We start from the raw sequence: 60,948 nt of genomic DNA, 5'->3' as shown, positions 1-60,948 counted from the left end.
GCATCATGCATTTCTGACATTTATAAATGCTTCTACTGTTGTGTGGGACGCCAGAAGAGGAGGTACTGCTGGCCCACCACCAGAGGGCACCCTGCCTGAAGTGCGGGCTTCAGGCACGAGAGGGCGATGCCGCCACGGACAGAGCCGGGGGTGACAGCTGTCACTCATTATCTCTTGACAGCTGTCACCCATCTACTCTACATCATCTCACTCCATAAAGACCAGACGTCATCTCCACCTCATTGCCGCGATATCGTACTTCTATGGAGGTAACATTCTCTGCCTATATTGATTGATTCCAAGTGCTATTGTGTTGCAGCTGTCAACCAGAGGACCGGCGTGGGTCGCGACTGTTTCGTCCTACGTCAGATAAGTGGTTACACAGACGCTGCACGAGTGTGTGTTAGAGGTGGAGGTGGCATTCCCACCGTTGTTGTTACTGGGTGTACAGACACCCACACTTGACTGTCTTTGCTCTTCGCCAGCAGTACCAGATCCGACAGTCGGGGACGGTGATCACCTGGGAATTCGGGACTTGGCGGCTCCAGTATTCACCAGGTTCGGTGGCGGCGGAAATCGTGTGGTTCCGGCTCTTCTCGGGACAGACGTCTTCTATCCTCGAGCCTGCCCACACGTCACCATTGTGGATTGACTGTTATCAGATACTGAGATTGTTTGTATATTCGTTGTGCACCTTCACATTAAATTACTTTTTGGCTCATCTATTGACTGTTCATTTGCGCCCCCTGTTGTGGGTCCGTGTCACTACACTTTCACAACATTTACTGAATTTTGGGTTTCAAGTAGGAAATATACTAGAAGTCCTGAAATGCTCACATCTCCCACTAGATGGTGACAAAAGCTGCTCAAATGTGCATCAAGGTCTCGACTGTTTATTAATTTGAGAATTTTGGTGAAAATAAGACAGTCTGAGAGACAAAAATCAACTAACAGTTGTATCCCTGAACGTACGAGCAACTTACTGGTTTTAAAAACAGGATTTATAAAAGCAAAACAACTCATATTAAAAGTAAATATAAACTATTAATGAACAGACTTTAATCCTGATTTTCTTAGAGGAAAAAACAAACAACCAACCCCCCCCCCCCAAAAAAAAACCCAAAAACAAAAACAAAGCAAAACCAGACTTTATTTTAATATGTTTTCTTTACAGACACATATTTAAGACACATTAACATAAAATAAATAGAAAATTGTCAAACAAAACAACAACAAAAAACAGTCATATTTTATACAAAAGACAAACTTTAGTTACATCTTTCAACATTATATATTTTTTAAAAATAACTGAATATCATCACAGCGAGTTTGTTTGTAAGCTAGCTGACTTAAACCGCTGTCAGAACTGAGCTCAACTAGCTAATGGCGTTAGTATGCTAAATACCATACCATCCACTCGACTTGTGAACAGCTGTGAACTACTTCGATCTGGTTTTGAGACTCTATAATTCAGTAAAACCAAAACTGGATCACGTGACTCTAACTGCTAATTAGTCAGATCACAACATCCGCTTCTGTCGCCTCAGCATGCCGTCGTGACAACGTTCATCAAATCTGAACTTCACGTGAAATATCAGCATCGATTATTCAAGCAAACACTGAGTGAATCCACTGATGTCAAACAACATTTAAATAAAGTAAAATTCATTCCAAAAACGTGAGATTTACATACAATTTCCGCAGACCTGAAGGTTTAAAGTGCTTGTCCACCAGGGGGCAGATTAGCAGAGAATCATCTCTGGCAGACAGAAGAATATTTTCTTTATGTCGCTGTCAAACTCAGTCTTGTTGTTTTCTGATACATTTGTCACAGTCGAGCTGCACATCGAACACTTTGAATATTTTCTCAACAAAGCTAAACGTGCACACAAAGTCCACTCAAAGCATATGCTGGCTTTGTGACATCACACGAGATTGACATTTAGTAGCTTGTACCCATGTTCGGACCTTTATGTCCAAATTTCCAGCTCCGCCTACTTTTAGTCTAATTCATCATTAAAATGATACATTTGTCAAGAATCAGCACAACGAGACTCTTTAAGGCGGCTCCACTTAAATCCGGAAGGTGTAGGAGTCAGAGTGCGTCACGTATCGGACCCAGCGCTGCGACGGGCCTGGCTGCACAGGAGACAGCCGCAGGAAGCGGATCTGAAGTCCTGTGGCGGTGAACTTTGGCAGCTCAAAGCTGAGACAGACTGGGCCGACCTCCAACATGGAGGCGGAGCTGAGACCCGGGACCTCCAGCTGGAACACAAGCAAAACCCAAAGAGTATAAGTTACTGTCAAAACAAGTCAAACTAGTCCAAACCAAACCCTGTCAAGAATCAAGTCAAATAACATGAGTCCAAATCAACATCTACATCCATTTTCTTTAAAACTGCTCCAAGACCCAAGTCCTTCCAGAGGAATCCACTTAAATCTTAGGTTTGGTTGAGACGGGTCGCCTCATAAATAAATAAAGTCTGAAGTGTTTTCAGGTCCGATGGAGGTTTTATAAACATCTGAAATCCTCATGATCCTGAATGTTGGTCCAAATGTGCTTCTGGCAACAAATAAAGTGTTTATTTGCAAACTGTGTTCACCTTGAAGAGAGCAGAGAGCTGAGTCCCTCCAGGGAACCGGGGGATGTTCCAGACCACGGCCCGGCTCTGCGCGCTCAGCTCAGCCTTCTGATCCGGACTGCTGAGCTCCTGAGACAAACTGAACCACAAACAACAGATGAGACACTTTTTGAAAGGTCACAGCTGCTCTGATAATGCAGCGAAGCTTTCAGCTGATGAAGCAGCGCTGCACCAGACCACGAGAAAGCAGAACCAGATACATGACTCTGGATCCCACATCGGGTCCAAAGAGGACGGAGACGGGCTGAAGGACTCAGGTACTGAGGTGGATTGTGGATTACAAAACAGTGACAGCTGTTAAACCCTGTTATTAGTGGTTAGCACTGTTGCCTCACAGCAAGAAGGTCATGGGATCGATTCCCACCTGTGGCCTTTCTGTGTAGAGTTTGTGTGGGTTTCCTCCGGGTGCTCTGGTTTCCTCCCACATTCAAAGACATGCGGGTTAGGTGGACTGGAAACTGTATAACTGTCCAGGTCTCCGTTGTAAAAGAGGTCTTGATCTCAATGGGATGAACCTGGTTAAATAAAGGTTAAACTGAAAATGACTTTTGTTAAGGATCCACTAAACATGTTGTGATTTTTCAGTGCCGGGTCTTTGGACACATGCTAAGAGCTACGACTGAAATAAAAACTCAGTTTATCAGCTACTATAAACTATAATCATACAATCATTTCTGGAGTTATAGTCCGTGAGCCAGAACCCTGAAAGTGGGTGTCTGGTACAGACCTGCATTAAGATTTGGTATGTTTATGCCAAACGTCTTTCCTATTGTGCCTGCAGTTCTCCATGGAGAAACCTGCTCACTGCTCCTGGTGTTCCTAAACAGTCTCCCAGCTCCGTACTAACCAGGATCCAGTGTCTTCACCTCTAAGGTCTGATCAGGATCAGGTGTGAACAGCAGGACAGCTGTGCACGTGAGCTGGGCCGCTCGCTCCTCGTGCGCTTGAGGTTTTCATGATTTCACTAACAAAGCAGGAACATTTCCATGTGCTCCTCTGTGATGTTCACTGCTTTGTTTGCCTTGTTTGGATCCCAAAGCAACATGAACCAATTTTACTTTGGATGCTGTTCATTGGAACATTTATCTTCTATTAATACAAATAAACAGAAATGAATTAAAGAAATAACCAGAAGTCAACCTGGACAATTTTAAAATGAAGGGTCACCTGATGGTTAATGGATTTTCCGTAGAATTTTATCTCTAAGCTATGAGTTCAAAAAACATAGAAACAGAGACACAACTGGACATGACAGTAAGAAAATACTGATCGATACCATAATTCTATCAGACCCAAATCTGTGTGTCTGTTATTCTGTTTGGAGAAGAACTCAACAACCAGTCAGATTAAAATTACCTGAAGAAGGATTTTTATATGCACAAGTGCAACAAAGTTAGTTTATTTTAAAGTACATTATAATTTTCACTGCCCACAATGGAGGCAGCTCATACTAACATTAGCCTGTTAGCATCACGTTAAGTGACACTCCTGAGTTTTCAGTCCAACGTTAGCCCATTAGTAATGTTTCACGCTCATTGCCAACCCATTAACACTGCCTTATGTGACATTAGCTAGTGTGTGTGTGTATGTATTTATTTATTAAGAGCATTATAAATCCTATTGCTCACAATTGGGGAACTCGACTCATGCTAGCATTAGCCTGTTAGCACCATGTTAAGAAAAGACAAACTTTATTTATCCCGAAGGAAATCGTTTTGCCAAGTGCCAAGTTAAGTTATGACAGTGAGTTTTCATTCTAACGGTAAGTTTCATGCTAGTTGCCAGTCCATTAACATTGTGTTATGTGACGTTAGCTAGTTTTGATGTTAGTATTAGCATGTACGTATTTATATATTTTAAGTGTTTTTATTTTGGGGTATTTCGGCAAGATTAGAGTGGATTTATCCAGAAGGATGGAGCTCGTGTTAAGATATTCCATCAGTGTCACGCGCCACTGATCTGAGTCCTCAAGTCACTGTGGCAAGTTACGGCGAAGTCACTTCCTCTTCCTGTTTAGAACTTTTCTGCTGAGTTACAGGTTCACCACCAGAATTAATCCCCCCCCCACACACACATACAGTGTATATATGTTCTCCACTCAGACTGCAATAGCCAATCACAGATTAGCCTTTCTGTCCATCATTTACCTGTATTTTGGCATGCTGGCGCCAGAAAGTTATGTTGGATCCAAAGGGATCCAAAAAGGCTAGGACCAAAAGTTATATTGGATCGGTTCCCACTGACCAATAGCATTAGAGCTTACTGCCAACAGCTAGCCAATCAGAGCGCAATTATTATATTTATTATTATTATACAATTATTCATGAGATGACATCACTAATGACGTACAGTGAGGAAAATAAGTATTTGAACACCCTGCGGTTTTGCAAGTTCTCCCACTTAGAAATCATGGAGGGGTCTGAAATTTCCATCTTAGGTGCATGTCCACTGTGAGAGACATAATCAAAAAAAAAAAAAAAAAAAAAAAAAGGAAATCACAATGTATGATTTTTTTTAATAATTCATTTGTATGTTACTGCTGAAAATAAGTATTTGAACACCTACCAACCAGCGTGAATTCTGGCTCACACAGACCTGTTAATTTTTCTTTAAGAGGCCCTCTTATTCTGCACTCTTTACCTGTATTAATTGCACCTGTTTGAACTTGTTACCTGTATAAAAGACACCTGTTCACACACTCAATCAATCACACTCCAACCTGTCCACCATAGCCAAGACCAAAGAGCTGTCTAAGGACACCAGGGATAAAACTGTAGACCTGCACAAGGCTGGGATGGACTACAGGACAACAGGCAAGCAGCTTGGTAGAAGACAACAACTGTTATGATTATTTATTAGAAAGTGGAAGAAACACAAGATGACTGTCAGTCTCCCTCGGTCTGGGATTCCATGCAAGATCTCACTTTGTGGGGTAAGGATGATTCTGAGAAAGCTCAGAATTCCACAGGAGGACCTGGTCAATGACCTGAAGAGAGCTGGGACCACAGTCACAAAGATTACATTAGTAACACATGATGCTGTCATGGTTTAAAATCCTGCAGGGCAGGAAAGGTCCCCCTGCTCAAGCCAGCACATGTCCAGACCCGTTTGAAGTTCACCAGTGACCATCTGGATGATCCAGAGGAGGCATGGGAGAAGGTCATGTGGTCAGATGAGACCAAAATAGAGCTTTTTGGAATCAACTCCACTTACCATGTTTAGAGGATGAGAACAACCCCAAGAAAACCATCCCAACCGTGAAGCATGGGGGTGGAAACATCATACTCTGGGGGTGGTCTTCTGCAAAGGGGACAGGACGACTGCACCGTATTGAAGGGAGGATGGATGGGGTCATGTATTGCGAGATTTTGGCAAACAACCTTCCCTCAGTAAGAGCATTGAAGATGGGTCACGGCTGGGTCTTCCAGCATGACAATGACCCAAAACACACAGCCAGGGCAACTAAGGAGGGGCTCTGTAAGAAGCATTTCAAGGTCCTGGAGTGGCCTGGTCAGTCTCCAGACCTGAACTCAATAGAAAATCTTTGGCGGGAGCTGAAACTCCAAACCTGAAAGATCTAGAGAAGATCTGTATGGAGGAGTGGACCAAAATCCCTGCTGCAGTGTGTGAAAACCTGATGAAAAACTACAGGAAATGTTTGACCTCTGTAATTGCAAACAAAGGCTACTGTACCAAATATTAACTTTGATTTTCACAGGTGTTCAAATACTTATTTGCAGCAGTAACACACAAATAAATTATTACAACATCATACATTATGATTTCCAGATTTTTTTTTTTTTAAATTATGTCTCTCTTATGAACCTAAGATGAAAATTTCAGACCCCTGGTGATTTCTAAGTGGGAGAACTTGCAAAATCGCAGGGTGTTCAAATACTTATTTTCCTCACTGTAGCGGAGGTCATGAACTTGCTGACAGACGCTGGTTGAAAAAAATGGCAACAAACATGTCAACAACAGCAGAAAATCGTCTGCCAGTGAGGTTTACTGAGTTCACAGAGGAGGAACTGGTGAAAATATTGAACTCCAAGGATGCCAAAAACACTAAGAAGGTAGACAAGCACACTACTGGCGTTTTATAAGCATTCATATGCTGTTCACAACAAAATAAATTGATCTAATTTACTTGACTCTTTGTTGTTTGCTTAGTTTGGGAGGGGGGTGGAGAACATCACAATTGATGATGGCAAGTCGTCCAACATAGAGAAATATTGGATTCAGAAAAGTTATATTGGTCTCCGCCGAGTCCAATATAACTTTTCTGAATCCAATATTTCTTTATGTTGGACGACTTGCCATCCATTATTTGTATAATGTATATATAATATATATATGTGTGTGTGTATGTGTTCTGACTGACGGCTGTGTTTTGTGTGCTGTGGTGTGCCGCGGTGCCCCTTCCGAGCTGTGCCGACGTGGTTGACGTTGGCACACTGACTGTTTGTGGCTGTTGTGTGTTCCCAGTGGGTCTGTGTTCTGCAGGAGGAGAGGATCGGCCACCTGCAGCCTGACGCTCATCTGGACTCTGGGATGAAAGTTTGAGTTAACTGGTGCGACTTCTGTGGTTTTTCTTGTTGTGTGTGAATGATGTGAAATATATTTTAATAGTGTGTTCTGTTGAGCCTTTTAAGACAAAAGAGAAAACAGACTGTAAATAATAAGTTTGATTTTGTCTCTGTGGAACCACCTTCTCTGACTCATTTGCAAACGTGCCCTTCGAACTGAGTTGGTTTAATTAATTGTTCCCTGGGTGAAACTCACAGGGTGGGCTCAGGAGTGTCAACATCATTACCATCATTAATCCTGAGTGCCTCTATGACCCCCCCCCCCCCCCCAAAAAACCTGCCATCTAACATCTCTCTCTTGATATATAAAATCATTTTTGATCCTACTGATCTCATGAACCCAATTTATCTCATTGATCTGACTTCACAGATATCACGGATCTAATTTATCTCACAGTCTAATGGATTTAATTCATCTTATTTATATCACTGATCTTAATGCGCTCATGAATTCAATTTATCCTACTGATCTTACTGATCTCACTGCTCCTAATCACCTTATTGATCCTATTGAGGTTACTGATCCAGAATAGGACAAGTGTTTGTTTTTGGACTTAAGTTCGTGATTCTCCTGAAGTGATTTTAATCTATACTTCAGAGGAACATTTTTATGGTCAGATTTGCTAATCTGGATTAAAGATTAACCCTGTTTGAAACACTGTTGATGTTCAGCGACAAAGGCCACAGAAAGACGCCCAGAGTGCGGTGTCATAAAACAGACGTACGTGTGTGTGTGTGTGTGTGTGAGATGCAAACTGGTTTCCAGAGCAGACATTTGAACGGGCGTGTGGTCTCACCTCACAGAACCTTTGGGGACGGGGACGGTCACCGACACGCTGATGGCGGCGCTGCAGAAACATAGTCACAGTCACACTGTCATCCATCATCACGGCCCACAGATCATTATTTCAAATCATCTTTAAAATGTTATGAACAGAAAGACAAATCTTAAAGAAGTCAAAGGAATTCTGCCCCCTGCTGGTACAAACTAGGAACTGGAGGAAAAACCCTCTTCCTGTCAGCTGTGCGTACATTTACCGCGACCTGAACGTCACATGTTCTCAGCTGTAGTCGACATCCGATTTGTGCGATTGTGAAGCCACTTTCACTTTGATGTCTCAGCCAATGAAAGCTGAATCCTCAGCCACTCTCTGAAGCTCCACCCCTTCTGTTCCACTCGCCGTCCGATGGGCGTCTTTGTAAAAACCTCTAAGTTGTTGCTGAAGTTTAAGTTCAGACTCTGTGACCTCAGAGCAGCTCAGAAGACAAGCAGAGCGACGCCCCCCTGAGGCCGTTTAAAGCCTTTAACCAGATTTAAACACCAACAAACGTCAGTTTTAATCTTTTCTGTGTTTTTAGCGTTAAATTAAATAAACTACCACATTAGGACAGCTGAGAGCGGGCTAGCTTCCTACAGTGATGTCAGAAGGAGTGGGGCCAATCATTTGCCCCATCAGCAGTGCAGTCACACCCTTGGCTCTGGTTAGGACTACATGCTGGACACAAACCAGAAACAAAAGCTAGAACTGAACACGTGGCTCATGAAAAGCACAACATCAACAACAACAACAACAAAAAGTAGCGTGACTGTGGAAAAGTACTGAACATATTTTGAGACGTTAGCTCTGAAGGTCATGTGACAGCACAGGAGTTAGAGGTTTCTGTGTAGGCTCTCAGTTGTCCAGGTGGTTTCCATAGTAGAGAAGCTTGAATCTTCGACTGGACTGGGATGCTTGACGTGAGGATGTTTCGCTTCAAATCGCAGAAGCTTCCTCAGCTAAAATTCTTGCTCTGGTGGTCTGACTTCTGTCTTGACTCTTGTAGAGAAGAATAAAACCGAAGCCACAAAAGCTGGAGTTTTAAACCTAACCAGTCCCCTCCTACTGAGAGGCCGACTGCTATACGCTGGTGACTAAACAATAGCTCTAATTAGCAACTATTGTGCTCTAGTAAGCACCCTCCTAATGACAGGGCAGCTGTCCCTCCTAATGATGGGACGGAAGCCTCTCCTGATGGCTCCCTTACGACTCTCCTGATGATGTGAATGACTCATTACCATGAACAAAAGACTGAAACTGCTTTGACCTGAGTACCCCATTGTAAACAGGGGACAAAGCGTGTCTCAGACCCCCTCCCCGGTTAAGGCTGGGTTTCAACCGTTTCACATAGAATGCCTCCTTGACCCCTCTCTCAAACCACTTCTTCTCTCTGGCTAATATTTTAACTTCCTTGTCCTCAAACGTGTGGTTAGTGTCTTTAAGGTGGAGATGAACTGCAGACTGAGGTCCATTTGAGCCCTCTCTGCGGTGCTGGTATAGCCTTTTGTGTAAAGGTTGCTTAGTCTCACCTATGTAGTGTTCATTACAGTTTTCCTGACATCTGACAGAATACACTACATTGCTCTGTTTGTAACTAGGGATCCTGTCCTTAGGATGAACTAATTTCTGTCTCAAGGTGTTAACCGGTTTAAAATAAACTGGGATTTTGTGCTGTCTGAAGATCCTCTGTAGTTTTTCCCCTACTCCTGCTAAATAAGGGAGAGACACTCCGCTTCTTCTTGTCTCCGTCTCCTGTCTATCTGGTCTCTTTGTTTTCTGGGTTTTCTGCACTTTGTCCAGGGACCATCGTGGGTACCCACATACTGTGAGGGCTTTCCGTACAAGTTGTTGTTCTTTAGCCCTTCCCTCTGTAGTTGTGGGCACCTGTAGGGCTCTGTGTTAAAGAGTCCTGATCACCCCGAGCTTGTGTTCAAGGGGGTGGTTTGAGCCAAAGAGCAGATATTGGTCAGTGTGAGTGGGTTTTCTGTAAACCCGTCTGGAGCTGCCTGTTCTCTCCAATCGTAACATCACAGCCCAAGAAGGCTAAATGGTTGTTTCTGGCATCCTCACGTGTGAACTTGATATGGGAATCCAACGAGTTGATGTGTTCTGTAAAGTCCTCAACCTCCCGTTGCTTGATTTTAACCCATGTGTCATCGACATATTTGAACTAGTGACTGGGAGAGATGACGTCCTCGCATCAAGCAACCCAGTCCAGTCGAAGATTCAAGCTTCTCCACTAAGGAGTTAGAGGTGTTAGACCATCCTCCAGGCCCTGAGGCCCATCGGGCCGGTACTTATCTCTGGGTTCCACAGGGTGAAGCAGACCAGAGTCTACAACCCAGGACTGGATGCCAGTCCAAAGCAGGCTGCTTCCCCAGCCGAGGATGCAAACCATTTACAACTGGGTGGACTGAGACAACGTAGATCAAGTGTGTTGTCCAAGGACGCATACCGGCAGCATGGGCGGGATTCAAATCCAGGTCTACATAATGGCAGACCAGCTCTTGCTCAAGAACTGGAAGTGTAACAGATCACAAAACCCATGGTTCCAAACGGATCCTGGTATTTAGTCCCGGATCAGACCTTATTATTTTTTTCAAAAACCATATGGATTTGAATCACGTGTGATTACATCATACATGCTTGAACCCTCGTGGGCATGCAAGAGTTTTTTCACGCCTGTCGGTTACGTCATTCACCTGTGGGCAGTCTTTGAGTGAGGAGTCGCCCACCCTCTCGTCGTTATTTTCATTGTTTAGGAATGGCTCAGAGACTGCGGCTTTGTTTGATCAAAATTTTTTCAAAACTGTAAGGCACAACTGAGTGGACACCATTTGATAAATTCAGCTGGTTTTCGGTAAAAATTTTAACAGCTGATGAAAGATTTTGGTCTGGTAGTGTCGCCGTAAGGATGGCCCACGGCGCCTGACAGCCATCTGCGCTTCGAGGCGGCAGCGTCTCGCCGTTTCAAGTTGAAAACTTCCACATTTCAGGCTCTGTTGACCCAGGAAGTCGTCAGAGAACAGAGAACTTTCAGAAGATGTCGGCATGAGGAGTTTATTCGGACATTCCATTGTTAACGGACATTTTGTAATGAAAGAACGTGCGGGCAGAGTTGCATGTCGGGCCGGACCCGACCGAGGGGGTTCGCGACAGGAAAAACACCTCCGTTGGAAATCTTAACGGGCAAGTTGGAACATGCCCAAGCTGTTAAACAATTTCTCAGTTACTCACTTGTTGAAAGCATCAAAAGCCGCCTGAATTTTACAAATGGTTTTCAACACGGAGGTGTTTTTCCTGTCGCGGCGCACACAGATTCGCCGAGTCATCACGGAAACAACTCGGCGAATTTGCGCGCACGTCTTTCATTCAAAATGTCCTTAAACAGTGGAATGTCCACATAAAGTCCTCATGCCGGCCTCTTCTGAATCTTCTCTTTTCTCTCATGACGTCCTGGGTGTATTAAGCCTTAAATTATGATGTTTTCAGGTCGAAACAGGCCGACGACGGCGCCTGGAAGCGCTGCACAACGTCCTGCTCCGTGGGAAGTCCTTACACCGACAGAAACACCCCATAATCTCTCATCAGCCGTTAAACTTTTCACCGAAAACCAGCTTAATTTCTCGAATAGTGTCCACTCGGATATTCCTCACTGGTCCAGAAAAAATTTTGATAAAGCAACGCGCGCAGTCTCGAGCAGCGTGTGAAACAAAGGAATTCAGCAGAGAGGGCGGGACCACATCTCACTCAAGGCCTGCCCACAGGGAAATGACATCACCGACACGCGTGAAAAAACTCACGCATGCGCACCAGGGTTTAAGCATGATTGGTGTAATCGCATGTCATTCAAATCCATATAGTTAAAAAAAAAATAAAAGGGTCGGTTTATTATCTAAGAGACCTCGTATGTATTCAGTGTACGGACAGCAGAGACTGTTGGCGTTTAAGACGCTTTTTGCCTGATCACACTCTGATTTCACTGAAACTCCACATTGGTCAAGATCAGCGGGGACCTGGTGGAGAGGGTGCAAGTCTTTTGGTTTCTGGGCACCCTCACTAGAGAGGATCTGTCATGGACTGCTAACTCCACTGTGCTCCTGGGGAAGGCGCAGCAGAGGCTGTTCTTTCTGAGACTCCTCAGGAGGAGCAACCTGTCAACCAAACTGCTGTTGTCCTTCTACCGGTGCTCGGTGGAGTCGGTGCTGAGCTGTGGAATCACACTGTGGTTCTTCAGCTGCACCACTGTGGAGAGGAAGGCACTGCAGAGGGTCACTAACACGGCCCAGAAACTGACCGGCTGCCCCCCTCGCTTCTCTGGAGGACATCTCCAACTCCCGCTGCCTCAGGAGAGCTCACAACATCAGCCGAGACTCCTCCCACCCCGGACACCACCTCTTCAGACTGTTACCCTCAGAGAGGCACAAACAGACAGACAGAGGAGCAGCTTTTACAGAAGAGCTGTTATTGTCCTGAACGCCACCAAAAAGGAATTTATACAACAGAAATAGCAGAATTTTATCCATTTTTTTCTCCCTCATGTGCAATGTATTGTTCCTCTCCTACAGAACTCTTCTTTATATTTGCAGTTAGTGTCATACATCTGTGCACATTCCTCATATTTTGTATATTTTGTGCAGTGTTTTGCTTTCCTTCATTCTATTCTATTTTATTTCAACTCTATCATTTATTTATCATCAACCACTGCACTGAAAAGAGAGCTGCTACTTTTTAATCTCGTTATACTTTGTACTGCGTACACTGTAAAATGACAATAAAAGGATTCTGATTCTGAGATTTACGCAGTTATTACTTTAAAAACAAGTCACTGTGACACTAAATGCACAATAATCCACAGTCCACACGTGGGCTGACCCGTGTGGGTGGGTCCGCAGTGATCAAACACACAACAACTTGGCAAGTTACTGTAGGGTGCCTAAAACTTTTGCACAACACAATAAACAAAGGTCAATCGATCTGAAGAGAAACAGGTGAGTAAAGTTTCTGACCCCTTTGGCGCGAGATCACAGCGAAGCTTCAGATACATCAGCAGCCTGCAAACACACACATACACACACAGTCAGCACAGAGGACTGACCTTTAACCTGACTGGATTTGGTTAATTAATGCTTTTTGTAGCTGACATCATGTGATTTGCATGCAGGTGTGCACGTCACCATCAGCAAGAAGCAACAAATGTGCATAAACATGTCTCAGTTTAATCATCACATCACAGACATTTTTTAAGATATTTACTTCCTGTTTCATGCAGCGGTAAAGTTTTGAACTCTGACGAGGTGCAGAAAACGCTGTTCTGTCTTCCTTTAGTTTCTTCAGTGATGTCTGACAAATGTTTATGACATTACTAAAAGCACTTGACATCATCACTTTTATTCTTGCATGAAAGATGATCTGCTTTTTTTTTTTCTTAACCTGAGCTCTATTTCTAGATGTTGTGGGGGGCCATCTCCCCTCCCCCTCATATCTGGGACAGAAATAAATTTAATTGGCACCTTAATTATGGAGAATGCAAACACAGTGTTAGCAAGCAGAAGTGAACGGGCCAATTAACGTTGTTAGACGGGACAAAAAGAACTCAAGTGTATCGCTGGTTGTCGCCACTGAACAGGTGACATGTTAGAAATGCGTGACTGCACAGACTGGCTTCAATGTGGAACTAAACATGTGCATGTTTAGCTCACAAAATGTAAATAACCTTTTTAAAACAACATATTACAGAGTTAGCTTTACGTTAGCTGAGCCATCCTCCTCTGCTGCGGGTGTCCACAGTGTGCAAATGAGTCGAGTGCCGAGTATGGACTCGTTCTCTAAGATACAGCCTCTCCCCCACAGTTGAGTTTTCAGCAAGTCTTTTCTTTTTCCAGAAGGATGTTTCAGAACATCTACTTTACTTTATATTGTTCTCTTTTAAAAGCCTGTTAAAACAAGAAAACTTTGAAGTCATTATATTACATTCATTACATTATTCTTTGTGACAAATCAATGAAAGAAAGCGGTATTGATATATGAGACTTTCAGACTTTGATTGACGAAGTTTCTCTTCTGATTGATCAATGTGATCTGACTGATGGATTCCTGGCTGTGATGCTTTCACAGCGCATCTGGACAGTATTCACAGTACTTCACTTTTCCCACATTTTGTTTTGTTACAGCCTTATTCCAAAATGTAGTAAATTAATTTATCCCCCCTTGAAATTCTACTCACAACACCCCATAATGACAATGTGAACAAAGTTTTTTTTTTATTTTTACAAATAAAAAAAAAAAAACCTAAGAAATCACACGTCCATAAGTATTCACACCCTTTGCTCAATACTTTGTTGATGCATCTTTGGCAGCAATTACAGCCTCAAGTCTTCTTGAATATGATGTCACAAGCTTGGTGCACCTATCTTTGGACAGTTTGGTCCATTCCTCTTTGCAGCACCTCTCAAGCTCCATCAGGTTGGATGGGGAGTGTCGGTGCACAGACATTTTCAGATCTCTCCAGAGATGTTCAGTCTGATTCAGGTCTGGGCTCTGGCTGGGCCACTCAAGGACATTCATAGAGTTGTCTTGGCTGTGTGTTTAGGGTCATTGTCCTGCTGAAAGACGAACATTCGCCCCAGTCTGAGGTCAAGAGCGCTCTGAAGCAGGTTTTCATCCAGGATGTCTCTGTACATTGCTGCATTCATCTTTCCCTCAATCCTGACTAGTCTCCCAGTTCCTGCTGCTGAAAAACATCCCCACAGCATGATGCTGCCACCACCACGCTTCACTGTAGGGATGGTGCCTGGTTTCCTCCAAACATGACACCAAAGCATTCGAGTTCTTGGTCACCTCCCTGACTAAGGTCCTTCTCCCCCGATTGCTCAGTTTAGATGGGCGTCCAGCTCTAGGAAGAGTCCTGGTGGATCTGAATCTCTTCCATTTACAGATGATGCAGACCACTGTGCTCATTGGGACCTTCAAAGCAGCAGAAATGTTTCTGTACCCTTCCCCAGATTTGTGCCTCCAAACAATCCCGGAGGTCTACAGACAATTCCTTTGACTTCATGCTTGGTTTGTGCTCTGACTGTCAACTGTGGGACCTTATATGTAGACAGGTGTGTCTTTCCAAATTATGTCCAATCAACTGAATTTACCCCAGGTGGACTCCATTTAAGCTGTAGAAACATCTCAAGGATGATCAGTGGAAACAGGAAGCACCTGAGCTCAATTATGAGCTTCATGGCAAAGACTGTGAATACTTTCCAGATGCACCATGAGTATATTAATCGTGCTGAACTTTCACTGCTGATCCTAAATGTTTCAAAGATATTTTTGGGTCGCTGGTTAAAAATTAACTCGCTGGATGACACATGCAGGAAACACGTCAGACAGACAGGAAGTCACACCCTTGCCTCTGTCAGAGGAATGCAAACATTTACCATCACGTACCTGCCGCAGCTGTCTCGCTCTATGGTGTGGAAGAGACGGAAAGGAGGCGCTGAAGGCAACTCGTCGCTTAGCCGGTACTGCATCATCGTTTGCTACAGGGGACAAAACGGCATAAGTTAACAGCACTGACAAAGAAATGGATCCAAGTTTAGCAGGAAACATTTTCGGCAAAGTTCATTATAACGTAATTAACCCTCAACAGATACGTTTTCAACCATCAAACAAACGATGCATTTTGCTCATCCTGATCAGCAGTCACACACTTCTGTCAAGTTCATCACTGTTCACAAAAAAAGTGTTCATCCGGACAAGCTGAAGGTCAAACGTTCATGCAGACTGTGTGACACGTTCACACATTTTATGAACCAATAAATAAACTACCTGATTTATTGAGAAATACAAAAAAAAAAAAAAAAAAAGTTAATGGGAAATGAAAACAATTATTATTTGCAGCCTTAATTATACTCAACAAAAATATAAACGCAACACTTTTGGTTTTGCTCCCATTTTGTATGAGATGAACTCAAAGATCTAAAACTTTTTCCACATACACAATATCACCATTTCCCTCAAATATTGTTCACAAACCAGTCTAAATCTGTGATAGTGAGCACTTCTCCTTTGCTGAGATAATCCATCCCACCTCACAGGTGTGCCATACCAAGATGCTGATTAGACACCATGATTAGTGCACAGGTGTGCCTTAGACTGTCCACAATAAAAGGCCACTCTGAAAGGTGCAGTTTTGTTTTATTGGGGGGGGGGGGGGGGGGGATACCAGTCAGTATCTGGTGTGACCACCATTTGCCTCATGCAATGCAACACATCTCCTTCGCATCATCCGTGACGAGAACACCTCTCCAACGTGCCAAACGCCAGTGAATGTTAAAATTCTTCTTCTTACTTATAAGGTTTTGAATAATCAGGTCCCATCTTATCTTAGGGACCTCGTAGTACCATATCACCCCAATAGAGCGCTTCGCTCTCAGACTGCAGGCTTACTTGTAGTTCCTAGGGTTTGTAAGAGTAGAATGGGAGGCAGAGCCTTCAGCTTTCAGGCTCCTCTCCTGTGGAACCAGCTCCCAATTCAGATCAGTGAGACAGACACCCTCTCTACTTTTAAGATTAGGCTTAAAACTTTCCTTTTTGCTAAAGCTTATAGTTAGGGCTGGATCAGGTGACCCTGAACCATCCCTTAGTTATGCTGCTATAGACGTAGACTGCTGGGGGGTTCCCATGATGCACTGTTTCTTTCTCTTTTTGCTCTGTATGCACCACTCTGCATTTAATCATTAGTGATCGATCTCTGCTCCCCTCCACAGCATGTCTTTTTCCTGGTTCTCTCCCTCAGCCCCAACCAGTCCCAGCAGAAGACTGCCCCTCCCTGAGCCTGGTTCTGCTGGAGGTTTCTTCCTGTTAAAAGGGAGTTTTTCCTTCCCACTGTAGCCAAGTGCTTGCTCACAGGGGGTCGTTTTGACCGTTGGGGTTTTACATAATTATTGTATGGCCTTGCCTTACAATATAAAGTGCCTTGGGGCAACTGTTTGTTGTGATTTGGCGCTATATAAAAAAATTGATTGATTGATTGAATGTGAGCATTTGCCCACTCAAGTCGGTTACGACGATGAACTGGAGTCAGGTCGAGACCCCGATGAGGACGACGAGCATGCAGATGAGCTTCCCTGAGACGGTTTCTGACAGTTTGTGCAGAAATTCTTTGGTTATGCAAACCGATTGTTTCAGCAGCTGTCCGAGTGGCTGGTCTCAGACGATCTTAGAGGTGAACATGCTGGATGTGGAGGTCCTCTGCTGGTGTGGTTACATGTGGTCTGCGGTTGTGAGGCTGGTTGGATGTACTGCCAAATTCTCTGAAACGACTTTGGAGACGGCTTATGGTAGAGAAATGAACATTCAATACACGAGCAACAGCTCTGGTTGACATTCCTGCTGTCAGCATGCCAATTGCACGCTCCCTCAAATCTTGCGACATCTGTGGCATTGTGCTGTGTGATAAAACTGCACCTTTCAGAGTGGCCTTTTATTGTGGGCAGTCTAAGGCACACCTGTGCACTAATCATGGTGTCTAATCAGCATCTTGATATAGCACACCTGTGAGGTGGGATGGATTATCTCAGCAAAGGAGAAGTGCTCACTATCACAGATTTAGACTGGTTTGTGAACAATATTTGAGAGAAATGGTGATATTGTGTATGTGGAAAAAGTTTTAGCTCTTTGAGCTCATCTCATACAAAATGGGAGCAAAACCAAAAGTGTTGCGTTTATATTTTTGTTGATGTGATTTCTTTCATCTTTTTGTGATATTTTTGACTGTAGAGGGCAACGCCCAAAATCCGTTTGTTGATAAAGCTTTTATTTTCTGACTCATCTGTCAGCATGATGGAGCCTAAAGGCCCGGTCACACGGCACTTAATTAAGGGCAACGAAGCCCAAACAAAACAAGAAATCTGGACTTTCATTAACTTTCGTTGGCATCGTTTAACCTTCATGCAGCTTCATTCCTGCAGCTGGCACTGTGTCAGGATTTTTAAACTGTTGAAAAATTTGAACGAATGCCACCAAAAACCTCAATTCGTCCGTATTTTGTTTTGCTGTAGTTCTTGACGTTTTTTATCGTTTGCTTAGTTTTTGTAATGTTCGCATTTAGTTTGACTTTGTTCAACCAGCTGAACATTTTCACACAGTACAAAAGCCAGTTTTTGAGCACTGCAGTGGAGGAGCTGCAGCTCCTCTGTGGCGTTGTTGATGTGTGCGCGGTGCGGGGCTTCTGCCACTGCGTGTGATGTGGCGAGAGCTGCTGGTCATGGTGTGGTGCTGGCTGGCCAGGAAGAATTTGTCGGCCTCTCTGCCAGTGCACAGCAGCCCGTGATCGTGGTGTTGGCCAGTGCTGCACGCACAAGGAGAGAGTTGCTGCACAAGGAGAGAGTTGCTGCACAAAAAGTCCGGCCGGAGCTGCAGCATTCTGTCCATGAGCTCTGAGGGCTTACTGTCCTCCAGCCTCTGCAGAGAGAAGAGCCTGCTGGCCCTTTCAGCGTCTGACAGTTCAAAAGTTTTGAGGAAGTGATCCTTGATCACTGCGTATTGCAGTGACTTTGATCCGCGCGCTTACACGCATGTCGTCACAACGATCCCACCCTCTGTGTTCCCAGCTGGACGCCGTGCTTTTTTCCACCGGCAGCCACACGCTCTGTGCTGGACAATGCATACGAGGTCTGGTAGAAAAGTAACGGACCTTTTTATTTTTTGCAAAAACGATATGGATTTGAATCATGTGTGATTGTATCAGCCAAGCTTGAACCTTCGTGCGCATGCATGAGTTTTTTCACGCCTGTCGGTTGCGTCATTCGCCTGTGAGCACGCCTTGTGGGAGGAGTGGTCCAGCCCCCTCATCGGATTTTCATTGTCAGGAAAATGGCTGATCGACTGCCGCTTTGCTTCATCAAAATTTTTTCATAAAGTGTGAGAGACAGCCAAGTGGAAACCATTTGGAAAATTCAGATGGCTTTCGGTGGCTTTTCAGTAGTGTGACTATCCGAGAAATTGTGGACGAGCTGGACATGCCACAACATGTCCTGTGAGGCTTCATCACGGTGTTGCTTTTTGTTCTGTGCCCTGCGCCTCAGTCCCGACGCGCAAATTCCTCCGAAAAAGTGCTGATGTCAAACTCTTTTGCCATTTCTGTGGTAGTCAGACGACGTCCCAGATCAACAAAGCGTTTACTTTGGAAATGAAAGGCACATTCCACTGCTACAGGAGTTTTTTGTCATGAAAAGACGTGAGAATCCCTCTTTTGTTCTGGACGAGGAACCAGAACAGGTGGATCCACTGACGTGGGCACAGATCTCCACAGTGGGTCGGATCACGCACTTCTGTTTGCAGCTGAGCTCCGTCCTGGAATGCAGAGATGCAGACACACACTGCAACTCCAGCAGTGGCTCCAGGTGCGTTTCATTTAAAGCGTGGAGATCAACGTTAGCTTTGGTTTTGTTTTGTTCCTCTTTCGTCCTTTCTGCGCTCTTGATTCACAGGCTATTCAGTGATGGGAAAAGTCAAAAGCTCATTTGTTGACCTTTTCTCGACAAATTGTGACTGTGGTTTTTTTCCCCTTCGTTCAGGAATTGTCGTTGCTGTGTGACTGGGCCATAAACTGCAACAGGATCATTTCAACTTGTCACTTTGTATAAAAAAAGAAAGAAGAAGGAGGGAAAAAAGAAAAGAAAAAGAGCAAATATATTTAAAAAAAATTATACAATTTGTCAGTTTCAACATTTTGATATTTTGTGCTTTAGCTTAAATAATTTATAAACCATCACGTTGTTTTATGTTTTACACTTTTTCTAGAAACAAGGTCACGTGAACATGTCCTGACATGTTTGCTGACGTGGAGGAAACGCTGACCTCCCCCTGACTGGGACAGAACCTCAGGATCCGGTGAGAGTCGAACTCCTCCAGTTTGACCACCTGGTTAAAGCTGCACTCATCAACACGAACCGCCATGCCGTAACCTGCACAGACACAGAATTCACTTAAGAGACACAAACAAACAAACAAAAAAAGATTTTAGCTCAGAACGACAGAGTCAAAGAGGAAAAAGCTCGCGAAAACATCTTACCCCTCTGGCATTTTTTAAAGAGACACTCTGCACACTGCAGGTTTATTATGTTTTATTAATTTATACAATCGATGAGCCGCCCCGGGGCGGGTTTGATTCAGAGACTCACATGAAAATGTCATCTTCACCAACAAACCTATCACCTCCCACATATCCTGGATTCCAGAGAACTGTTAGCGTGCAACTAGAGCTCCCTGAAAAAGAGACAGCTGCTATTACCACGACTACTACTAGTACTACTACTAAAGTACACAATAGCCTATGTCACTCCCTGCATGTCAAAGTATATGTGGGACAAGTTTGGCTCAATTCCAAGGTGCTGTTTGGACAGAATAGGGGCACGCGCGCACACACACACTCATCTCTTTATACAGAGATTTATTATGTATGTTTTTATTTATTTTATCTCGACAGATCTCTACAACATGATCTAAATTCAATAATGATGACAATAAATACTGGATTCATGATAAATACTCACTCACTTTATCAGAATAAATCACTTTTACAGCCTTTAGATAAGTCAGAAGACGGACAAGAATATGATCGAATTGAGGGAAATCTATTATTAAATATAATGTTTGCTCATCATCAGAGTTGGGAAGCCACCGAGACGGACAGAATGACTGACAGCACAGACACGTCCTCTGTCCTGGTGCTTCTGCAGTCACAGCTAAATGACTGAGTGGAACACAGATTCTGGCTCCAATCTCCCATGTGCCTTCTGGCAAACGCCAGCCTAGATTTCAGGTTTCACCCTTTATCTGCACGTATGTTGCTGGACAAAAGGATGAAAATTAGTCTGTTGTGCTAACTGTGGCCCGCGTACATTTTAAATGCACCTGATGGGTACAATGCATAAATAATTTGTATAAATAATGACAAAAATTAATTTTGTAAGCTAGCAGCGGTTTAGCCCTGGTCTTAAACTGAAGCGTTCCTTTCGGGGTTTTGGGAGGTTTTCGTATAAATCCAGGAAAACTCACCTCTGAGCTGCGACTTTCCGATGCTGAACTCCTCATTCAGTCCAATTCGCATTTCTGTCAAAGAGGACAGAGTTTTAATGTTTTTAACAAATAAACAAGAACAAAAGACAAAAAAGCGCTTTTTGAAGGGTTCAGACTGGAACAGAACCTGGGGCTCTGATTGGCTGTTGCATGGCATCTGTGGTTCTGTTATAAATGTTGTCGTCTCACACCTCACCACAGTGGGCGGACCCTCACTGACACTCTGGAGCTCACCTGAACAGGTGGGCAGGTAGCACTTGACTTTGATTTCACCCTCCACGTCGGCCTTCATCACGACGCCCTGCAGCGCAAATCACAAACAACCACATCAGCCGGTGAAGGAAACCCAGAGTCCAGCAGCAATCGGCCTCTTGACGTCACTCACGTTGGAGCCGATGACGACCGTCATTCTCTCAACCACATCCACAAATATCTCACTCTTCCCTCCCTGGAAAAACAAAAAGAAACACGAAAGCTGGGATTGGATCATTTCCTCTCAGCTGTTATTTATAGTTGTATGTAAAAGTTTGGGCACCCCTGATGATTTCTGTGACTTTCCTTTATAAATCATTGGTTGTTTGAATCAACAATTTCAGTTAAATATATTACATAGCAGACAAACACAGTTTACAGAATTTACAAAAAAGTGTGTAATAATTCTTCAAACAAAATTAGGCAGGTGTATAAATTTGGGCACCCCAACAGAAAAAAAATGTATCAATATTTAGTAGATCCTCCTTTTGCAGAAATAACAGCCTCTAAACGCTTCCAATAGCTTCCAATGAGAGTCTGGATTCTGGTTGAAGATATTTTGGACCATTCTTCTTTACAAAACATCTCAGGTTTGTTGGTTTCTGAGCATGGACAGCCCGCTTAATATCACACCACAGATTTTCAATAATATTCAGGTCTGGGGACTGAGATGGCCATTCCAGAACATTGTACTTGTTCCTCTGCATGAATGTCTTAGTAAATTTTGAGCAGTGTTTCGGGTCATTGTCTTGTTGAAAGATCCAGCCCCGGCGCAGCTTCAACTTTGTCACTGATTCATGAACACTGTTCTCAAGAATCTGCTGATATTGACTGGAATCCATGTGACCCTCAACTTTAACAAGATTCCCAGTACCTGCACTGGCCACACAGCCCCACAGCATGATGGAACCACCTCCAAATTTTACTGTAGGTAGCAAGTGTTTTTCTTGGAATGCTGTGTTCTTTTTCAGCCATGCATACTGCCCCTTGTTATGCCCTAATAACTCAATTTTAGTTTCATCAGTCCACAGCACCTTATTCCAAAATGAAGCTGGCTTGACCAAATGTGCTTTAGCATACCTCAAGCAACTCTGTGGCATGTACGCAGAAAAGGCTTCCTCTGCATTACAGCATCATACAGCATCTCCTTGTGCAAAGTGTGCTGTATAGTTGAATGATGCACAGAGACACTATCTGCAGCAAGAACATGTTGTAGGTCTTTGGAGAAGGTCTGTGGGTTGACTATGACTGTTCTCACCATCCTTCACTTCAGCTTATCTGAGATTTTTATTGGCCTGCCACTTCGGGCCTTAACTAGTACTGTGCCTATGGTCTTCCATTTCCTCACTATGTTAATCACAGTGGAAACTGACAGCTGAAATCTCTGAGATAGCTTTTTGTATCCTTCCCCTAAACCATGATGCTGAACAATCTTTGTTTTCAGGTCATTTGAGAGTTGTTTAGAGGCTCCCATGTTGCCACTCATTAGAAGAGATGCAAAGAGGGGAAACATTTGCAAATGGCCACCTTAAATACCCTTTCTCATGATTGGATTCACCAGTGTAAGGAGGTCAAGGGTTAATCAATAAAATGACAAGGGTGTCCAAATTTATGCACCTGCCTAATTTTGTTTAAATAATTATTGCACACTTTCTGTAAATACTAGAAATTTCATTTCACTTCTCAAATATCAGTGTGTTTGTCTGCTATATGATATATTTAACTGACATTTCTGATCCAGACAACCAAGGATTTATAAAGGAAAATCATTAAAATTATCAGGGGTGTCCAAACTTTTCCATATAGCTGTATTTTCAAAAATCTGTAGGTTTGAATCCCTTCAGACTGACATTACAACTGAGGGAGAGATTACAAACAGCTTAGCGGAAAGACAGGAAGGAAGCACATGTTGAACACCATGGCGATCAGAAATTAGGACAACTTTATCAATAATACCTCAAAGACCAAACCAATGACAACAATCATCTTAGATCATCATTCAGGTAGTGATGCCACAAATCCAGACCGTGGCGTCAGACAATAAATAATACTGAACTGTCAAATGAAGTTACACAATGACTGGCTTCAAATGTACAGAAAACAAGCTGCTGTCAGTTTCAAGCTGATTTTATCTGGACTTTTTGAACTGTCAATAGATGTTACACAGTGTGTGGCTTCAAACGTACAACCCCAGTTCCAATGAAGTTGGGACGTTGTGTGAAATGTAAATAAAAACAGAATACAATGATTTGCGAATCCTCTTCAACCTATATTCAATTGACTACAACACAAAGACAAGATATTTAATGTTCAAACTGATAAACTTTTTTGTTTTTGTGCAAATATTTGCTCATTTTGAAATGGATGCCTGCAACACGTTTCAAAAAAGTTGGGACACGGGCAACAAAAGACTGAGAAAGTTGATGAATGCTCAAAGAACACCTGTTTGGAACATTCCACAGGTGAACAGGTTCATTGGAAACAGGTGAGTGTCATGACTGGGTATAAAAGGTGCATCCCCAAAAGGCTCAGCCATTCACAAGCAAAGATGGGGTGAGGATCACCACTTTGTGAACAACTGCATGAAAAAACAGTCCAGCAGTTTAAGAACAATGTTTCTCAAAGTTCAATTGCAAGGAATCAGAATCAGAATCACCTTTATTGTCATTGTAATTTGCTTTGCAACAAGATTTAATATAATCAGAAGATCCAGAGAATCTGCAGAACTTTCTACATGTAAGCGGCAAGGCCGAAAACCAACACTGACACTGCCAGTGACCTTCAATCCCTCAGGCGGCACTGCATTAAAACCAACATCATTGTATAAAGGATCTTACCGCGTGGGCTCAGTAACACTTCAGAAAACCATTGTCAGTTAACACAGTTCGTCACTATATCTACAAGTGCAAGACAATGCCAAGCCACATTCTGCAGGTGTTACAACAGCGTGGCTTTGTAGTAAACGAGTGTGGGTACTAGACTGGCCTGCCTGCAGCCCAGACCTGTCGCCCATTGAAAATGTGTGGCACATTATGAAGCGCAAAAAGCGCAAAATACGTCAATGGAGACCCCGGACTGTTGAACAACTGAAGTCGTACATCAAGCAAGAATGGGAAACAATTCCACCTACAAAGCTTCAACAACTAGTGTCCTCAGTTCCCAAATGCTTATTGAGTGTTAGAAGGAAAGGTGATGTAACACAGTGGTAAACATACCACTGTCCCAGCTTTTTTGAAACGTGTTGCAGGCATCCATTTCAAAATGAGCAAATATTTGCACAAAAACAATAAAGTCTATCAGTTTGAACATTAAATATCTTGTCTTTGTGGTGTATTCAATTGAATATAGGTTGAAGAGGATTTGCAAATCATTGTATTCTGTTTTTATTTACATTTTACACAACGTCCCAACTTCATTGGAATTGGGGTTGTACACATGGTGGGCTGGTGAGGATAATATATACATAAGACCACGTTAAGTATAAGAAAGGACATAAATAAACTGAAATGAATACAAATGGCTTCCAATAACCAAATAACATGATAAAAAAAAAAAAAAATTTAGCAACATTCCAAGAAACTTCCTGCAGCATTTCATTCAGATAACAACAGTAACACTGTGACAGACAAATGTTTGTCAGTGCTCCATAAGTACTGACGCATCAAAGGGGATTTTCCGGATCTGAAGCGGTTTGCTGAGTACCTGCTCTCTGCTGGACTGGATGGGTCTGGTGGCTGCTGAGCTGGGAGCCACTTTGCTCTGCTGAGTGTCCGCTCCAAACTGTCCCAAATGAAAAAGAAAGAAAAACCATACGTGCTGATGTCCAGAGCCATTAAAAGGCATCATCATATGAAGAAAGAGGAAATAACTTAATGTCTGTGAACGCACCAAGCCCACATTACTGAGGTCAAAGAGGTTAAAGGATTTGGAGGAAACGGCTTCAGTCTGGATGAAGTTCTTCAGGATGTCGGAGGACGTGGTCTGGATGTAACCATAGTCCTGAAACACACACACACACACTTGTCATGGTTTTAGGGTGAGTGCCGGTGTTGCAGACCGAACAGTCCCCCCTAAAAATTGGTCCCCCCAATGACGCGGTTTCACCTCGTTTCTGCTTCAGACTGCCTCTAGTCATCATCTGTCTCAGCAACAGATATCTGAAGCTTTTATAAAACGGTCATTTCCACATAAATTCAGCATTATTTCATAAAAAGGCAGCGGAAGCGATCAGAGCGCCGCGGCTAAACGAGCTGCTAGCTGATGCGTTCACCGCGTGTCGGACATTTGTAAGCGTCACAGAATTTCGCTGAGTTTCTCTTAGTCTTTAGAATGAATTAAGAGGTTGTATCTTTATCATTTGATGGTTAATAATCCATTTGATCGCTTTTGGTGAAGAGACGCCGTCTCAGATGTGCTGCTGTGATCTGAAATGACATGCACAGATGCAAAAGGTGGACTGATTTTTAGGGGCAGACTGCTCACCCCCCAGTCTGGCTGTGGACTGGTCATGTTGACCTCAGGTCAGGGTGTCGGCAGTGTGACCGCCTATGATCTGACTGAACGTGTGGACGCGGTAATGCCAGAATAGCATAAACCCACCCTCCAACATGTTTCTTTGTCGTCCACCGATTCCTCTGACCCAGAGAGCAACGGTGAACACTCACCACAACCTCGTCGAGGAGCTCATAGATCAGGGCAAAGTTCATCTGCACGGACTTCTCTGAGAGGACGCCGCAGTAATCTTTAACCAGCGCGGCTAACCTGCAGAAACAAAGCACTCCAGTCAGACACCGAATCAACGCCGCCACTGAAACTGCCCTGTTGGTGTGCAGCAAAACGCTGTGTTGAACAAACGCCATACCTGTTCAGGAACTCGACGATGGTAAAGGGGGAGGAGCCTGCCGTGGTGGTAGCAACCCAGTAGAGACCGCCTTGTCTGACGTGGACAAAGTGAAGATCTTTGTGACTCTGCAGAACAAAAACATCTTCTGAATCAACATCTCTTTTCCATCTGACGCAGGAGCTCAACGTGCTTCACAACGATCCCTCACACAGACAAAGGTTTAACAGACACGGTTACCATGACAACAGGAGGCTGGTCTCCAGTGAGCGCCGTGACCTTCTCATAAAAAATCCTAACAGCATCACTTCCGGCTTCTCCACGAACTGATGTTCACGTCAAGAACTTTTTCAATCCAACAGAAAGAGAAAAAAATAAAAAAATAATCACTCATCTGCATCCCCACCCACAGCCACCAGGTCAGAGTCTCCACCCACAGCCACCAGGTCAGAGTCCCCACGTCAGAGTCCCCACCCACAGCCACCAGGTCAGAGTCCCCATCCACACCCACCAGGTCAGAGTCCACACCTACCGGGTCAGAGTTTTCACCCACACCCACCGGGTCAGAGTCTTCACCCACACCCACCATTTCAGAGTCCCCACCCACACCCACCAGGTCAGAGTCCCCACCCACACCCACCATTTCAGAGTCCCCAACCACAGCCACCGGGTCAGAGTCTTCACACACACCCACCGATTCAGAGTCCCCACCCACACCCACCAGGTCAGAGTCTCCACCCACACCCACCAGGTCAGAGTCTCCACCCACACCCACCAGATCAGAGTCTCCACCCACACCCACCAGATCAGAGTCTCCACCCACACCCACCATTTCAGAGTCCACACCCACACCCACCAGGTCAGAGTCCACACCCACACCCACCAGGTCAGAGTCCACACCTACCGGGTCAGAGTTTTCACCCACATGCACCGGGTCAGAGTCCTCACCCACACGTAACGGGTCAGAGTCCCCACCCACACGCACCGGGTCAGAGTCCCCACCCACACCCACCAGGTCAGAGTCCCCACCCACACGCACCGGGTCAGAGTCTTCACACACACCCACCGATTCAGAGTCCTCACCCACACCCACCAGGTCAGAGTCCACACCTATCGGGTCAGAGTTTTCACCCACACCCACCGGGTCAGAGTCCTCACCCACACGTAACGGGTCAGAGTCCCCACCCACACGCACCGGGTCAGAGTCCCCACCCACACCCACCAGGTCAGAGTCCCCACCCACACCCACCAGGTCAGAGTCTCCACCCACACCCACCATTTCAGAGTCCCCACCCACACGCACCGGGTCAGAGTCTTCACACACACCCACCATGTCAGAGTCCCCACCCACACCAACCAGGTCAGAGTCTCCACCCACACCCACCATTTCAGAGTCCCCACCCACAGCCACCAGGTCAGAGTCCCCACCCACACGCACCGGTTCAGAGTCTTCACACACACCCACCGGTTCAGAGTCCCCACCCACACCCACCAGGTCAGCGTCTCCACCCACACCCACCAGGTCAGAGTCCCCACCCACACCCACCTGGTCAGAGTCTCCACCCACACCCACCAGGTCAGAGTCCCCACCCACACCCACCAGGTCAGAGTCTTCACCCACACCCACCAGCTCAGAGTTCACACCTACCAGGTCAGAGTCCCCACCCACAGCCACCAGGTCAGAGTCCCCACCCACACCCACCAGGTCAGAGTCTCCACCCACACCCACCATTTCAGAGTCCCCACCCACAGCCACCAGGTCAGAGTCCCCACCCACACGCACCGGGTCAGAGTCTTCACACACACCCACCGGTTCAGAGTCCCCACCCACACCCACCAGGTCAGCGTCTCCACCCACACCCACCTGGTCAGAGTCTCCACCCACACCCACCAGGTCAGAGTCCCCACCCACACCCACCAGGTCAGAGTCCCCACCCACACCCACCGGTTCAGAGTCCCCACCCACACCCACCAGGTCAGAGTCTTCACCCACACCCACCAGCTCAGAGTTCACACCTACCAGGTCAGAGTCCCCACCCACAGCCACCAGGTCAGAGTCCCCACCCACACCCACCAGGTCAGAGTCTCCACCCACACCCACCATTTCAGAGTCCACACCCACACCCACCATTTCAGAGTCCACACCCACACCCACCAGGTCAGAGTCCACACCTATCGGGTCAGAGTTTTCACCCACACCCACCGGGTCAGAGTCCCCACCCACACCCACCATTTCAGAGTCCCCACCCACACCCACCAGGTCAGAGTCCACACCTACCGGGTCAGAGTTTTCACCCACACGCACCAGGTCAGAGTCCTCACCCACACGTAACGGGTCAGAGTCCTCACCCACACGCACCGGGTCAGAGTCCCCACCCACACCCACCAGGTCAGAGTCCCCACCCACACGCACCAGGTCAGAGTCCCCACCCACACCTACCGGGTCAGAGTCCACACCTACCGGGTCAGAGTTTTCACCCACACCCACCGGGTCAGAGTCCTCACCCACACGTAACGGGTCAGAGTCCCCACCCACACGCACCATTTCAGAGTCCTCACCCACACGCACCGGGTCAGAGTCTTCACACACATCCACCATGTCAGAGTCCCCACCCACACCCACCAGGTCAGAGTCTCCACCCACACCCACCATTTCAGAGTCCCCACCCACAGCCACCAGGTCAGAGTCCCCACCCACACGCACCGGGTCAGAGTCTTCACACACACCCACCGGTTCAGAGTCCCCACCCACACCCACCAGGTCAGCGTCTCCACCCACACCCACCAGGTCAGAGTCCCCACCCACACGCACCGGGTCAGAGTCTTCACACACACCCACCGGTTCAGAGTCCCCACCCACACCCACCAGGTCAGAGTCCCCACCCACACCCACCAGGTCAGTTTCCACCCACACCCACCTGGTCAGTTTCCACCCACACCCACCTGGTCAGAGTCTCCACCCACACCCACCAGGTCAGAGTCCCCACCCACACCCACCAGGTCAGTTTCCACCCACACCCACCTGGTCAGAGTCTCCACCCACACCCACCGGTTCAGAGTCCCCACCCACACCCACCAGGTCAGAGTCTTCACCCACACCCACCAGCTCAGAGTTCACACCTACCAGGTCAGAGTCCCCACCCACACACACCAGGTCAAAGTCTCCACCCACACCCACCATTTCAGAGTCCCCACCCACACCCACCGGGTCAGAGTCCCCACCCACACCCACCAGCTCAGAGTTCACACCTACCAGGTCAGAGTCCCCACCCACACCCACCAGGTCCTTGTGGAGGAATCAAAACTACGACTGGGACCAATCTGGCAACACTGAGCAATGTTTATTGTTAGGTCACAGCTGATCAATTAACTTCAGATTAAGGTAGAAATGAGTTTGAATTAACTTCAGTAACTTGTGAATGATATGTAAATGTAAATGATGGATACAGTCTTTGTAGATGAGGTGGTCGCCCTTTGAGGACAAGATGAAGACCTGAGAGATCATCCTGATGAGACAGAAATCAGTTTAGGGAGAGAGAAAAAAACACACACACACACACACACACACACACACACACACACACACACACACACACACACACACACACACACACACACACACACACACACACAAAGTATCAGTTAACTGATTAATTCAACAATCAGAGGATTTACAGTTTGATGTCCCTTAACTTTACATCATAAATGACTCTTCAGTTAGAGGAAAATAAACTGACAGAGGAATGATCACTGAACTGAAAACAATCATCTGCTGCAGTTCAGCAAATTCATCAGTGTGATTTATGAATGATTCCATCATCTGGAGTAACACAATTACTTACAAATAAAGATAACCAGTCATCCTGCTCGTCCATGATGAGGATAAACTCATTCAAATGGTTATTTCATATAGCAAAGACATGACTGCCACCTGCTGGACACATATGTCTCTGCTTGTTGCAGGGAATCATCTTACAAAATGTAAATTGGCAGCCTCTGATATTTTTGAAGCTCATACCGACATCTGTCTAGTGGCCACGGCCTGCCTAGTGGATTTTTATTTTATTTATTTTTTTTTTTACCACCGTTGTCGTGCGTTACCTGTGCTGCTCCGCAGCCTGTCTAGTGGATTTTTATTTTATTTTCTACCACTGTTGTCGTGCGTTACCTGTTGCCGTGCGTTACTTGTGCTGCTTCATGGCCTGTCTGGTGCCTTAACTAAAGCACTCTTTCTGCTGAATCACCTCTAAATTATTTACACATTATTCACTTTGCGTGTTTTTAGGAATCCACTAGGTTGCGTAGCTACTAGCTTTTAGCCGATTTAGCATGGCGGCTTCTCCTGTCTCTCCCGCACTTTTCTGCTCTGGTTGTGAAATGTTTAGTTATTCCTCGGCCTCCTTTAGCAGTAACGGTACTTGTAATAAGTGCAGCTTATTCGTAGCTTTGGAGGCCAGGCTGGGCGAATTGGAGACTCGGCTCCGCACCGTGGAAAATTCGACAGCTAGCCAGGCCCCTGTAGTCGGTGCGGACCAAGGTAGCTTAGCCACCGTTAGTTCCCCCCTGGCAGATCCCGTGCAGTCGGGAAAGCAGGCCGACTGGATGACTGTGAGGAGGAAGCGTAGCCCTAAACAGAAGCCCCGTGTACACCGTCAACCCGTTCACATCTCTAACCGTTTTTCCCCACTCGACGACACACCCGCCGAGGATCAAACTCTGGTTATTGGTGACTCTGTTTTGAGAAATGTGAAGTTAGCGACACCAGCAACCATAGTCAATTGTCTTCCGGGGGCGACATTGAAGGAAATTTGAAATTGCTGGCTAAGGCTAAGCGTAAATTTGGTAAGATTGTAATTCACGTCGGCAGTAATGACACTCGGTTACGCCAATCGGAGGTCACTAAAATTAACATTAAATCGGTGTGTAACTTTGCAAAAACAATGTCGGACTCTGTTGTTTTCTCTGGGCCCCTCCCCAATCGGACCGGGAGTGACATGTTTAGCCGCATGTTCTCCTTGAATTGCTGGCTGTCTGAGTGGTGTCCAAAAAATGAGGTGGGCTTCATTGATAATTGGCAAAGCTTCTGGGGAAAACCTGGTCTTGTTAGGAGAGACGGCATCCATCCCACTTTAGATGGAGCAGCTCTCATTTCTAGAAATCTGGCCAATTTTCTTGGATCCTCCAAACTGTGACTGTCTAGCGTTGGGACCAGGAAGCAGAGTTGTAGTCTTACACACCTCTCTGCAGCTTCTCTCCCCCTGCCATCCCCTCATTACCCCATCCCCGTAGAGACGGTGCCTGCTTCCAGACCACCAATAACCAGCAAAAATCTATTTAAGCAAAAAAATTCAAAAAGAAAAAATAATATAGCACCTTCAACTGCACCACAGACTAAAATAGTTAAATGTGGTCTATTAAACATTAGGTCTCTCTCTTCTAAGTCCCTGTTGGTAAATGATATAATAATTGATCAACGTATTGATTTATTCTGCCTAACAGAAACCTGGTTACAGCAGGATGAATATGTTAGTTTAAATGAGTCAACACCCCCGAGTCACACTAACTGTCAGAATGCTCGTAGTACGGGCCGGGGCGGAGGATTAGCAGCAATCTTCCATTCCAGCTTATTAATTAATCAAAAACCTAGACAGAGCTTTAATTCATTTGAAAGCTTGTCTCTTAGTCTTTTCCATCCAAATTGGAAGTCCCAAAAACCAGTTTTATTTGTTATTATCTATCGTCCACCTGGTCGTTACTGTGAGTTTCTCTGTGAATTTTCAGACCTTCTGTCTGACTTAGTGCTTAGCTCAGATAAGATACTTATAGTGGGCGATTTTAACATCCACACAGATGCTGAGAATGACAGCCTCAACACTGCATTTAATCTATTATTAGACTCTATTGGCTTTGCTCAAAAAGTAAATGAGTCCACCCACCACTTTAATCATATCTTAGATCTTGTTTTGACTTATGGTATGGAAATAGAAGACTTAACAGTATTCCCTGAAAACTCCCTTCTGTCTGATCATTTTTTAATAACATTTACATTTACCCTGATGGACTACCCTGCAGTGGGGAATAAGTTTCATTACACTAGAAGTCTTTCAGAAAGCGCTGTAACTAGGTTTAAGGATATGATTCCTTCTTTATGTTCTCTATTGTCATATACCAACACAGAGCAGAGTAGCTACCTAAACTCTGTAAGAGAGTTAGAGTATCTCGTCAATAGTTTTACATCCTCATCCACAACTTTGGATGCTGTAGCTCCTCTGAAAAAGAGAGCTTTAAATCAGAAGTGTCTGACTCCGTGGTATAACTCACAAACTCGTAGCTTAAAGCAGATAACCCGTAAGTTGGAGAGGAAATGGCGTCTCACTAATTTAGAAGATCTTCACTTAGCCTGGAAAAAGAGTTTGTTGCTCTATAAAAAAGCCCTCCGTAAAGCTAGGACATCTTTCTACTCATCACTAATTGAAGAAAATAAGAACAACCTCAGGTTTCTTTTCAGCACTGTAGCCAGGCTGACAAAGAGTCAGAGCTCTATTGAGCTGAGTATTCCATTAACTTTAACTAGTAATGACTTCATGACTTTCTTTGCTAACAAAATTTTGACTATTAGAGAAAAAATTACTCATAACCATCCCAAAGATGTATCGTTATCTTTGGCTGCTTTCAGTGATGCCGGTATTTGGTTAGACTCTTTCTCTCCGATTGTTCTGTCTGAGTTATTTTCATTAGTTACTTCATCCAAACCATTAACATGTTTATTAGACCCCATTCCTGCCAGGCTGCTTAAGGAAGTCCTACCATTATTTAATGCTTCAATCTTAAATATGATCAACTTATCTTTGTTAGTTGGCTATGTACCACAGGCTTTTAAGGTGGCAGTAATTAAACCATTACTTAAAAAGCCATCACTTGACCCAGCTATTTTAGCTAATTATAGGCCAATCTCCAACCTTCCTTTTCTCTCAAAGATTCTTGAGAGGGTAGTTGTAAAACAGCTAACTGATCACCTGCAGAGGAATGGTCTATTTGAAGAGGTTCAGTCAGGTTTTAGAATTCATCATAGTACAGAAACAGCATTAGTGAAGGTTACAAATGATCTTCTTATGGCTTCGGACAGTGGACTTATCTCTGTGCTTGTTCTGTTGGACCTCAGTGCTGCTTTTGATACTGTTGACCATAAAATTTTATTACAGAGATTAGAGCATGTCATAGGTATTAAAGGCACTGCGCTGCGGTGGTTTGAATCATATTTGTCTAATAGATTACAGTTTGTTCATGTAAATGGGGAATCTTCTTCACAGACTAAAGTTAATTATGGAGTTCCACAAGGTTCTGTGCTAGGACCAATTTTATTCACTTTATACATGCTTCCCTTAGGCAGTATTATTAGACGGTATTGCTTAAATTTTCATTGTTACGCAGATGATACCCAGCTTTATCTATCCATGAAGCCAGAGGACACACACCAATTAGCTAAACTGCAGGATTGTCTTACAGACATAAAGACATGGATGACCTCTAATTTCCTGCTTTTAAACTCAGATAAAACTGAAGTTATTGTACTTGGCCCCACAAATCTTAGAAGCATGGTGTCTAACCAGATCTTTACTCTGGATGGCATTTCCCTGACCTCTAGTAATACTGTGAGAAATCTTGGAGTCATTTTTGATCAGGATATGTCATTCAAAGCGCATATTAAACAAATATGTAGGACTGCCTTTTTGCATTTACGCAATATCTCTAAAATCAGAAAGGTCTTGTCTCAGAGTGATGCTGAAAAACTAATTCATGCATTTATTTCCTCTAGGCTGGACTATTGTAATTCTTTATTATCAGGTTGTCCTAAAAGTTCCCTAAAAAGCCTTCAGTTAATTCAAAATGCTGCAGCTAGAGTACTGACGGGGACTAGCAGGAGAGAGCATATCTCACCCGTGTTGGCCTCTCTTCATTGGCTTCCTGTTAATTCTAGAATAGAATTTAAAATTCTTCTTCTTACTTATAAGGTTTTGAATAATCAGGTCCCATCTTATCTTAGGGACCTCGTAGTACCATATCACCCTAATAGAGCGCTTCGCTCTCAGACTGCAGGCTTACTTGTAGTTCCTAGGGTTTGTAAGAGTAGAATGGGAGGCAGAGCCTTCAGCTTTCAGGCTCCTCTCCTGTGGAACCAGCTCCCAATTCAGATCAGGGAGACAGATACCCTCTCTACTTTTAAGATTAGGCTTAAAACTTTCCTTTTCACTAAGGCTTATAGTTAGGGCTGGATCGGGTGACCCTGGACTATCCCTTGGTTATGCTGCTTTAGACGTAGACTGTGGGGGGGTTCCCATGATGCACTGTTTCTTTCTCTTTTGCTCTGTATGCATCACTCCGCATTTAATCATTAGTGATCGATCTCTGCCCCCCTCCACAGCATGTCTTTTTCCTGGTTCTTTCCCTCAGCCCCAACCAGTCTCAGCAGAAGACTGCCCCTCCCTGAGCCTGGTTCTGCTGGAGGTTTCTTCCTGTTAAGAGGGAGTTTTTCCTTCCCACTGTTGCCAAGTGCTTGCTCACAGGGGTCGTTTTGACCGTTGGGGTTTTTCATAATTATTGTATGGCCTTGCCTTACAATATAAAGCGCCTTGGGGCAACTGTTTGTTGTGATTTGGCGCTATATAAAAAAAAAGTTGATTGATTGATTGATTGATCTGGTGGCCCTCAAAGCCACTGCTTGTTTTTTTTTCATGGAACACTGATCAGACTTGTGAACAGAAGTTCAGGCGCCTGCTGTTCATTGACCTTTTTTAAATTTAATTTAACCTTTATTTAACCAATCTAATCCCGTTGAGATTGAGATCAATCAATTAATCAATCAAGTTTATTTCTAGAGCCCTTTACAACACTCAAAGTGACCAAAGTGCTTTACAACAAAATTTAAAACAAAACATGATAAAAACCAAATATCCAACAGTAAAACCATTATAAAAACAATTATATAAAAAATGCATAAAAACATTTAATAGCATAAAGTAAAGTGCCATCATGCTACTGAGTGTTAAAAGCCAGCGTGAACAAATGCGTCTTGAGCCTGGACTTAAAAAGCTCTAAGTCAGAGATGATTCTCATTTCAGGGGGCAATTTATTCCAAAGTTTGGGCCCAGCAACAGAGAAGGCCCGATCACCCCAGCATTTAGAGCTGGACCTGGGCACTTCCAGTAAAAGCTGATTTACAGACCTCGAAGACCTGTTTGAGACACGAGGATGCAAAAGCTCAGTCAAATAAGGAGGAGCCAGGCCATTAAGGGCTTTAAAGCCAAACATCAAAATTTTAAAATCAACTCTAAAAGAAACTGGAAGCCAGTGCAAATTAAAAAGAACTGGGGGGTGATGTGCTGACATCTTGATATGTTTGTTAAAAATCGGGCTGCAGCGTTTTGCACCAGCTGGAGACGACTCAGAGATGTCTGAGGAACTCCGACATAAAGGGCATTACAATAGTCAATTCTAGAGCTGATAAAAGCGTGGATAGTTTTTTCAAGGTCAGTGTGGTTTAAAAATGATTTAACCTTAGATAAAAGACGCAACTGATAAAAACTTGTTCTTACCACGCTGTCAATTTGTTTGTCAAATCTAAAAGAATTGTCAAATACCACCCCAAGATTTTTTACTATAGGTTTCAAAGATGCAGACAACAAACCAGAACCTAGAAGAGCAGGGTCACCAAACAAAATGTAATCAATTTTGTCCTCGTTCAAATGAAGGAAATTTTACCACATATATATACACATATATACCACAGCTTTATATCAGCCATGCAGTCTGACAAACGTTTGATAGCGTCATTTGTATTTGAAGACACTGGCAGATAAATCTGCAGGTCATCTGCATAGCAGTGAAAAGACATGTTATGTCTCTTCATAATGGAGCCCAGTGGTAACATATAGAGACAAAACAAAATGGGGCCCAAAATGGAAACCTGGGGTACTCCACAAGACAAGGTTGCAGCAGAGAAGGATGTCACCTATCATGAGAGAAAATGTTCTGTTCATTAGATAGGAACTAAACCACTTTAATGCTGTGCCACAAATGCCAACATGGTGCTTTAAACGAGACAACAGGATCCTGTGATCAACAGTATCAAAATGCTGCTGTCAAGTCAAGAAGCACTAAAAGAACTGTACAGTTAGCATCAAGCGACAGAGCCACATCATTGTGGACTTTGAGGAGTGCCGATTCTGTGCTGTGCCTTGTTCTGAACCCTGACTGAAATTTTTCAAGAATAAAATTACTATCTAAGAACACTTGTAACTGTTTAAAAACAACTTTTTCAATAATTATTATAATAATTATAATTATCTAGACCTTGAGGGAGAGACTCTTCATAATAGGTAGAAATCTCCATTTTCATAAAAGCAGTTGCAAATTCCCCAGCGGTTGAAGAAGTAATAATCCTGTGGCAAGAAGATGGGGCGGGATGCTTACTGACAGGTGGGGGAGCAAGAACGTCAAGAAGAATTGGCAAATGATCTGAAATGGGAGTGTCTGATATTTCTGTAAGAGACACTCTGAGCCCATGAGTGATAATCAAGTGCAGAGTGTGTCCAGCATTATGGGTTGCTTTATCCACAATCTGAGTTAAATCAAAAGATGTCAGAAGACGTTTAAAGTCAGTGGCCACCTGATCGGACTGGCAACAAACGTGGATATTAAAATCTCCACAGATTTGAATGTGATCATATTTAGGGGCCAACTCAGCTAAGAACTCAGAGAACTCCTGAATAAAGTCCTTATTATATTTAGGTGGACGATAGACCACAGTACATAATATTGGACAAGAAAAATCCATCAGGAACAGCTGTACTTCAAAAGAGGAATAATTATTTGCATGTAAAGACTTGCATGCAAATGTATCCTTGAAGACGGTGGCAACTCCGCCTCCCCGACCAGACGCACAAGGCGAACAGAGGAAAGAGCAGCGAGGGGGGAGGAGCTCCGTGAAGGCGCTGTAGTCACCTGGTTTAGTCCACATTTCCGTCAACATGAGGATATCCAGCCCACGTGAGGAAAAGAAGTCGTTCAGAATAAAAGTTTTTTTTGTGAGAGACTTCGCATTTATTATTTGAGATCTCTTTTGCAATGGAGACCTGGACAATTATAAAGTTTCCAGTCCACCTAACCTGCATGTCTTTAAATGTAGGAGGAAACCGGAGCACCTGGAGGGAACCAACACAAACATGGGAAGAACATGCAACTCCACACAGAAACAGTCCAGGCCCTTAGGGACTAAATTGTGCAGATTTCTCTACAAGCATGACCTTTGGGCCAGGTGTAGACCAGAACATACTATTTTCATTTTTGGAGGGCGCCAAGCCCAGCGCTCACTGGGAGCTGCCATATTGGCCAAATCCAAGATGGCTGCCAACTGATTTGCGATTATATAATAACTTTATAACCGAAACTCGTAGAAATATGAATGAACGCATTTTTTATAGGTTTCTGACCTCAAGAATTCCAGATCTGATGTTTGTTTCGACATTTACAGTCAGGATAACCCCCCCCCCCCCTTCCCAGGGCATACAGAGACTCATTTTTACTGCTCTAGGTGTCAGATTTGGGCATCAATCTATATAATGCTTGTTTGTCTGTGTTTTTCACATCTGAGAATTTGTATGTTGCACTGTTTGGATGGTTAAAGGTCTGTTGAGCCCATAAAGGCCACAGACATTTATGTTTATTTTACACAATTTCTGTCTTTTTCAGAGATGAAAGTATGGGTTGCTGGTAAACCCATACTTGCATCTCTGTTCAACTTGCAACATTTGGCACAGCTCCAAACGCTGTGTGGCTCTCTGCCGAGACAGAGTCCGGGTGGAATTAATAACTTCAAAATGAATTGCCGCTTTAATGACATCTCCTTCCAAATGCTGTAATACAGACAATAAACTACAATCGACTACACTCTTTTCCTCCCAAAATGAGACGTCCCTCATTCTTTATGAATTACATCCTGACGTGCAGCACAGCCAGCTGCAAGAGCTCAGCTCAGACATATGGAAAGACATTCATGCCAATAATGTCTGAAAGGAAATGCTTTTGACAAAAACTACAGATTTTGTTTATTTCTATTTATGCCCAGAGATCAAGGAGCCACCATGTAGGGTTTATTATGTCCAAAGTTTAAGGATCCAGTGACTAATTTCATATTTATTTACTTTAAGACTCAATAAATATAAAACCTGTAAAGCCTACTTTTAGTACACAGATAATTTGCAAGAGGTATCGATAAGGGAATCGATAAGGGAATCGGATCGATATTGATAAAATCTTATCAATACCCATCCCGAGTTATCCGCAAGGGAGATGACCAGAACAATTTCTGCAAGGCAGCAACTGACAACGTTGATGTCAATCTCAAAAACTGGGCAAAGTCAAATAATAATTTTCAGTTACTGGGAAGACTGATTGCATAAGCTGCTGAAGCCCATGCAGTGACACTTATTATCATGCCCCATGCTACTTGCTTTGCGAGACTTAGCGTGTTCTGAAAATCGTTGTGCATCTACGAGCCCTGCTGCACCTCAGTTTGATCCAATCGCCACTGCTCAAATAGTTGCCCTTGTTCAGGATTCAGTCTCAGTATTAAGCTATCAGCACTTCAAAAGATGTACTGAACAGTGATAGAAGGACAGGGAAGCCCATGTCATGACAGCAGGAAGCCGCATTCAACCCGGTTCAAAGAACACCTTTTCAGTCGTCTCCCTGAATGGGCTGAGTTTTCAAAGAGGAAGGAAATCTACATGTCTAACAAGACAAAAGTTGGTGACTTGCTGGCCAAGGCTCATGATTCCCACATTCATCAAAAGGCAAAGGGCTTCCAAAATTGAAATTAGCCTGGCCTACATCTGGGCCAAATTTCGTGCTCGTAGACAAATCTGAATTATAACTTAATCCCTAATGGTGGTCTGGACTATATCGGGGGCTGTACATTAAATTATTTGAAAAACTTTGTTTACTTGTTTTAGTTTTCATCTCAATTGTCAACTCTCTTATGATCTAAAATCGGGTGAAAAATAAATTAAATTTGGAAATGCTGCACATTTAAAGACAACCCCAATTTCAACGAAGTTGGGACGTTGTGTAAAATGTAAATAAAAACAGAATACAATGATTTGCAAATCCTCTTCAACCTATATTCAATTGAATACACCACAAAGACAAGATATTTAATGTTCAAACTGATACACTTTATTGTTTTTGTGCAAATATTTGCTCATTTTGAAATGGATGCCTGCAACACGTTTCAAAAAAGCTGGGACAGTGGTATGTTTACCACTGTGTTACATCACCTTTCCTTCTAACACTCAATAAGCATTTGGGAACTGAGGACACTAGTTGTTGAAGCTTTGTAGGTGGAATTGTTTCCCATTCTTGCTTGATGTACGACTTCAGTTGTTCAACAGTCCGAGGTCTCCATTGACGTATTTTGCGCTTTTTGCGCTTCATAATGCGCCACACATTTTCAATGGGCGATAGGTCTGGGCTGCAGGCAGGCCAGTCTAGTACCCACAATCGTTTACTACAAAGCCACGCTGTTGTAACACCTGCAGAATGTGGCTTGGCATTGTCTTGCACTTGTAGATATAGTGACGAACTGTGTTAACTGACAATGGTTTTCTGAAGTGTTACTGAGCCCACGCGGTAAGATCCTTTATACAATGATGTTGGTTTTAATGCAGTGCCGCTTGAGGGATCGAAGGTCACTGGCAGTGTCAGTGTTGGTTTTCGGCCTTGCCGCTTACATGTAGAAAGTTCTGCAGATTCTCTGGATCTTCTGATTATATCAAGGACTGTAAATGATGGAATCCCTAACGGCGGGCACGGGTTCAGAGGCTTTTAGCTCTCCAATTTGGTGCTTGTTTTGTTACTTTTTTCGCGTATATTCTTCGAGTTTTGTAACTCGACCCACAGCTTTAGCCGACAGAACCTTATTGACCTCGGCCTGAGGTACAAATTGTCGGTTTTACTTGGGCCACATTTTATTTTATTTTATTTAGTTGTACATATATTTTGAAAAATTTATTGTTAAATTTTAGTATCTTCTATTGGATAACAATTACTCACACATCGGAAAATCACCTTTTAGAGTTGCACTCAAATCTTGTTGCAAAGCAAATTACAATGACAATAAAGGTGATTCTGATTCTGATTCCTTGCAATTGAACTTTGAGAAACATTGTTCTTAAACTGCTGGACTGTTTTTTCATGCAGTTGTTCACAAAGTGGTGATCCTCACCCCATCTTTGTTTGTGAATGGCTGAGCCTTTTGGGGATGCACCTTTTATACCCTCATGACACTCACCTGTTTCCAATGAACCTGTTCACTTGTGGAATGTTCCAAACAGGTGTTCTTTGAGCATTCATCAACTTTCTCAGTCTTTTGTTGCCCGTGTCCCAACTTTTTTGAAACATGTTACAGGCATCCATTTCAAAATGAGCAAATATTTGCACAAAAACAAAAATGTTTATCAGTTTGAACATTAAATATCTTGTCTTTGTGTTGTATTCAATTGATTATAGGTTGACGAGGATTCGCAAATCATTGTATTCTGTTTTTATTTACATTTCACACAACGTCCCAACTTCATTGGAACTGGGGTTGTACGTTTGAAGCCACACACTGTGTAACATCTACTGACAGTTCAAAAAGTCCACATAAAATCATCTTGAAACTGACAGCAGCTTGTTTTCTGTACATTTGAAGCCAGTCATTGTGTAACTTCATTTGACAGTTCAGTATTATGCTGCACATTTAAAGACAACCCCAATTTCAACGAAGTTGGGACGTTGTGTAAAATGTAAATAAAAACAGAATACAATGATTTGCAAATCCTCTTCAACCTATATTCAATTGAATACACCACAAAGACAAGATATTTAATGTTCAAACTGATAAATGTTATTGTTTTGCGCAAATATTTGCTCGTTTTGAAATGGATGGACCATCCCAGCTTTACATACCACCGTCCCAGCTGGGACAGTGGTATGTTTACCACTGTGTTACATCACCTTTCCTCCTAACAACACTCAATAAGCGTTTGTGAACTGAGGACACTCATGATTGAGTATAAAAGGAGTATCCCCAAAAGGCTCAGCCATTCACAAGTAAAGATGGGGTGAGGATCACTACTTTGTGAACAACTGCATGAATAAATAGTCCAACAGTTTAAGAACAATGTTTCTCAATGTTCAATTGCAAGGAATTTAGGAATTCATAATCTACAGTCCATAATATAATCAGAAGAGTCAGAGAATCTGGAGAGCATAAGTGGCAAGGACAAAAACATCACTGTGTAAAGGATCTTTCCGTGTGGGCTCAGTAACACTGCAGAAAATCATTGTCAGTTAACACAGTTTGTTGCTACATCTACAAGTGCAAGTTAAAACTCTACCATGCAAAGTTAAAGCCAAACATCAACAACATCCAGAAATGCTGCCACCTTCTCTGGGCCCGAGCTCATTTGAAACGGACAGACGCAAAGTGGAAAATTGTGCTGTGGTCTGATGAGTCCACATTTCAAATTGTTTTTAGAAATCATGGACGTTGTGTCCTCTGGACAAAAGAGGAAAAATACCATCCAGATTGTTACCAGCGCAAAGTTCAAAAGCTAGCATCTGTGATGGTATGGGGGTGTGTTCGTGCCCATGGCATGGACAACTTACACATCTGTGATGGCACCATCAATGCTGAAAGGTACATCCAGGTTTTGGAGCAACACATGCTGCCATCCAAGTAACATCTTTTTCAGGGACGTCCCTGCTTATTTCAGCAAGACAATGCCAAGCCACATTCTGTACATGTTACAACAGCGTGGCTTCGTAGTAAAAGAGTGCTGGTACTAGACTGGCCTGCCTGCAGTCCAGACATGTCACCCATTGAAAATGTATGGCGCATTATGAAGCACAAAATAGGACAAAGGAGACCCCGGACTGTTGAACAACTGAAGTTGTACATCAAGCAAGAATGGGAAAGAATTCCACCTACAAAGCTTCAACAATTAGTGTCCTCAGTTCCCAAACGCTTATTGAGTGTTGTTAGAAGGAAAGGTGATGTAACACAGTGGTAAACATACCACTGTCCCAGCTTTTTTGAAATGTGTTGCAGGCATCCATTTCAAAATCAGCAAATATTTGCACAAAAACAATAAAGTTTATCAGTTTGAACATTAACTATCTTGTCTTTGTGGTGTATTCAATTGAATATACGTTGAAGAGGATTTGCAAATTATTGTATTCTGTTTTTATTTACATTTTACACAGCGTCCCAACTTCATTGGAATTGGGGTTGTGTAAAAAGTGCCCTCATTCATGATCCTACAGCTTTCGGTAATGAAGTTATGATATAATCGCATGTCAGTTGGTGGCCATCTTGGATTTGAACAATATGGCAGCCCCCAGTGAGTGCCTGGCTTGGCAACCTCCAAAAAATGAAAAAGGTATGTTCTGGTCTACATTTGGGCCAAATTTGTTACTTGTAGACAAATCTACACAGTACCCCCCTCATGACTCCCTAAGAGCCTGGACTAAAAGGCCACAGGTGGGAATCGAACCCATGACCTTCTTGCTGTGAGGCAACAGTGCTAACCACTAATCCACCCTGCTGGCACCTTGTTTTTTCAACTGTGTTTCAACACCAGAGGGTCAAATCATGACATGTCAAAGCATTTGATTCAAAACCGTTAGTAATGAGTGTAATGAGGCCACATGTAGCACAACATGTGTTTAGCACAAAGGTGTTTCCAACGTTTCAAAAGGTTCATGGACAGCGGTTCAAGACTGCTGTCAGTACTTTGCAGTACTGACAAAAAACTCTGACAACATCTCCAACCAGATGTTCTATACATTCTTTACAGTTTTACTTTCCTTTTCTGGTACATGTTCCCCCCCACAATGTCACATGGACCCGAGGGCGGGCTCTGGTGGTTGATCACATGACATGCCCAATGTTCAGCAGGTGGCAGATAAATTATATGTAAATTCAACCACAGCTGTTTGTAATTCTCAACAATTTTTGCAGCATCCCAGCTGTGTTGAAGACCCCAGTGGCTGGAGAAGGCTCAGGACACGCTCACTGTTCACCTGGTTGTAGCAGATACAATTTAAAGAGCTGAGATGAGACCGGTTGTCTGTCTTGTCAAGTGAAAGTGAGAACCACAATGCATGACTCCTGTACGAACACGAATTTACTTTGTAAAATATCACGCATTAGCATTAATTTGTAGCTTCATATGACTGTGAGATACTCAATAAGAACAAATATTCACAATATAGTCTTTTGACTGTAATGCCGAATTTACCCTGAACACTTAAACAAAGTCTCAAAACACATTTGGCGTCGCTGGATTTGATGAGATTTGACTAAAACATGTGAAACCTTAAATTGAAGAAATCACAAAGGAGTTTGTCATAAAAATTGCTATTCTTACCTGTTAAAGCGACGCGGTGAAAATGTTAATGCTAAAAAATGAACGTTATCTGACTAACATACGTACGTTAAACTTACTTATCCAATAAAGGGTCCAGTTTCTAATTTTAAACTTTCAGGAATTAAAAATTAGTTTCTGTTCTACACACCGAAACCAGGTGGCAGATTCCTGTATGGCGCCACCTGCTGCCACGGCGAAGAACAAAATTTTACTTTTTGTTTTATTTATGCATGATGGAGAGGATAAAGTGCATTTTGTGGTAAGTTGGCGATGAATGAACGTCATTCTGATTAACGATCTGTTGTATAACTGGTTAAATAAATCCAAACTGAATACGACTTGCAGGTAGCACATCCGGTCAGCAGGTGACAGAAGAGAGAAGTATTTTCAGCGAAGAAGAAAACCCTCCTGAGTCGAAGCAGTTTTCTTTTACACACATTTCACCATGAAGTAAGTTTTAAAATCATTAAATTATTATTTGCTTTATTTCTGCTGTCGTCAACATTTACTACATCAGAGGAGGCGTGTAACAGCGGGACGTTGATGCTAACGTTATTAGCAGCTAACTTTAGGTTTTTACATGGACCTTTTGCGTTTTCTATTTTTGTCGGTGCGCCACGTTACGGGCTCATACGGTAATCTGTTCCGTGGTGATTCATGACCTCTTATGATTTTGGCTCATTTTGTCCCCAAATTTCCAGAACCCCCTAAAAAAGCGGACGCTATCAAGGATTTTAAAAAATGTGATTTTTGTTTGTTTCTAACATATATCCCCCCCCCCCCAAAAAAAAGAAAAAAATTGTGACAAATCAAAAGGGGTCATAAATCGCCATCAGCCTGACACATAAATACTGGCTCTTAATTTTAACGTTTTAAAAGGAAACACAAGCTATTGCTGCTTTTTTCAGCTACTGAACCAGTTTAGCTTGATTAAAAAATTAAAGTCAGTTTAAAATTAATGCTGTAATTCTCATGAGGTGGGCTTCATAGATAATTGGCAAAGCTTCTGGGGAAAACCTGGTCTTGTTAGGAGAGACGGCATCCATACCACTTTGGATGGAGCAGCTCTCATTTCTAGAAATCTGGCCAATTTTCTTAAATCCTCCAAACCGTGACTATCCAGGGTTGGGACCAGGAAGCAGAGTTGTAGTCTTACACACCTCTCTGCAGCTTCTCTCCCCCTGCCATCCCCTCATTACCCCATCCCCGTAGAGACGGTGCCTGCTCCCAGACCACCAATAACCAGCAAAAATCTATTTAAGCATAAAAATTCAAAAAGAAAAAATAATATAGCACCTTCAACTGCACCACAGACTGAAACAGTTAAATGTGGCCTATTAAACATTAGGTCTCTCTCTTCTAAGTCCCTGTTGGTAAATGATATAATAATTGATCAACATATTGATTTATTCTGCCTTACAGAAACCTGGTTACAGCAGGATGAATATGTTAGTTTAAATGAGTCAACACCCCCGAGTCACACTAACTGTCAGAATGCTCGTTGCACAGGCCGAGGCGGAGGATTAGCAGCAATCTTCCATTCCAGCTTATTAATTAATCAAAAACCCAGACAGAGCTTTAATTCATTTGAAAGCTTGACTCTTAGTCTTGTCCATCCAAATTGGAAGTCCCAAAAAGTCAGTTTTATTTGTTATTATCTATCGTCCACCTGGTCGTTACTATGAGTTTCTCTGTGAATTTTCAGACCTTTTGTCTGACTTAGTGCTTAGCTCAGATAAGATAATTATAGTGGGCGATTTTAACATCCACACAGATGCTGAGAATGACAGCCTCAACACTGCATTTAATCTATTATTAGACTCTATTGGCTTTGCTCAAAATGTAAATGAGTCCACCCACCACTTTAATCATATCTTAGATCTTGTTCTGACTTATGGTATGGAAATAGAAGACTTAACAGTATTCCCTGAAAACTCCCTTCTGTCTGATCATTTCTTAATAACATTTGCATTTACTCTGATGGACTACCCAGCAGTGGGGAATAAGTTTCATTACACTAGAAGTCTTTCAGAAAGCGCTGTAACTAGGTTTAAGGATATGATTCCTTCTTTATGTTCTCTAATGCCATATACCAACACAGTGCAGAGTACCTACCTAAACTCTGTAAGTGAGATAGAGTATCTTGTCAATAGTTTTACATCCTCATTGAAGACAACTTTGGATGCTGTAGCTCCTCTGAAAAAGAGAGCCTTAAATCAGAAGTGCCTGACTCTGTGGTATAACTCACAAACTCGTAGCTTAAAGCAGATAACCCGTAAGTTGGAGAGGAAATGGCGTCTCACTAATTTAGAAGATCTTCACTTAGCCTGGAAAAAGAGTCTGTTGCTCTATAAAGAAGCCCTCCGTAAAGCTAGGACATCTTTCTACTCATCACTAATTGAAGAAAATAAGAACAACCCCAGGTTTCTTTTCAGCACTGTAGCCAGGCTGACAAAGAGTCAGAGCTCTATTGAGCTGAGTATTCCATTAACTTTAACTAGTAATGACTTCATGACTTTCTTTGCTAACAAAATTTTAACTATTAGAGAAAAAATTACTCATAACCATCCCAATTTTATTCACTTTATACATGCTTCCCTTAGGCAGTATTATTAGACGGTATTGCTTAAATTTTCATTGTTACGCAGATGATACCCAGCTTTATCTATCCATGAAGCCAGAGGACACACACCAATTAGCTAAACTGCAGGATTGTCTTACAGACATAAAGACATGGATGACCTCTAATTTCCTGCTTTTAAACTCAGATAAAACTGAAGTTATTGTACTTGGCCCCACAAATCTTAGAAACATGGTGTCTAACCAGATCCTTACTCTGGATGGCATTACCCTGACCTCTAGTAATACTGTGAGAAATCTTGGAGTCATTTTTGATCAGGATATGTCATTCAAAGCGCATATTAAACAAATATGTAGGACTGCTTTTTTGCATTTACGCAATATCTCTAAAATTAGAAAGGTCTTGTCTCAGAGTGATGCTGAAAAACTAATTCATGCATTTATTTCCTCTGGGCTGGACTATTGTAATTCATTATTATCAGGTTGTCCTAAAAGTTCCCTAAAAAGCCTTCAGTTAATTCAAAATGCTGCATCTAGAGTACTAACGGGGACTAGAAGGAGAGAGCATATCTCACCCATATTGGCCTCTCTTCATTGGCTTCCTGTTAATTCTAGAATAGAATTTTAAATTCTTCTTCTTACTTATAAGGTTTTGAATAATCAGGTCCCATCTTATCTTAGGGACCTCGTAGTACCATATCACCCCAATAGAGCGCTTCGCTCTCAGACTGCAGGCTTACTTGTAGTTCCTAGGGTTTGTAAGAGTAGAATGGGAGGCAGAGCCTTCAGCTTTCAGGCTCCTCTCCTGTGGAACCAGCTCCCAATTCAGATCAGTGAGACAGACACCCTCTCTACTTTTAAGATTAGACTTAAAACTTTCCTTTTTGCTAAAGCTTATAGTTAGGGCTGGATCAGGTGACCCTGAACCATCCCTTAGTTATGCTGCTATAGACGTAGACTGCTGGGGGTTCCCATGATGCACTGTTTCTTTCTCTTTTTGCTCTGTATGCACCACTCTGCATTTAATCATTAGTGATCGATCTCTGCTCCACTCCACAGCATGTCTTTTTCCTGGTTCTCTCCCTCAGCCCCAACCAGTCCCAGCAGAAGACTGCCCCTCCCTGAGCCTGGTTCTGCTGGAGGTTTCTTCCTGTTAAAAGGGAGTTTTTCCTTCCCACTGTAGCCAAGTGCTTGCTCACAGGGGGTTGTTTTGACCGTTGGGGTTTTACATAATTATTGTGTGGCCTTGCCTTACAATATAAAGCGCCTTGGGGCAACTGTTTGTTGTGATTTGGCGCGATATAAAAAAAAAAAATTGAATTGAAATTGAATTGATATATACGTGTATATATATATATATCCGAGGTCTGTGAGAAAAGTATCCGACGTTTTTATTTTATGCAAAAAATATATGGATTTGATTCATATGTTTTTACGTCAGCCAAGCTTGAACCTTCGTGCGCATGCGTGAGTTTTTCCACGCCTGTCGGTTGCGTCATTCGCCTGTGGGCAGGCTTTGAGTGAGCACTGCTCCACCCCTCTCGTCGTTGTTTCATTGCGAGGAAATGGCAGAATGATTTGGGCTTTTTTCCATCAGAATTTTTTCAGAAACTTAGAGACAGGCAGCTGGAAACCATTTGAAAAATTTATCTGGCTTTCGGTGAAAATTTTACAGGCTTCACAGAGAATAAGGAGTGTTACTACAGCTTTAAGGACAGCCCACAATGGCGCACGGCGCGCCGCACTCCGAGCCGCCATCGAGAGGCAGAAACCACCACATCATTTCTAAACGGATCGCTGTGTGGAGCCAGGACCATCATGTGCAATTTCTCTGGTTATCACAAGAGCTGGACATCAGCCATTTTCCGGCAGATTTCACTTTTAAGAAGAGATTTTGTCATGGAAAGCCGCGCGGAGGCTTTGCGCGTCACGACCGATTCACTGATGAAGCGAGACAGAAGAACACCTCCATTTCAGAGTGTTAAAGGACAAGTTGGGAGAAGCCTATCTCGGCTTTCAGTGCTTACCAGTCGAGTGAGTATAACAGAAATTGTGGAGAGCTGGGCATGTCCCGACTTGTCCTTTAACACTCTGAAACGGAGGTGTTCCTTTGTCTCGCTTCATTAGCGAATCGGTCGTGACGCGCGAAGCCTCCGTGCGGCTTTCCGTGACAAAATCTCTTGTTAAAAGTGAAAATGTCATGGCCTGCAAATAGTCCGGATCTTAATCCAATTGAAAATCTTTGGTGGAAGTTGAAGAAAATGGTCCATGACAAGGCTCCAACCTGCAAAGGTGATCTGGCAACAGCAATCAGAGAAAGTTGGAGCCAGATTGATGAAGAGTACTGTTTGTCACTCATTAAGGCCAATGCCTCAGAGACTGCAAGCTGTTATAAAAGCCAGAGGTGGTGCAACAAAATACTAGTGATGTGTTGGAGTGTTCTTTTGTTTTTCATGATTCCATAATTTTTTCCTCAGAATTTTCCCTCTGCTTGGTCTAAAAAAGTAACCGTTACTGACTGCCACAATCTTTTTTTCTTGATTTCTTATAGTGTTTCTTAAAGCCAGAAAGTTGCCATTTGAAATGACTTTAGTTTTGTGTCATGTCTGTGAGCTGCTTTTTTTTCTACAAAATTAAACAACTGAATGAACATCCTCCGAGGCCGGTGATTCCATAATTTTTGCCAGGGGTTGTGTGTGTGTGTGTGTGTGTATATGTATATGTATATATATATATATATATATATATATATATATCCTGGAGCTGCAAATACTAATCAAGCTGCAAATTTGCACAAATAAAGACTTAAATAAAAAGAAGTATTTGTTTTTCACCCACTGGGGGAAATCTTGACTGTATCCACAGACTGTGGTGAATTTTATACAATTTACATTCACTCAGAATTTTTACTGTCAAACTGAAAATGTAATAAATTCTCACCAGTGTGAACACCTGAGGTGATTCTGTGGACGTGTGATCACTGCCACCACCAAATGAATGAACAAAAGAATGATCCTGCTGTCTTCTAAATTAATGTGAACCGTTTCCTACATTTCAGTCCGCTGACGAAGGTGAGACTGATCAACGAGCTGAATGAACGCGAGGCCAACCTCGGCGTGAATGAGTCAGTGTCATGGCACATGGAGTACAAGGACTCGGCCTGGATATTTGTTGGTAAGGTAAACTGAAAGGATGAATCAGGAGATAAAGCTGCATGTAAACACCACTGATCTCACACACACACACACACACACACAACAAAAAGGACCATCCAGACTGTTAACAACAACAAGGCCAAAATCCAGGGTATGTCTGTCCTGGTCTGGTGTTGTGTCAGTGTCTTTGTCAAAGGTCAGTTACACTCTGTGATGCAGCAAAGAACACTGACATTTTAGAGCAGCACATGCTGCCTTCAAGATGACATATTTTAAAGGGGTGTCCATGTACTTTTCAACAAGACAGTGCAAAACCACATTCTGCACACTTTACAGTGTCATGGCTGCACAAGCAGAGGGTGTGGGTACCGGACTGGTGTCGCAGACTGGACGCCCTCTCCCCCACTCACCCCCAAAAAATCAGTCCGCCCTGCCTGGGGGGGGTGGGCGGGCGGGCGTTCGGTCGGCGACACCAGCCTGCCTGCAGTCTTAATCTGTCCCCAGTACAGAATCTTTGGAGAATTTTGAAAAGAAAAATGCAGCAATGACGACCCCACACTGTTGGACACCTTGACATGCTTACAGGAAAAGACAGGACAAAATAACATCTGAGACACTTCATCGCTTGGTGTCCTCAACACCAAAATGTCTTTGTGTTATGAGAATGAATGAGAACATCACACAGTGGTAAATGCATTAGTGTCCCATTTTTTGGTGGGGCGTACAGAAATGGATGAATATTAACATTAAATGAAGTTGACCAGAAAAAACATGAAATATCTTTGGTTAATACTGAAAACAAATGCAGGAATCACTGGGGTGTTTTCTTTCTTTTCTTCTCCATACCGTTCCGCGCTTTCTGATTGGGGTTTGTCTGTTGGTGCTTGTGTTGGTTGTTACTTCACGGTGCGTCTTTGTCTCCCGCAGGAGGCTTTCCGTACGAGCTGACGGAGGGCGACATCATCTGTGTCTTTTCTCAGTACGTAGCCCCATACCCTCTCCCGAACTTCCATCGAATTGTCTCAAGCCGTCCCACAGTAAACTTTCTGTTGCCGTTGTACTTTCTCAGGTACGGCGAGATCGTCAACATCAACCTGGTGCGTGACAAGAAGACGGGAAAGTCCAAAGGGTTCTGCTTCCTCTGCTACGAGGACCAGAGGAGCACCATCCTGGCTGTGGATAACTTCAATGGCATCAAGGTGACGCTGCCTTTAACCTTCCACAGTCACATGGCCGCGGCGCTCTTCTGTGCAGAGCCGAGCTGCTCGTTGATGACACGGGAACTGTTTTTATTTTATTTTTGTAACCTGTCAGTTTGACACCAGGGATATTAAACTAAGTCCACAGCAAACAGGCAGTTTGGTTTCACAAAATCACAGCTTCAGGTGTTGCATAGAATAAGCTAATACTTGTGTTAATTTTGCTGATTAAATTTTGAGCTGAAAATCTGTCTGCATACATAATGTCTTAGCTGATGTTACCTCACTGTTTAAGTCGTACTCCTCAACAGGAATCTACGTAGCTAAGTTTCCGCTAGTTAGAGCACGATAATATTCAGTTGTCGAATCCTGTGCTGACAGTGGAAGAAGACCCAAAGTCATTTACCCAAGGTTCCTCCAAAGACATCTAAAAAAATAATAATAAAAATATCCTAGTTTTATGAACATGCATTAAAACCAGAACCACCAAATCTCTTAGACGTGGACCTTCATCTCATGGAGGGATATCAACATTGTTAAACACTTCTCTCCAGCAACCTCATGACTCCATAATGCCTTCCCAAACATCTCTCAACCTTACATCAAACTTTTAGTTTGGGGGAATGCAAACCCCAACAAGAGGACAACATTTCCAGCTGCCTGACTTTCAGCCCTGAACCTGCAGGTCTTCAGATGAACCCTTCAGGAACCAACACTGTAGTGTTCAATGTTGGCAATTCATTAGATCCTGATGATCAATCACCTTAGTGACTGAGCACGTCACCATGGCAACCAGATTGTCATGGACCGATGAAGATGAAATAGCACTGAAGTGGCCAAGAGTATGGCCTTAGGCACAGTGTGAAGCTCTCAAAGATATTATTGCAGGGCTCTCCCGAAAGAATGGCACAGCACCATCATGCAGATTTTTAAATTTAGGGTGTTCCCTCTCCTGTATCGGAAATTTCCGACACGTGAATTATGTTGATATTGGAAGCTGATACCAATATTCGATCCGATAGACCTCATCCTTACCAAGAACGCGATGGTCATTCTGTCAGAGCTCCAGCATTCCTCTGTGGAGAGAGGAGTGGTCAGACAGAAGCCACTCTTTAATAAAGGCACATGGCAGCCCGCGTGTAGTTTGACAAAAGGCACCTGAAGGACTCTCAGACCAGGAGAAACAAAATTCTCTGGTCTGATGAGACAAAGATTGAACTCTTTGGTGCCATTGCCAGGCGTCATGTTTGACACATGGCATCCTGGATGACGGAGAAATCCAGGATGAAAACCTGCTCCAGAGCGCTTTGACCTCAGACTGGAGCGACGGTTCATCTTTCAGCAGGACAGTGACCCTAAACACACAGCCAAGATATCAAAGGAGTGTCTTCAGGACAACTCTGTGAATGTCCTTGAGTGGCCCAACCAGAGCCCAGACCTGAATCTGATTGAACATCTCTGGAGAGATCTGAAAATGAGCTTGAGAGGTGCTGCAAAGAGGAATGGACCAAACTGCCGAACGATAGGTGAACCAAGCTTGTGGCATCATATTCAAGAAGACTTGAGGCTGCTGCCAAGCATCAACAAAGTATTGAGCAAAAGGTGTGAATACTTATGGACACATGATTTCTAAGTTTTTATTTTTAACAAATTTGCAAAAGTTAAAAAAAAGATTACTTTTTTCATGTTGTCATTATAGGGTGTTGTGAGTAGAATTTTGATGGGAAAAAATTAATGTACTCCATTTTGGAATCAGGCTGTAACATAACAAAATGTGGAAATCAAATCCAATAAGAATCGGCCTGATGAAGGTTTTTTTTTGTTTTTGTTTTTTACTTGATAACTTGAATCACTTGACGTGTGCATCCTTTGGCTTTGTCTGTGAGGTGGAGAGCAGCCAGTGGACCAACACACCGTGTGTTTTTAGAAAGCGCATCAACACACCGTGTGTTTTTAGAAAGCGCATCAACACACCGTGTGTTTTTAGAAAGCGCATCAACACACCGTGTGTTTTTAGAAAGCGCATCAACACACCGTGTGTTTTTAGAAAGCGCATCAACACACTGCTTTACTTTAAATATGTAACAAGCCTCTTTGGCATCTGTCTCCCTGTTTGACGGCACAGAGTCAATAAGAGCAGCCTGTGAAAACCTCTTCTTAAGACTTTGACTCAGTTTGCCGTTTGTAAAGTTACTGCTTCTGCTGCTACACCGATTAGCTCCTTCCACTGGTTTTGCACATGCTCCACGTCTTCTCTGTTTTCTCTGGGAGCGTTACAGCGACACTTTTTGAAAATGACAAAGGAAAAGATCATATCTGTTTCAGTATGGAAAATTACTTAGTCATTTTTAGATGAGATATAAAGCTGAAGTGGTTTCCATCGGTGTTTGAAAAAGGCAAAATGCTGGAGCTTCTCCCCAATGAAGGTGGGGCAGTGGACCTCGTGCCTGAGCTCTAGCGCCATCATGCTCTAAATTTCTGGGGAGAGCCCTATGTTGACCCCAGACAGACAGTACAGAGAGACAAATCCCCAGAGAGCACCAGAGCCTCGTAATGCTCATGTTTACAGTAATTCCTGATGCTGTCCATGTATTGGAATCCTGGTGGGAGGTCCTGTCGTCATCATCATAACTGCCTGATAAATTAGTTTTCATGTCAATTAATGGAAATCCGTTTGCTTGGTGTCAGATTAAAGGTCGGACCATTCGCGTGGACCATGTTAAAGACTATCGTCCTCCGAAAGACTCGGACGACATCGACAGTGTGACCAAACAGCTGAGGGAGGAGGGCTGCGGCCCCAAAACACACAAGTCTCCCTCCGAGGTGGACAGAGACGAGCAGGACATCATCCCCTTTAAGAAGCCAAAAAAAAGGTGAGGACCATCAACCCCTTTTTTTCTGAGGTTTAGGAAGAAATTTTATTTCATATGAATGAAACAGATGTAACATTTCTGATTCCATCTGTTCTGCACCAGACAAGAAAGAAAAGAAGAAAGAGAAGAAGAAAAAGAAGGAAAAGAAAGCTGAGAAGGGGAAAGAGAGGAAGAGCCGCACACTGCACTCCTCCTCCTCACCACCTCCTCCTCCTGACATGAGAGTCAAAAAGGAGCAAGTGGATGCTGCCTATGACAAGTACAACCAGCGGGGGGTGCCAGGAGGACAAGAAAGAGGGCGAGAAAAGGAGAGACTTCTGGAAGAAGACAGGAGAGTGAATGAAAGGAGGAGGGAAAGAGAGACAGACAGGGGGAGGGAAAGAGACACAGACAGGGGGAGAGAGACGGACAGGGGGAGGGAAAGAGAGACGGACAGGGGGAGAGAGATGGACAGGGGGAAGGAAAGAGAGACAGACAGGGGGAGAGAGAGACAGATGGGGAGGGAAAGAGAGACAGAGGAGGAACGATGGCGAGACAGAAAGACAGACAGGGGGAGAGACAGGGATGGCTACAAAGCGGACAGAGAGAGACGTTGACTGAGGCAAGACAAATGTTTACAGATTAATATGACGTAAAGAAAATAAAACGTTTTTTTGGTGGTGGTCAATCGGCGCACCACTACAGAGGACAAATTTCATTGTATATATGTCCAATGACAATAAAGGCTCTCCTCCTCCTGTGCTGGACAAAATGTGCTTAATTTATGAGATACTGGTGGTGGTCACAACTCCTACCAGCAGACATCCACAGGGCTTTGGGAGATGAACATATCTCCTCCTCCACCATAAACAGAAGTACACACACTCTCCTCTGTCAGTGGTTATGGTCAACCCTTTTTTGGAATTTAAAAGTCCTTAAGGAACAGCACATGCTGTGGTGTGTACATGTGCTACAATCAGCTCTGTTGTTAAACTCACCCCCAGAACTTGTCGTCTCTCTCTGTCTGCTCTTTAATGAGCAGTTGCCTGAGTACTCCACTAGGACTTGTGTACACTTTGACCTAATTAAAATCAGCTGGTTAAGTGGGTGGATAGAACAAATGTGTGATAGGACTTTTATTCTTTGAAGCCGGGGTTACCCACGTCTGGTCCAGGACCAGCTGCTATGCTTATCTGTGGCCATTTCAAAACCCCAGCAATTGTAAAAAATCCTTCCATAAGGAGGTTGTTTGTCACCAGTCAGCTGCACATCCTCCAGGCCAGTATCTGGTTCCAGAGACTGCAGGACTTCTCAGAGCGCCTGCATACAGGACGTGGTGACATCAGGCCCTTCCAGTTTTGACTGAGAGGCACCATATTGTTTCCAAAGCCCTGATGGCACATTGATCATGTAAACATCTCAACGCAGCAGCTTGTTGGATTCTTGTTTTTCGTCCTGGCAGTGAGTTCCTGAGTCTGTTCCTCTGTGTCCTGTTTGCACTCTGGAGGAGGAGGGTGGTGGTGTGTTTGAGTGTCTCAGCTCGGCGACGACTGACAGAGTGCAGACTTTTACAAACATATTCTAAATCTTTTCTTTCAAAGAATGTTATGAGTTCCTCTGTGAGTGTCCTCGCTGTGGTTAAACTATAAACAGCTGCAGATGCATAACAATAAACACTAAAGCTTTTCCCCCACAAAAATGCACCTAACTTCTCTTTCTAAGGATGACATGATGTAAAATATGCAGATAAAACCTTCTTATCTCTCCATCAGGTCGCACTTTCCACATAAATACACAAATTCTTGATTGTTCCTGCTTAAGAGTTGCACACCAGGGGCACATCCAGATGCAAAGGTGTTATGCCCTCCACAACTCTTGACTAAAGGTACACTTTGGAGCTCAAACAACAATGTAAGATCAAAAATTACCCCAAGGTTCCTCACTTTGTCAGTGTGATGTATGACACACGAGCCTAGGCTAAGCGTTAACTGGTCAAATTGATGCCGATGTCTCACTTGACCAAGAACCATCATTTCAGTCTTATCAGAGTTTAAAAGTAGGAAGTTGCTAGCCATCCAACTTCTCACTGATGCAAGGCAATCTTCTAAGGATTTTATGTGATTCAACTTCCAACTGTCGGGAAGTTTCATCGATTTCAACTTCTGGGTTACAGCTGCACTGCTAACAGCTGATTGTGAGGTTTGCCATTGTATGTGTGTTTTTTATTGGTGTCAAAATGCCACCAAAAAAAGCCCCGTCGCCGGAGGAGTTTGAGGATATAAAAGTTTCCCTCGATTTCCTGACTGGGGAAATGACAACCGTCAGAGAACAGCAAACTCAGCTTCTGTCTCTACTGGAGCAGGTAAAAACACTTTGCATCCAGAGTGCAGTCAAGGATGGGCGCATTGAGGATTTGGAGCGACGAATGGAACAACGAACAACATACTCGCATGAATGATCTGATCGTCACTGGGATTAAAATCAAACCATGCTCATGCACGAGCGGTAGCTGCCGACACGGTCAGTGGGCTGCCCAGTGAGGAGGAGACGCGGTGGGTGGAGCAACAGATAGTATCCTACCTCCAAGAGAAGGGCATGGAGATGGACCTGCAGCACATCGAGGCTTGTCACCCGCTGCCCTCCAGGAACAATGAAAAATCAGCTGTCATTCTGAGGTTTGTCAATCGAAACAATAAAATGGCTTTGTTAAAACAAGGACGTAAACTGAAAGGAACTAATGTCTTTATTAATGAGCACTTAACCAAAATCTATCTGACAATGGCCCAGATAAGTTACCATATGTTTTTCTACAAACTCCATATTATTAAAACAAATCAAATCAATTTTATTTATATAGCGCCAAATCACAAAACAGTCACCCCAAGGCACTTTATATTGTAAGGCAAAAGCCATACAATAATTACAGAAAAATTACAGAAAAACTATTATTAAACATTAAACATGCCTACACCACCAATCAGGAGTGACTTGGATATGCTGCAGAGAATGTTGTGTGGGCTGCTGAAGAGGAGGTACTGCTGGCCCACCACCACCAGATGGCGCCCTGCTTGAAGTGCAGGCTTCAAGCATGAGAGGGCGTTGGAGCAACCGGGAGTGACAGCTGTCACTCGTCATCAGCACCAGCTGTCACTCATCCACGACTCATCACCATCACCATAAAGGCCGGACTGCAACTCCACCTCCCCGCCGAGAAATCAGCTACCATAGAGGTAATTTCTCTGCTGAATCTAAACTGAGTCATAGTCTGATCTCTTTTGCAGCCGTTTTCCTGTGGTGTTTCCTTGTCTGCTGGATTGGCGTTTGGTGTGAATAGCGACGGCTTCGCCTCACACCCCAACCAGATAAGTGGTTAAACGGGAGCTGCACGAGTGTGTTATTGGAGGCGGAGGTTCTCCCTCCCTAAGGAACACAGACTGAGGGATTATTGAGTGTGCGTACTCACACTCGTCTGTACTGTTTCTGTTCTCTGCCAGCAGTACCAGGTCTGACAGCTGGAGACGGTGGCCACCTGGGGACCCAGGACTTGGCGGCTCCAGTGTTCTTCAGATCCGTTGGCGGTGGAAGCCGTGTGGGATGCGGCTCGTTTCTGGACGGACGTCTCCTATCCTCGAGCCTGCCCACACGTCACTCAACGTATAATTGACTGTATTTCCAAACCTGTTGTTGGGTATTTTCTCCTCCAAACATTCTTAAAACCTTTAACAAGACAAACAGAGTCAAGAACCACCAGTGAGACAGAAAGTCAAATTTATCTCGCGAGGAGTGCAGTCAGGCTGTACACCAAAGCTACACTAAAGTCTGGCCTGCGCTCCTGCTCTTTTATTGGAGAAACCCTAACCACATCATAAAACTTGTCCTAAGGGTGGGGGGGACAACGCAAGACAAGTTTCTTCCCGTGACATAAACACATACGTCAATAAGTGCATCTGCGTGGAAAAACAGTTTCTTTAATCTTATCAATGGAGGTCAGCACATCCCGTTCATCTGTTGCACTTATCATCTGTTCTGCATCTGCCTGGAGTGTCCTGTTCTTTATACTAAGCATCACATATACAAGGCCATAAATTCACAACGGTCAAAACAACCTCCAGTTCTTTACTCCCAGTTCAGACTGACCCCAGCATGCTAAAACAAAGTTGAATAACAAGTACATTCTCAGGGTTACTTTTAAGACAGGTGCATAACAGCACAATAACAGAACAAAGACAAAGGTACAAATGTTTAACAGTGATAAAAATATATATATATATATATATAAAATCTTTAACATTTCCCTCCTGTTATCGCTTGTTAAACATATAGTAGGCATCACCTAGCTTAGCACTTCTTTTGAGATTTTCACTAAGAGGTTCATCATGGTATGTTCTACAGGCTTACACCCCAGAGGTTATGTCATCATTGTCATCATCATCGGTGTCTGGGTCATCATACTTCCATTGGTCTGGGTACAGGTCATGAGAGCCCTCTTCCTCTTCGTCGTCGTTTTGCCCCAGGAGTGGATATGAAGCTGGTCCCCCTCCTGGTCCTGGACCTATTGCTGTGGTTATCATTCTATTTACAAGGCCTCGAAGACATGGAATACAACAACATCCACACAATGTTAGAATCGCAGCAAATACTGCTATAGACACTAATAGTGAAGAAATCAAAGACCTCCATTTTCCCATCCCTTCCAGCCACCAATCCCAGCCTTCGGTGTTTACTCCACTGTGCTCTTTCATCTTCCTGTTCAACGTCCTCAGCCCGTCGATGGCTTGAGTGAGGCTGCCATCTGCAGCTGTGTTGTTGGGAATGAATGTGCAGGATTGTTCTCCGAACATGGCACAAACACCTCCTTTCTCTGCCAACAACATATCCAGAGCAATACGGTTCTGGAAGGCCATAAGGGACGTGGCTTCTAACTGCGAATGGACAGCCTTAAACCCTTCCTCAGTCCAATTTCCTAATTTCTGTACATTGTAGTGGATGTAGTTTATTCTGTCCACGTTCTTATTAATTGAACACCACCAACAGATGGAGGATTCGAATCCAGCTGCTATCTGATCAGCCAGTTTATACTCGTCAGGCACTCCTCTGGGGACTCCTATCGCATCAATATATGTTGGATCTCCCACTCCTTTCCAATCTCTTTTTACTCTATGTCTGATTCTGCCAGTCTGATTCTGCCAGTCTTCAGGAATGAGAGAGGCTGTATATGTCATGACTTCTTCAGGTGTCATGGGCATGGCTTTAACTGGTAACAATAATGATATAAATGCACAATAACCTGACACATTTCTTGGCAGTCTGTCAAAAATTCTGTTATCGCCACACCACCACCATACGTCACTCCTACTGACAGGTTTGAATGTGGGAGTACTATGGACCACATCCTTACACCAGGCAGTGTGGTTTAAGCTACCCAAGGTCTTACTTGTCCCTGTCAAGTTTACACATGTATGGTTAGCATGCCCAACTTTGCTTGAAAATAAAGGTTTAATCTTAGTCAATTTGGTCAATGGATAGATCTTGTCCCACTTAGAACAACTGTTGTTTGCTGCAATGTATGTCTGTGTCATTACAGTCAGCAGACAGTCTTTGGGTAATGCTGCCGGTATTACCTGTAATATAGGTCTGGGTCCCATACATACAACACAGTCCTTCTTTGCAGCTAGTCCTGCTTGTTCTGCCATTAAAAGCCAATTGTTATTTTGTCCACTAATTCCTGTAGTTACTAGGAACCAGTCATCTGCCTTCATGTCTTTTGCGCCTTGTATGGACACCCCCTTTGCTTGTATGGACACCCCCCTTTGCTTGTATGGACACCCCCTTTGACGTACTTAATTCTGTCAATATTGGTTGCTGTACTCTATCTGTTTCACAGAGGAAAAAATGGAAATACGGATCTTTTCCTGGTTTGTATACCCAAAGGAGGAACAACCAACAGTCTCCCTTTATATCAGGTGGGAATATGGTTCCTTTTTCTGTGGTATTCACCACTATAAACAGCTTATCATCTGTTTGATACATTTTAAGAATTTGACTCTGGTACTTAGCCCACTCGGTTTGTGCCCATCCTGGTGTCCATCTACTCCATTCATCGGCTACCAACGTTTCCCATCTCTTATCTAGCTGATCATTGGTCATATACCATGAGAAACTATTTCCGTAATTAGTCCCTCTGTCACCATCCCATGATCCATGGGTAAGAGCACTATATGGTACAGAGATGACCACAGAAGCATTTCTAGGAATGCAGGCTTGTACACCAAATCGGTACGCATTGTTCCTATCACACCTATGTACTGTGGCATTTGTTATCGGACTGGGGTCTTCGTTACTTCTTTTTGGTCTCTGCAATCTGCGGATGTGATCCTTATTATCATGTCCCGTGCTTATGGCTTTTAATAATAAGCCCAATCCGAAAAAGAAAAGTAGCATAACAAGGACTGTCCATGGGGTCCAGGAACCCTCGTTCTTTTTGTTTTTTTCTTTCGCCATTTCTGCACACTACAGCACACCTATGTTCAGAACAGTGGCTTCTTAATGTCTTCTGCTAGCTTTCGTGTCTAACCTGGATCTTAACACCAAGCTCACACACTATTACTAGTCTTATCCTACTGTTCTTACTGTTTGTCTGTGTCTGCAGAAATGACTTTCTTACAGTGAGTTAAATGAATCCATGTACTTCTTTCCCCAATTTTCAAAGCTGTGGGTGTTGTGAGTAGTACTTGATAGGGCCCTTCCCATTTAGGTGAATGCCAGTGTTTTCTCTTGATGCTTCTTATCAACACCCAGTCTCCAGGTACCACTTTAGGGTCATCCTGTGGAGAAATGGGATCATCAGTGTTTGAAACTCTCCCTCGTTGTCTTTCTAACATCTTCCTCATGTAATCTGCCAAATTGGCTTCCTCAGGTACATCCCAAATTTGCCCATAATATGGCAATCGGTATTTTCTGCCAAACAATGTTTCATACGGTGTCAACCCCATGGTACTAGTTATGTTTATATACATTTTTACCAAATCTACACAATGTGTCCATGGTCTGCCTGTTTCCTCCATTGTCTTTCTAAGTCTGTTTTTTACTGTTCCATTCATCCTTTCCACTAATCCGGCACTTTGTGGATGATAAGCACAATGATTTTTGAGATTAATCTGTAGCGCTTCTCCTACGTATTGCACTATTGTATTAACAAAATGCGCTCCATTATCTGAATAGACTGTTTCTGGTATTCCAAATCGTGGAATGATATCTTTGCACAATGCTTTAGCCACTGTAAGTGCATCTGCATGTTTTGTGGGGAACAATTCTACCCATTTTGAGAACGCATCAATTATGACTAAACAAAATTCTTTTCCTTCATGTTTACTCAGCTGTATATAATCCATATGAATCACTTGAAAGGGATATTGTGGTGTTGGAAATTTGCCTCTTTGGGGTCTCAAATTGCCTTGTGAGTTGTGTTTTGCACAT

General features: G+C 43.5%; 2 protein-coding genes across 2 annotated transcripts; one reads left to right on the top strand and one right to left on the bottom strand.

Annotated features, from left to right (window-relative positions):
* Positions 1-1,131: 1,131 nt before the first annotated feature.
* Positions 1,132-43,842, bottom strand: ap4m1 (adaptor related protein complex 4 subunit mu 1). The gene is made up of 16 exons (XM_034177623.1): positions 43,687-43,842; positions 29,663-29,721; positions 26,456-26,541; positions 26,237-26,343; positions 26,040-26,136; positions 25,264-25,374; positions 25,078-25,155; positions 21,509-21,571; positions 21,358-21,424; positions 21,103-21,156; positions 19,903-20,009; positions 15,487-15,578; positions 13,056-13,100; positions 8,026-8,076; positions 2,604-2,721; positions 1,132-2,265 (listed from the first exon to the last, which is right to left on the bottom strand). Exons 2-16 carry the CDS (start codon positions 29,718-29,720, stop codon positions 2,074-2,076), a joined length of 1,326 nt encoding a protein of 441 aa, XP_034033514.1. The 5' UTR covers position 29,721; positions 43,687-43,842; the 3' UTR covers positions 1,132-2,073.
* Positions 43,843-44,052: 210 nt separating this feature from the next.
* On the top strand, positions 44,053-54,148 carry rbmx2 (RNA binding motif protein X-linked 2). Its single transcript, XM_034177622.1, has 7 exons — positions 44,053-44,136; positions 49,325-49,440; positions 50,349-50,400; positions 50,491-50,620; positions 53,309-53,490; positions 53,594-53,887; positions 53,948-54,148. Exons 1-7 carry the CDS (start codon positions 44,132-44,134, stop codon positions 54,087-54,089), a joined length of 921 nt encoding a protein of 306 aa, XP_034033513.1. The 5' UTR covers positions 44,053-44,131; the 3' UTR covers positions 54,090-54,148.
* Positions 54,149-60,948: the final 6,800 nt, after the last annotated feature.

This window comes from Thalassophryne amazonica, chromosome 9 (genome assembly GCF_902500255.1).
Source record: "Thalassophryne amazonica chromosome 9, fThaAma1.1, whole genome shotgun sequence".
Classification (NCBI taxonomy): domain Eukaryota; kingdom Metazoa; phylum Chordata; class Actinopteri; order Batrachoidiformes; family Batrachoididae; genus Thalassophryne; species Thalassophryne amazonica.
Note: the sequence above shows the minus strand (reverse complement) of the source record. Positions and strands in the feature narration are given on the sequence as shown.

Coding starts and splice junctions, on each gene's coding strand:
- ap4m1 (XM_034177623.1), bottom strand. CDS start 29,720: ATGATCTCTCAGGTCTTCATCTTGTCCTCAAAGGGCGACCACCTCATC. Junction 26,344..26,455: donor ACCAGCCTCCTGTTGTCATG/GTAACCGTGTCT, acceptor TTTGTTCTGCAG/AGTCACAAAGATCTTCACTT. Junction 25,156..25,263: donor ACCTCAGTAATGTGGGCTTG/GTGCGTTCACAG, acceptor CATTTGGGACAG/TTTGGAGCGGACACTCAGCA.
- rbmx2 (XM_034177622.1), top strand. Junction 53,491..53,593: donor CCCTTTAAGAAGCCAAAAAA/AAGGTGAGGACC, acceptor CTGTTCTGCACC/AGACAAGAAAGAAAAGAAGA. Junction 53,888..53,947: donor AGGGAAAGAGACACAGACAG/GGGGAGAGAGAC, acceptor AGAGATGGACAG/GGGGAAGGAAAGAGAGACAG.